This window comes from Hakea prostrata, chromosome 8 (genome assembly GCF_041222555.1).
Source record: "Hakea prostrata isolate BN-2017 chromosome 8, UWA_Hpros_2, whole genome shotgun sequence".
NCBI lineage: Eukaryota > Viridiplantae > Streptophyta > Magnoliopsida > Proteales > Proteaceae > Hakea > Hakea prostrata.
In genome coordinates, this window is record NC_142607.1 from 12623294 (window position 1) to 12684241 (window position 60948).

Sequence of the window (60948 nt, forward strand, 5' to 3'; positions counted from 1 at the left end):
TGTAAATTTAAAAAGTCTAAGGGGTGACCAATTACAATTATTTAAAATTTTTTAAATACAAAATCCAATTCAATAAATCTCAATCGTTCCTCAGATTTAAAAACACGTGGAGCACTCTAGCGCCTGACAAAGGATATCTACTGTGCGCCAACAAAATCCCTGAATACCTAGCTTTCTAAAAGTCTTGAGAACCTAATCATGCATCGGGAAAAATTAGACACTTAACCTTATCTTGGCTTTAAACTTAATCATAAAAGTAACTTCAATCTTAAGCACAAAATGATAGGACAATGTATAATTCTAAAAAACTAACCTACAAACAAATTGGAGTTGGATCAACATGCAAAATTTCGGCAAATTTTTTCAGTTCGTACCCTAGCGAAATTGACAAAACGCGCAAAATTTAAATTTTGACTAGATTTCGACTCCTATTTCAAGGGGTATTTTAGGTCATTTTGAACCAAATTTTGGTATCTAGCCTAATTTGATGCCAATAAACACATTGGAACTTGACATTTGAAAATTTTGATCAACCATCAAACTCCACTGATTTCTCTAAGAAAATCCTAGATGTTGAAGGATTCCAAGCACTAAGATGATTCACTACAAGTGAAAATAATACATTTGAATCAAAATTTGCCAAGATAAATATGAATTTTCGAAATTACTTAAATTCATGGAAAGTGTATCTATGCTCATTTGCATGCGATATTAGGGTAAAATGATATCTAACAATTGTGAACACATGAAAATGTATCTATTTAACCACTCAAGATAGTATGTACAAAATGAACTTATTAATTTGTGACAACACGGATATTGTCCACGCAGGCACATTATTGCAACATGTATTATGAAGAAATTTCTAGGATTAGATGGATGGGAATTTGGTAATTTGACTAATTGGATTTAAATGTTTCTCCACATTACAAAAACAAGCCCATGATTGAATTAAAATTTACAAAATAAAAGAATTTTTCACTTCGCACAAAAGAATGATCGAGCTGAGAAACCCTAGCTTTATTCCAAATCTTCTATCACTGCTAAACAAATCACCGAATCTTCTCTTTTGATCTCCTCAAGGTCATTCCACCCAAAAAAAAAAAGAGAGTCTCCTCAAGGTCTCCATGCTTGAGCTTTCTTTTTGTTCTCTTTCGACAGTACACTGACTTAGGATTCCAAAACACACCCAAAAACTAAACCAAGATTAGAGAGCGTAGGAAAAATGATAGCACAAGAAAAGGGAGAAAGAAGGTATGGGTGAACACAAGAACCTCTCTTCGTGGTGGACTTTTGTGAAGTCATTGGGAATTTTGTACAATTTAATTCAGTCGAGGGCTAGTATTTGTAATTTTGAAAAACTTTTGAACTGTCTAATTACAAATTAGTAACCCTTGGCCCTTGGATTTTCTTCGAAAAAACCAATGATCTGCCTGCAACAAAAATCTAACCGGCCAGACAGAAACGAGTGTGAGTGATTGAGATAAGAGTGACAAAGCGATTTTGTTCTCTTGTGGTAAGAACTGTTGCTTGAAAATGGAGATGAGAAGCGAGACAGATCGAACACTATTGCTCTGAATGATGATGAGATACGATAGCTCTTCTATTCGTCTCTTCCTTCTCTCGTCATTGTTTTTTATATTAATGAATTTGAGAACTTGATGGAGATCGATGGAGAGATTGAAAACTGCTCTTCTTTGTTGCACTCTCGTCTCTCAGCTCAGCATCTTTTCCTGTAATTAGTTTTTATTATCTTTATTTTTTAACCTGAAAGTTGTTTTTAATCTCCGGCAAAGTGGCAGCAGCAATGAGAGAATTGACTGTAGAAAAGGGAAACACATCTCCTGTTTCCGTGGAGAAGCTTTTAGTGAGGCATGTGATGTGGTGTAAGGATAGTTAGCTCGAAAGGCTAAGTATTTGTGAGAGTAGAGGACTATATGATAAGGGTAGTAGTGTCTTTTCATAGTTGTATATAATGAAAAGACAATACTACCCTTATCACTATAATCTTCTCACAGCCTTCTATCATTCATTGGGGGGGGCCCGAAAAAAGAAAAAAAAAAAAAAAAAAAAACCCCCCCCCCGCCCCCCCCCCCCCAAAAAACCCCGCCCCCCCCCCAAAAAAAAAAAAAAAAAAAAAAAAAAAAAAAAAAAAAAAAATTTATAAACCAAAACCCCAAGGTGAAAATCCTCAAATCTCAAAATAACTTTTTAGGAGAGTATAAGGTATAGATTTATAGAATTCCAATCAGATACACAGATCGATATATCGGGTTGGGTCATACTAGCCCAAGCCATTTGCTTCCCCTCAAATCTCGAATAATGGGTCATTTGCCTTGCTGCCGATCTATTCAGATTCAGTCCTTTGTTGTATGGGTTTGTCCCACTAAATAAAAAAAATCTTTTGAATGACCCACTAAGATATGTCGAAGCAGATCAATCTTCAAAACAAGTATAAGAATTTGGATCACACATAGAAATATCATATCAATTGTAGTAATAGTCAATCTACGTCACTATTCGCAAAAAATCAAGGTGGATCTTAAATTTTTTTGGCAGACTTAGACCGAATATAAAAAGCTAACCCAATGCGATAAAAGCACATCCACCACAGGAATTCAATGATGAGCTTAAAACTAATTGACAGCATCTTTTGTACATTGAGTTACTTCCATATTTGTTAGGTTTTTTATTAAAATCTATATTATCTTTATATTAAGTTTCAAAAATAGTTTTTGCATTTCTTTTATTTAATTTTTTTGTTTGTGTGTGGGACTATGAGGTAAGGGTGGTAATGAGGCACCATGAGTAAAGGAGGCCCTTCATGACCTTGGTTATGAGGCTCTTCATGACATTGGTCATGGGTCTTAAAGGTCTTGATCATGGTGATGACGTGGGCTTACTTGAATGGTGGAATTACTCAAATTCTAACTCTTGACCTTCATTTCTCATTTCAACTTCATGACCATTCATGGCCATTACCATGAGTGGGGGTTAAGGTCTTTGAATGGGTTAAAGCCTATTCATTCCAAAGAAGTGAATATGAGAGTTGCTTCCCCAAGTAGTGGGGAGGTTAGGTCAATGGGTTTTATTCACATTAGTGGAGGAGGGACAAACCATTGATTCTCCATTAGTGGAGAATTGATTCTCCCCTTGTGAGGAGGTGTGGTTTGAGCCTATATAAACCCAACCCTTCCTTGCATATTGTGTATATGTAGAGACACTCCTCGCTCACATTATTTGTTTTACAAAGTTCATTTTTTTCTTGAGTTGTCTAAGTGTTGTGCTCTAGCTTTTGGCTCCTTGAAGGGACTAGAAGAATTACCTCATCTTCTAGTTGGAGGTTGCTTTATCTTGGAGGTGGTGGTGCGAAGAACCCTTGGTAGTAGGGTGCATCAATTACCTTAAAGACAGCACTCAAGGTATGACTCAACTTCATCGATCGGTGGTTCGTCGAATTGCAACTACAAGCTCTTCGGTTTTGCTAAAGATCTTCATCTCTCAATTGTATTGCAATTTCATTTTTGTATGTTTGAAGAATTTGTAATACAATTACCCCTACAATATTACTAATTTGAAGCTGAAATTCTACCAATGAAATCATTCTAATGTTGTCATGTGAAACTCTAAGCTTCATCTCTTCACCAACAAATCCGAATTTCTATAAAGAATCGTAGAGACACTTCATCTCTTCACCAATGAAACTGAATTTCTGTAAAGAATCGTAGAGATAGATGAAATTACAACGTCTGTTGTAGGACTTGATAAGTTTGAATAATCATGAACCCTTCCCCCCCCCCCCCCCTCCTTTTATTTAAGGATACAAATTAAACAAGCTTTGTCCCACTTGCTCATTGGTAATAGTGCCAATTAATCACTCGGAAGTCCAACCTATTTGAGCAACCCATTGCTCTGAACGAGACATTGGATTTTTGTTTTAAAATAAAATAATAATATAATATAATATAATATATTATTTAGATAAGTTTCAAAACATTAAAACTCTATCTCCCTAGTTTTGTTTTAGGACTCTTGTTTATTCTTACTTTATAGGACTCTTCTAGATGTATATTAGGTAGTATAGTCCCACATCAGATGGAGCTAAGATTATACGATTATATATACATATATAGCTCCTAAGTGGGGTGTATGCCGGTAGAGAGCTAAGTGTGGGTCACGCGCATGCACCGAGCTAGACTGAGTCGGGCGTGATTGCGGTAGTGGTCCATAGACCCTAGTCTAACCAGGCCATGGGGCACTATAATATTATATAAATAATATTAAGTGTCTATGATGAGACTTGGGTTTTGCAGTAGGGAGGTGACTGATCATACAGTCACAACTCTCGGAAGGTGACCTTACGTACATATGTAGCTCTCTGAAGGTGTCCATACGAACCTATAAATAGAGGTGAAGCTCTGAACAAAGAACTTACTCTGATTTTAGAAAAAACAGAATTTCGTATTCATTACTTAGAAAATTTCGTTTTGTTTTCTTCATTCTGTGTTTTTTTACTACCTTCGTATCTCCTTTGCAAGTAGACTCTGTTGGAGTGCTGCCTTCAGATCTAGGAGTTGTTGTATCTTAGAGGTGAGAACGTCAAAGGTCAAATCCAGCAGCATAAAAGGGGGCGTTCAAATACCTTAAAGAAAAGTACTATTCGTACACCTCAACTCACCCTGTTCAAGTTCGTGCTAGTTTTTCTTTCGCTTATTCTACTACATTCGGGTAAGTGATTCTGACATAAGGTATACTTTATAAATTCGTTTCTCCTTAATTCTGTTATTGGTTTGTCTATACTGTGCCTCTGGTCTTCTGGTTCTAACAGAAGAACGGTGAATCCTCTACGTGATTGTTTTCTCTTGGACATGCATTCACTTGGTATGTCATCTTAGGAGAATATGCTGATATTACAAACCCTTTAGTGGCACAACAATATAAATTGGCATTAAAGAATCTTGAGGTCCCCATCTCTTATCAGAAGTCTCTTATATCGTATTTGGATATATCATATACATGTATTTATCTGGTAAAATTGTTAAAGTTTCTAAGGTTTTGTAAATCTCGTCTTGTGCTTGTGTTTTTCACTATATTTTGTGCTTATGTTGCTTTATTAACATTACTTACCCACTTATTCAAAGGTTACCCAGATACATTTGAAAATTTTAATGTTCCTTTTGTGGAATGGCATGGAAACCACCCATTCACAATATATGGCTGGAAACCTAGTCAGAAAATTAGGGCTTTTTTTCTCAATCCACTTACTTTTAGGAAGAAAAAAAAAAAAAACTTGGTGATGCATTGTCAAAGAAAATCAAGGTGAATTATTTTTTTAAATACAATGAAAATACCCTTTTAGGGCAATAGAAGTATAATAAAAAGTGTTAAAAAATTAATAAAAAAGGGAGAGAAATCTTAGAAAATAAGAAAAAGAGATTATAAGTAAGCTCAGATAGTTGATACTTACTAGAATTCGATTCCTTAAATATGGTAGAAACAACAAAATCAATTACATGTCCAGCCAAAAATTCAATATCAAGAGATATATAGTTGTTAACATTGTAAAGTTTACTGCATGCATTTCTTCCAATACTAAACTGATTATAATCACATAATAAAGAGCAAGGTCAAGTGGCTTACCACCTAAAAATTAATCCATTCCTCACCCAATAAAAACCTACCGAAAAGAGTATTACAATCATGAAGAGGCAGAGAGACTATAAAACCATCAACAACTACTTAAGGATTACACCTTACTCAGGTTAATCAACCCAAGAACTAGAGAATATAAACTCCTTCAGTCTCTGGGACAAGCTTGTTGTGTCCACTCCTATTCTGGAGCTAGTGGCCTGCAAAGATCAAGACAACCCCATCAATCTTATGATAAAGATAACTAAGAAGAAGCAAATTATAAAGTAAAATTACCTGAGAGTGGATTATGTGGAAAACCTTTTCTCCAACCGTAGAGTAGTTGGCACTGACTATTTCTGCTCCATGTTCTGGGAGAATTCTAATAACTTCACTGAAAATGAACCTGTTGTTCAACCCAGTGATCAAAGTTATCTCCAAGCCATAATCCGTATCTCTCAGTTGAAGTACTGGCATAGTCATTGTATCTCTGATATCATTATTGATCTCAGTGCTTTCCATAACTTTCTTCTTCCTTTCTTTGAGGCTTTCTACTCTTTCTTTCAGTTCCTTTATATAACTAGCTGCGTAGACAAATTGATCTTTCTGTGTTGATATTTCCTTCAAATAAAAAGCCTTAAATTAGTTCATAAAATTGTAGTTGGTGAGGAATATAAGACAGACAGACAGACACAGACACAGAAAGAGAGAGAGAGAGAGAGAGAGAGAGAGAGAAGAGAGAGAGAGAGAGAGAGAGAGAGAGAGAGAGAGAGAGAGAGAGAGAGAGAGAGAGAGAGAGAGAGAGAGAGAGAGAGAGAGAGAGACACCTTAGTAGGGTTGAAATTGTGAGGGATGAGAGAAGCAAGCTTGAAGGAATGGCTTTTCATTTGCATTCTTCTGTTTCTTTCGATAGTCTTTCGATCAAGTTTGGATGATGAAGTACCGCAATTCTTCATCTTATCCTTGCTTTCTTCAACAATGTGTGAAAGGAAAAAAGAAAGCTTCAAGCCTGCAACTTTTCTAATATCTTGTCTACAGCAGTCAACAACACAAAGTGTAAGGCAAGGTGGAAGGTGAAGCAGCCTTAGAGAAGTTAAACAGCAAGTCTGTCTTCTATTCTGATGTCAATCGACAAGCTACCAGAGACAAACAATATCATAGGATGGAATTCTCTTTCTTGAACAAAAGAGAAAAGAATGACTCAAAACCCAGAAACAGAAAAATGAAAATATAAGGTTGGTGATTCCGTGCATGAGAAAGAAAACCCAACAATGGTTAGAGATATATAGGAGACGAAGGAGATTACATATTTTAGCTTGAAAAGGAAATGTTAGTTCACCCTCAACACATGCTGAACTTATGGTTTCAATTTATGCATGTCTATCCTAATGGTTGGTGACTACATTGACCATGCATACGGGTGCAATTATATAAGGCTCCATGGGTTTTGGATTTGTTGAAGATAAAAGTGTTGTGTCAAAGATTTTTAGTATATTCAAAGGTCCTGAGATAAAAGGGTCTAGTTACATATAATGGAAAAATTAAAATTGAAAGAGATTCTATCTTGTATCCTATATTTAAAGATAATGAATATCGTCCATTAATAATTTAATAAGATGACGGCTTTGATACCATCAATGTAAGTTTTCCAATCATATATTCTCATTATTTAATTATCTAATTCTTATTTTTATGTCTCTCTGTCTTGCTTCTAGAACAGATTTTCTGGCATGCTTCAATGCTTGCGCACTTAATACGCAACACAATACAGCGTACGGAGGATCGAAACTTATGGTCGAAATTCGATTTTACCATTCGTTTCGTATATATTTTTTTCTTTTTATTTTTTGAACTATACTGAACTATAAACAAAAAAACTATGTGAAACAAGTGGTTGAGATCGAAATATTGACCACAAATTTCGATCCTCACTATTTGTTATACAGTGCTGTGCAAATATGAACCAATTCGCAATTATGTGGTGGTACCTACATACATGAATAGGGTTATCAAAAGAGAAACTTATCTTCAAACTTGCAAGTCTTCTTTCTTCTTTTTCTTTCTCTCTTTTTCTTTTACTTTTTCTTTCTTATTTTTTTTTTTCTTCTTCTTCTTTTTTTTTTTTTTTTTTTTTTTTCTTTTTTTTGTAGCTGGCGAGTTTATATTAGGAGGGGGAATATTACTAATATAGGTGCTGCCGGATGGGTGCGAACCCAATACCTCCCCATGAGAGTTTGGGCTTTTAACCACTCAACCAGCCCACCATTGGCGAACAATCAAGATTCTTACTACATAGTTCCCGAATCCACGGAGAAGAAAGGGGGCAATTTGGCCATTTAAAGGTCACTCATGTAAGCCACAAGTTGATGAGAGAGAGGCTATATTTTCTATAGATTCTAGTTAGTAGAACCCTGAAAAAACAAAAAGGTTTTTTTAAAGCAAGCAACTACGCAAGAATATGGATGGATTTGATAGGAAAAATGATCCATAAGTATTAAACGCGGAAATAATTGAAGTTTCTAGTTAATTTTAGTCCAATAAAATTTGAGTGTCAAGCAAGAAGAATGATAATAAAAAAAAAAACTTCTAGAATTTAATGATAAACTTATCATTCTCATTGTTAATCGAATCTGGCTGTGTGGGTATGTTGCATGAACATCAAAACTTGGGAGTAGATCACCTTTCTGTTATGGGAGAACAATAAACTCCCTTAATATTTTTTCTCCATATAATAATAGTGGAGCCCACCTGTAGATATAGAAAAAAAATCAAAGGTCACCTCCCTGACATGGTGGCGGGAGTAAATTACCTCCCTGTCATGGGAGAACAACATTTTGCCTTGATGTTTTTCCACCATACAATAATGATGGGTCCACCTCCCTCGGCGGGGAGTTGATTTGGACTTCAAATTTGGTGTCTTTTAGTCAGATCTTGTTAGCCTAGTGCCACTGACGTGGTGGTGTCTATGGTGCCCAATGTTGGATGGATTTCACGTAAATTCCAATTAAATCCTAACCGCTCAAAATATAGTCCACTACATCTCAAAGATCCGCCCTTGTGGCGTGTTTTGTGTCCGCCTTTATGGTGTGTTTTGTGTCCGCCCTTGTGGCTTGTAAATCTCCACATTTGTGGTGTGTTTCCCCCTATGTGGGTGTTGGTGCTTAATTATTGCTGTATTTGATACAACTTTTGTTCTAAGGGTTTCTTGGGCTTGACCCATCCCTTAGCCTGGATGACCATGTCTATTGCATGTACGACAGTTTGGTCAATTTCCACTCCTTGATTCGGACCGAACCTTATGTTTCATGCATCTATTTGTTATATTTTTCCTTTCTTTAGTATGTGTCTATACTTTTCTTTGTTCTTAAATGAAGTGTTATTTACCCAAAAAAAAAAACATCTCAAAGAAAAACCACTTCTTTTTACTTAAGTTGGTTATATATGTCTAAAATAGTTGGTTTTATGTGCATCAATCTGATGATTCAAATAGCCAGCAAAAAGTTGTCTAGATCCACAGAGCTTGTTATGAAGCGCTGGGAATGGATGGAAATGCCCATAGACGTAGTAGCAAGAGTGGCCAGGCAGGGAGGCGTGAGTCAAAAGCTTCAGTAGGGTGACCAAATGCCCCAAGTAGAAGACATAAAGCAAAGAGAGTGACGGCTGAAGAAGTATGAGTAGTCCTTAGGTGGTGCAAGAAGTAAGAGGAGCACAGATACTTAGGGAAGTGGAGTCATTGTGAAGATGACTAGTGTAGAGGTCCATAACTCTTCTAGTGCAGGATGTCTTCTCTTCCTTCCTGGCTATTCACCAAGGGAACCAAAGGCAAAGACTCCGAAATTTTAATGGAAGACGGCAGAAACACTTCAATTTTCACACCTTATTGCAGTGTACCTAGAAAAGAACGATTGAAGGAAGTCTAGCTAGACCAAAACTTCAGTCTATTTTTATATGGTCTCACGAAATTGGACACTTAACCTTAATTTTGATTCTAATCCTTCCTCTAATCCTCAAAAAGTAATAAAATAACGCATGAGTTCTAGATAACCTAAAAGAAGGTAGGTGACTTCTAGAAAGGACTGGCACGAATCATACACTTAACCCGAAACCAACCCTAACCCTAATCAGATCAACCACCATAATTAAGATGGTCCAAATCTGGTTTTAAAATTAGAATTTTGAGCTTAAACCTTAAATAAGCCAGATGGGTTCAGACCATCAGATTCATACTTGCCTTTTCACTAGTTTTGATACAAAAGAAAGCAGAGTGATCAGCGAATGAGATAAGACAGACAGTGATTTTGTTCTCTTGTGCTAAATTATGAGACTTTCTCTTGTTGAACTATTGCTTGAAAGGGATGATGGAAGGTTACAGAGATCAACCACTATTGTTCTAAGTAATGATGGGAAATGAGAGAGATTTTTCTTATTCGTCTCTTCCATCTCTTGCCATTGTTTTTGTTACTGTTGCATTTAAGAACTTGATGGAGACAAAAAGAGATTGACAACTACTTTCTTTGACGTTGCACTCTCATCTCTCGTCGTCGTTTTTCTTTTCTTCTATCGACTTTGATTTCCTCCATTAATATAGACGAGAGAGGCAGAGAACCATTGTTCTATAATTTCCACCATTTCCTGCAATTAGGGTTTATCATTTTTATTTTTCAACAGAAAGTTGTTTCTTAGACCTATTTCTTATTTTTATAACTTTTTACATGTGATATGTGACTATTTTTCAAGCTTTTCTACTAAAATAACTACCAAAGTTGCCGAATCTTAAATTTTCAAACTTAACTTCACAAAAAAAATGATAAAGATGTTAATAAGTAGTCGAAAATTTGTATTCAATTTGTATTTATGCCCATTTAGAAGAATCTAATTAAGAAGGAATGGAATGTATCCTGATGGATGGGAAATCATCAGGGTAGAGGATCCGACTCAAATGGCCACTTACAATCAACACTCGATGCAGGATATTAATCGACATTTGTCGTGAGTCAAATCAATGGGCCATCGCGGGTTTGGACCACATGATCACTATTCCGATCCCGTTTATTTCAATATGGAAATGAAGACCACTAACCCCAAATGAGCTATAACCACGAGTTGGTGATCCCGTTTATATCGCGTTTGGAATAGAGATCCAAAATTAGAATATCCCTTTGCCAATCATAAAAAGGTTTTTCCCCCTAAGGGAATCCTAGACTCACAGAAGGAAACGTGAGACAAATTATAAAGCCAGGGCAAAAACACAACGAAGCCTGGGGCCCTACTTAGGCTGCGCGTTTGTTTGCAAAGGTGGGGTGGGAAAAATAAACATGTGGGTCCCATGTGTAGTGGGGTGAGGGAGAAGGAAAGGAAATGAAAGGGTTTTGTGGAAAAGTGATAGGGTGGGTCCCACTTTTTACTTTTTCCAACTTTCCCACAAAGTCCCACCAAATATGTGGGGTTTTAAAATTGCATGGGGTGGGAAAGTTGGGCTGCCACATCAGGAGACAAGTTTCCTTGATTCTCACTTTCCCACCCCAAGCAACCAAACAATCTACCATTTTGGGATTTAAAGAAAAAGTAAAAAATCTACATTGTTTTCAAGAATTTTTCCACTCCCTTTTTTCGCACCCCACCTTTATTCCAGCAAACAAACGCAGACATTAAGGATTACTCCTTAACTGAGAATCTGAGAATCAACCCAAGAACTAGAGAACATATACTCCTTCGGTCTCTGGGACAAGCTTGTTGTGTCCACTCCTATTCTGGAGCTAGTGGCCTTCAAAGATCAAAACAACCCCATTAATGATAAAGATAACTAAGAAGAAGCAAATTATACAGTAAAATTACCTGAGAGTGGATTGTGTGGAAAACCTTTTCCCCAACCATAGAGTAGCTGGCACTGACTATTTCTGCTCCTTGTTCTGTGAGAATGCCAATAACTTCGCTGAAAATGAACCTGTTGTTCAACCCAGTGATCAAAGTTATCTCCAAGCCATAATCCATATCTCTCAGTTGAAGTACCAGCATAGTCATTGTATCTCTGATATCATTATTGATCTCAGTGATTTCCATAACTTTCTTCTTCCTTTCTTTGAGGATTTCTACTCTTTTTTTCAGTTCGTTTATATAACTAGCTGCGTAGACAAATTGATCTTGCTGTGTTGATATTTCCTTCAAATAAAAAGCTTTAAATTAGTTCATAAAATTATAGTTGGTGAGGAATATAAGACAGACAGACACAGAGAGAGAGAGAGAGAGAGCTTAGTAGGGTTGAAATTGCCAGGGATTAGAGAAGCAAGCTTGAAGGAAAGGCTTTTCAATTGCATTCTTTTGTTTCTTTCGATAATCTTTCGATCAAGTTTGGATGATGAAGTACAGCAATTCTTCATCGTATCTTATTTGCTTTCTTCAACAAGGTGTGAAAGGAAAAAAGAAAGCTGCAAGCCTGCAACTTTTCTAATATCTTGTCTACAGCAAGTCAACAACACAAAGTGAACGCAAGGTGGAAGGTGAAGCAGCCTTGGAGAAGTTATAACAGCAAATCTCTCTTCGATTCTGATGTCAGTCGATAAACTACATAGGTACAAACAATATCATAGGAAGAAATTCTCTTTCTTAAACAAGAGAAAGAAGAATAATAACTCAAAATCCAGAAACAGAAAAAGTAAATTTAAGGCTAGTGATTCCGTGCGTGAGAAAATCAAGAATGGTTGGAGATTTATAGGAGATGAAGAGAGAGCTGAGGAAAGAGAAACCCATGGAGCTCCCAGGAAGAGAGAGGTGAGAGAAAGAGAAGTTTTCATGTGGCCGATGACTATTGGTTTTGCAAGCATCGAAAGGTTAGATTTAAATCTGGATTTTTCAATTAAATCCTCACCGTAGAATTACCCATGTGCAACAAAAATGTTTTTAAGTTCTATTCACTCGATTTACTTGCTTTAACCTGGACCAGCTCGATTCAAACCAAACCAAGCATTAAAAATCATTTTCTTCCCTGTGCCAAATCCAGAAAGAACGTTAGCGTGTTCTGGGCAGGAAGTCGAAGAAACTTTGTTTTCCTCTTTCCACAACGTTGAATAGAGAACTCTGATTTTGTATAAGGAAGACTTAAAGAATAGAGAACTCCTCACCGTAGACTTTCACCATTGCTGAGCATAATCCAATCGTTCTTTACCCCAGCTGCTGCAACTCTCCAACATTGCAGGTTCAAGCTCTGTCTGATTGCAATACTAAGCTATTAAATTTGATTTGGTCAAAAATGTTAAGTTAATAATTACCCAAAAAAATTTATTGCAATGTTATTATGACATGGGGGGGGGCCCCCCCCCCCCCCCCCCCCCCCCCCCCCCCCCCCCCCCCCCCCCCCCCCCCCCCCCCCCCCCCCCCAACTATGAAAAGAGTGTTGGAGAAGGGTCTTGAACAATCCGTTGGTCGCGGTCACACTTTCCATCTCCATAAATCAAATTCAATAGTAAGCCATTTGTCTTTCTATTGCAAGGAAAGTAGCTTCAGAACTTCCAATATAAGAGAATGGAACTCCATTTCATAGAAACCCAAATTCGATGCATAAACAAGTCTGCATTTGTTTTTCTCGGGAGGGTTTGATAATTCAATTTCCGATTTGAATTACCCTTCACAGGCTTGTTGTAAGATCTGCTTCAAGTTCTGATTCAGATGGAGATACTTTTGAGGAGAACAAAATGTCTCTAAACCAGAAACCAAAGATATCTCCTTATGAGACAAGTGATGATGAGATTAGGAGTGAAATTGAGGATGAAATCAAAATTGAAGAGGGTGGAATTCCATGGCAGACAATTTTTTACAAGAGTTATGATGAGGGAATTACTGAGAAGGAGATATCTAAGGATAGCCAACTGGGTTCAGTGGGAAGTCTAGCTTTGCCAGAAATGGATTAGCCTTAAGGATAGCCCTTAGAGATCTAATGAATATCTGCACAAGAACGTCTACGAATCAGAGAATGAAGGTGATCTCATTCCCATGGTTAGGGAAAGCAACAAAGCTTTTATTTTGAAGAGCAAGCATCTACAACTCGTGTGAAAAAAGGAAGAGCTATATTCGTGGGAAAACAAAGACAGTCTCTATTTTGAAGCTCTTTTACACAATGCGAACTCAGTCTCTCTCGCCTTGATTCTCTATTCATCACAGCTCTTAGTCGCTTTGGAGAAGGAAAATGCAGAGGTTTGTTTAGTCATACTGCTCATAAAGAGATGAAAACGAAAAGAAGAGGTTTACTATATGGTTCATTTGGTTCGAAACGAACCGATTTCACGGTTCGAGTTAAAGTTAACTTAAAATTACTTTTGTTGCACATGCTGATAATCTAGGGTAGAGATTCAATGTAAGTTTGAAAATGAAATCTGACCATTCACGCGGAGGAAAGACCGCTTGGAGCAAGATGCTGCAGCGCAAAACCCCGACAAGGGCACATGTTAGTCAGACCGAAAACCACATGTCTGGCTCCTCACGGCACCGACCATGGACGAACCACCCTAAACCTTAGATGCACCGGCCTCTAACTCAAAGGGCTGATATATTGTAAATGTCATTTCGTTCCCTATTTTGGTTTGCTATTCACCGAAACGGCAAAACATATAGAGGACTACTCAGTGATCATACACTCAACCCATATCCAATCATAACCCTAACCAAATTGACCACCTTAAGGTGGCCTAGATCCAGTCTCAATGTTAGAATTTTGGGCCTAAACTCTATTCGAACATAGAACGAGGGATTTTTGTTTGTGTTGCGTTTGAACTCTCAAGTGCAAGAGGTCACCCAAGTAATATAGAGGTAAGAGGAAAAAAATCGTCTGCTATGCACATCTCTCTGTTGTGCACAGCAGTGCACCACCACAATGTAACATGTGGATTTTGTCAAATCAAAGGTTGAAATTAAGTTACCTATTTTAAGCAAAAGGAACCCAGTTTTGAAACCTGTTTAACAAATACCCACCCGTTTCTAGTTCACCCGATTGCACGCACATCATTTCTTCTTCTTTCTTCTTCTCTTCTTGAACTTGAAGCACACGTTTATACAACCTTCTGTGAGGGGCTCCTCTTCAAATCCATAATCCTAGTTCTAATTTTTAAAACTTTCTCCTCTGAATTGAGTTTTTCTTTAAAAGGAAGAACTCAGTGACAGAAATTACCTTTCTATATCTGATTTGTTTTTCAAGTTAGAACAACCTAAAGAAGAAGTATCTGTGGTGTTGATTTCAATTTATTAATATCGTCTAATGAGTGGAAGCTCTGCCATGAGTCATCATCTTCTTGAACTCTTCAAAGTTAACGTTTCCATCAGCATCAACAGAGCAAATTATCTTAGCACAATCACGGCGAGAACACTTCTCCCCCAAGTTCTTCATCACCATATGAAGCTCTATAACCGATTTTAGAATCATCCAAGAATATTGACGTTTAGAGAACAAGATAACAGAGACAACAACGACAAGGCAAGTTGCAGGATTCTTTGCTGCAAAGAGGCAAGGGCGGACCCAGGATTCAAAAGTGGGGGGGGGCGAAGAATAAAAACCAGATAACCTCCATCGGGAAGCACTAATGCTTATTTCGTAGGGCCCATTATTGATAATAATTTTTTTTTGACAAATATAGATAAATTAAAGCCAAAAAAAAAGAAATGAATTCAACCCTAGAAAGTCATACACAAACCAAAATTTTCTTTGTTAGTAGATGCAAACCAATGGTAGTTTTACCTTACTAACTATAGACATTTTATTCATAGTATAAAATCAAATAACAAAAATTGTAAAAAAATAAAGAAACAAATAGTATAAAATCAAATAAAAATAATAAAAAAATAGAAACGATAATTAAATTGAGAAAGAGAAAGAATACCTAATTGTGGAGAAGATTTTTTCCAATTCCTAACCCATACATAGAAAGGGAAGAGAATAAATAGAAAGAGAATAGAGAGAGGAGAGAATAAAACGGATTGATGAGTTAATTTTAATTAGGAATGAAATTTGAATACCTAATAAGATTTTTTCAAAATTTCCTTAACCCACGTTATAAAAAGATAAGAGAATAAATAGGAAGAAAACATGAGAGAGAAGAAAGGGGAGAATAAATAGGGATTGAGGAACTAGTTTTTAATTTGGAACGACATTTATATCCATTATATTACCTTTAAAAATGGTTCTCAATATTGGGGGGGGGCAAATAGTGACATTTCACATGTAGAAAGAGAAAAAGCTGAAGAAAAATAAAGGAATTAACATATAAACCAGAAAATTAAGGGATTTATAACAAATTTTAAAAAATCTGGGGGCCATGGCCCCCTGGCCCCAATGCAGGTCCGCCCTGCAAAGAGGAGCTCTCAGAAAAGCTTGTATAAACATGTGCTTCAGTTCAAGAAAGAAGAAAGAAGAAGAAATGATGTGCGTGCAATTGGGTAGCTAGAAACGAGCAGGTATTTGTTAAACCGGTTTCAAAACTGGGTTCATTTTGCTTAAAATGGATAACTTAATTTCAACCTTTGATTTGACATAATCCATGTGTTACATTGTGGTGGTGCACTGCTATGCACAGCAGACAATTTTTCCGAGATAAGAGGAATATCGTTCCCATGAGGATTGAAAAGGCTAAAAATCACGTATTAACTTCGAAAACACCCTTAATTATTTAGCTAAAACAAATTATCAAAAATTAACTAATCTATTGGTTAAATTAACAAAACATGAAGAAAATAATTAAATTGCCAACGAAAACACAAATCAAAATAATGGACAAAATTACTGGAGATTTAATTTCACCAAACATGATATAGTTTATTGGTCTATTCTCTCCCTATTCATACAACCAATTTAATCTCCTACTTGTCGGCAAGATTCCCTTTGTTAGATATTTTATCTATTATGCATGAGGATCCTAACATATTGAACCCCCTACTTATTAATCACAAGAAACTCACAAACAAAGTCAAACAAACCACCTAACCTATTACGCATTAGATGCAATTTTTTATTCTTCAATCCTCGGTTGAGCATGCATTCCTCATTATTACTTGAATAAAAATATACCAAGAAATTCATGAAAATTGATCAGGCATTCAAACATTAGGAATAAAATTGAAGAAAACAAAAGGATGATTGAATTATATTAAAGGGGAATAAAAGCAATAACCATCTCATGTAAGGATCCATCTACCCTACCAAAAGCAACTTAGAACATTAAAAAAAAAAAAAAAAAGAAAAAAAGAAATAGTTAAGGAAAACATCACTCTAATTGAAGAAGTAGAGACTCTAGCAACTCTCCAAAATTTGCCCCAAAGTAGCACTCTTCTCTGAATTCGTCCTCTATAGTTCTCCTTAGCCAAAAAAAATCTTTCTATGGCTGGAGTATGCTCCACTTTTATAAAGTGATTTCCTATATTACATGGGATATGACTCCTTGACCCAATCTGACATAGTTAGAAACAAACTTTGAGTTTCTAATCTGAGTCAACCAATAAATTTGTTTCTCTAGCTAGCATATAAATCACATTGATTTCAAGAGTTCAAATGAACAATCCCACCATTTAATTTGAAGATCGAGAAGTCACGAAATTCCTACCAAAAAATAAGCTCGATCGGATAACGGATGACCATCCAATGAAGGGGGGATGCCGGATGACCATCCGATGAAGGGCTTGATCGAAATTGGACTAAGCACACTCAAAAACAGGATTCTTCCTTTTTTTCTTTTCTAAATAAAATAATTATTCCTCTTTTCAACCATCAAACTCCATTGATTTCTCCAAGAAAATCCTTGATGTTGAAGGATTCCAATCACTAAGATGATTCACTGCAGCACAAATAATACATTTGAATCGGAATTTGCCAAGATTAATATGAATTACCGAAATTACTTAAATTCAAAGAAAGTGAATCTATGCTCATTTGCATGCGATATTAGGGTAAAATGATACCTAACGATTGTAAATACATGAAAATGCATCCACTTAATAACTCAAAATAGTATGCACAACAAGGATATCGTCTAAGCAGGCACATTATTGCGACATGTATTATGAAGAAATTCCTAGAATTAAATGAATGACTAATTTGATAATTAGACTAATTAGGCTTAAATCTTTCTCAACATTACAAAAACAAGCCCATGATTGAACTAAAATTTACAAAATAAAATAATCTTTCACTTGGCGGAAAAGAATGATCTAGCTGAGAAACCCTAGCTTTATTACAAATCTTCTATAGCTGCTAAATAAATCACCAAATCTTCTCTTCTGATCTCCTCAAGGTCATTCAAAAAAAAAAACACAAAAATCTCCTCCAGGTCTCCATGCGTGATCTTTCTTCTGTTCTCTTTCGACAGTACACTGACTTAGGATTCCAAAACACACACCCAAAAACTAAACAAGATTGAGAGGTAAGAGCCTTAGGAAAAATGATAGTACAAGAAAAGGGAGAAAGAAGGTACGGGTGAACACAAGAACCTCTTTTAGTGGTGGACTTTTTGTGAAGTTATTGGTTCTTTTTGTAACTTCGGTCCTTCCGTCCTTTTTTTTTTTTTTTTTTCTTCATATGTTAGAGTCCTAAGATCTCTTATGTATCATTTTCTTATAATCCTTGGGTTTGGAGAGCTGCCTAGATCTTCATCTTCTCTGACTTCTTGCTCTCCCAATGAGATTGATTCATCCAAAGGTTGTCTAATGGAGAAGGCAACCGCGAGGAAGAGGATAAGGCCCGTTAATCGGAGATGAGGAAACCAAGGCACAGGGACTAAGGTTCCTAATTAGCAGCCATTTTTGTGAAATTTAATTAAATCGAGGCTAGTTTTTGTGATTTTGAAAAACTTTTGAACTGTCTAATTACAATTACAATTAGCAATGCATTTAACCCTTGCTCCTTGGATTTTCTTCATAAACACCAATGATCTGTCTGCAACAAAAATCTAACCCGCCAGACAGAAACGAGAGTGAGTGATTGAGATAAGAGAGACAAAGTGATTTTCTTCTCTCTCTGTCTCTCATCATCGTTCAGATACTACCGTAAGAACTGTTGCTTGAAAAGGGTGATGAGAAGTGAGATAGATCGAGCACTATTGTTCTGAATGATGATGAGATACGGGAGCTTTTCTATTCGTCTCTCCCTTCTCTCGTCATTGCTTTTTATATTAATGAATTTGAGAACTTGATGAAGATGGAGATGGAGATGGAGAGAGATTGAAAACTGCTCTTCTTTGTTGCACTCTCGTCTAGCTCTCAGCATCATTTCCTGTAATTAGTTTTTATCATCTTTAATTTTTAACCAGAAAGTTGTTTATAATCTCCGGCAAAGTGGCAGCAATGAGAGAATTGATTGCAGAAAAAGGAAACACGTCTCCTGTTTCCGTGGAGAAGCTTTTAATGAGGCATGTAATGTGGTGTAAGGATAGTTAAGCTGTCTTTTCGATAGGGTGGTAGTGTTTTTCATAATTGTATATCATTGAAAAGATGATACTACCCTTATCACTATAGTCTTCTCATGGCCCTCTATCATTCATTTGAGATGGAGACCCATCAATGAATATTGACAAGATTGATCCTAGATAGGCCCTCTCCTAAATTAGTAATGAAAACAATGTTAAGGGAGCAAAATCCTCTATCCTTATGATTAACTAGGATCCCAACTCCACTAGAGACCACTAAAGAATAAAAATTCATGTGAAACAAGCATAAATATAACATATCCAATTGGTCTTCTTCGGGTATCGAGCACATGACATAACCCTTCCTAATGCCTCCCTTATTTTAAAATTAAAACAATCAAAAAAAAAAAATTACAAGCATAAATGAAAACAAATTGAAGTAACACAGAGATTTAGAATGTTTCATACACTAATATAATGTGTTAGGTCTGAAAAAGAAAAAACTTTTGTTATGTAAGAAGAAGATTACAATGGAGATCCCTCAACCAAGTGTTAAATGACTTAATTTATAAATTCTAAACCAAAACCCCAAGGTGAAAATCCTCAAATCTCAAAATAACTTTTTAGGAGAGCATAAGGTATGGATTTACAAAATTCCAATCAGATACACAGATCGACATATCGGGTTGGGTCATACTAGCCCAAGCCATCTGCTTCCCCTCAAATCTTGCAAAATGGGTCATTTGCCTTGCTGACGATCCATTCAGATTCAATCCTTTGTTGTATGGATTTGTCCCACTAAATTAAAAAAAAAAATTTCTTTTGAATGACCCACTAAGATATGTCGAAGCAGATCAATCTTCAAAACGAGTACAAGAATTTGGATCACATATAAAAATAATTAAATATTATATCAATTGTAATATGTACTAGTCAATCTATGTCACTATTAGCAAAAAATCAAGGTGAATCTTAAAATTTTTTGGTAGACTTAGAACTTGTCCGACAATAAAAACCTACCACACTGCGATAAAAGCACATCCACCACAGGAATTCAATGATGAGCTTAAAACTAATTGACAGCAGCTTTTGTACATTTGAGTTACTTCCATATTACTAATTTGAAGCTGAAATGCTACCAATGAAATCATTCTAATGTTGTCATGTGAAACTCTAAGCTAATGAATCGTAGAGACACTTCATCTCTTCACCAGTAAAACTGAATTTCTGTAAAGAATCGTAGAGATAGATGAAATTACAACGTCTGTTGTAGGACTTGATCAAGTTTGAATAATCATGAACCCTTCCCCCCCTCCCCCATTGCTCTGAACAAGAACGGTGAATCCTCTACGTGATTTTTTTTTCTTGGACATGCATTCACTTGGTATGTCATCTTAGGAGAATATGCTGGTATTACAAACCCTTTAGTGCATGGCACAACAATATAAATTGACGGTAAAGAATCTTGAGGTCCCCATCTCTTATCAGAAGTCTCTTATATCGTATTTGGATATATCATATACATGTATTTATCTAGTAAAATTGTTAAAGTTTCTAAGGTTTTGTAAATCTCGTCTTGTGCTTGTGTTTTCCACTATATTTTGTGCTTGTGTTGCTTTATTAACATTACGTACCCACTTATTCAAAGGTTATATCCCAAATACATTTGAAAATTTTAATGTTCTTTTGTGGAATGGCATGGAAACCACCCATTCATAATATATGGCTGGAAAACTAGTCAGAAAATTAGGGCATTGTTTTCTCAATCCACTCACTTTTAGGAAGAAAAAAAAACTTGGTGATGCATTGTCAAAGAAAATCAAGGTGGATTATTTTTTTAAATACAATAAAAATACCCTTTTAGGGCAAAAGAAGTATAATAAAAAGTGTTAAAAAATTAATAAAAAAGGGAGAGAAATCTTAGAAAATAAGAAAAAGAGATTATAAGTAAGCTCAGATAGTTGATACTTACTAGAATTCGATTCCTTAAATATGGTAGAAACAACAAAATCAATTACATGTCCAGCCAAAAATTCAATATCAATAGTTGTTAACTTTGTAAAGTTTACTGCATGCATTTCTTCCAATACTAAACTGATTATAATCACATAATAAAGAGCAAGGTCAAGTGGCTTACCACCTAAAAATTAATCCATTCCTCACCCAATAAAAACATACCGAAAAGAGTATTACAATCATGAAGAGGCAGAGAGACTATAAAACCATCAACACTAACTACTTAAGGATTACACCTTACGTACTCAGAATCAACCCAAGAACTAGAGAATATATACTCCTTCAGTCTCTGGGACAAGCTTGTTGTGTCCACTCCTATTCTGGAGCTAGTGGCCTGCAAAGATCAAGACAACCCCATCAATCTTATGATAAAGATAACTAAGAAGAAGCAAATTATAAAGTAAAATTACCTGAGAGTGGATTGTGTGGAAAACCTTTTCTCCAACCGTAGAGTAGTTGGCACTGACTATTTCTGCTCCATGTTCTGGGATAATTCTAATAACTTCACTGAAAATGAACCTGTTGTTCAACCCAGTGATCAAAGTTATCTCCAAGCCATAATCCGTATCTCTCAGTTGAAGTACTGGCATAGTCATTGTATCTCTGATATCATTATTGATCTCAGTGCTTTCCATAACTTTCTTCTTCCTTTCTTTGAGGCTTTCTACTCTTTCTTTCAGTTCCTTTATATAACTAGCTGCGTAGACAAATTGATCTTTCTGTGTTGATATTTCCTTCAAATAAAAAGCCTTAAATTAGTTCATAAAATTATAGTTGGTGAGGAATATAAGACAGACAGACACACAGAGAGTGCGAGAGAGAAAGATACCTTAGTAGGGTTGAAATTGTGAGGGATGAGAGAACCAAGCTTGAAGGAAAGGCTTTTCATTTGCATTCTTCTGTTTCTTTCGATAGTCTTTCGATCAAGCTTGGATGATGAAGTACCGCAATTCTTCATCTTATCTTGTTTGCTTTCTTCAACAATGTGTGAAAGGAAAAAAGAAAGCTTCAAGCCTGCAACTTTTCTAATATCTTGTCTACAGCAAGTCAACAATACAAAGTGTAAGGCAAGGTGGAAGGTGAAGCCGCCTTAGAGAAGTTAAACAGCAAGTCTCTCTTCTATTCTGATATCAATCGACAAGCTACAAGACACAAACAATATCGTAGGATGGAATTCTCTTTCTTGAACAAAAGAGAAAAGAATGACTCAAAACCCAGAAACAGAAAAATGAAAATATAAGGTTGGTGATTCCGTGCATGAGAAAGAAAACCCAACAATGGTTAGAGATATATAGGAGACGAAGAGAGAAAGCTGAGCAAAATTAAAGGAGTCAGAGACACTGAGGAAACTGAAACCCATGACCTGCTCATAGGAAGGGAAGGAAGAGAGAGGTGAGAGAAAGACAAGTTTGCATGGCGCTCTTACTTTGCCATGTGGCGCCCAATGTGTTTTGGTTTTTACGGAAGCAGCTTGTCTGAATGTTACGAATGCCATGTTAGTTTGCTGACCATCAAATGTTGACCCCAACAACACCGACCATGGACGAACACCACTAAATCTTAGATGCACCAATAACTACAAAAGCAAATCTTATGCCAAAGATTTTGGTACAAGTAAGAATTTAAGAAGGTAATCTTATTCTGTTTTATCTTAGTAATTAATTTATACCGAAAATTTGTTTGGACATTTTGACTCCAAGAGACAATTGTGGTCACCATCACTAAATCTCAATTGTGGATAGTAGAATTTTTTACATGAAAGTGACCTGCATACACTTTCAAATATAATTATCATTGTAACTATTTGCATTGATTCCTTTTGAGGAAAAAAATTCAAGTAGCAGCCACTAGATAATTTCCCACTTGTGGCAAAGGAGATTACATATGTTAGCTTGAAAAGGATATGTTAGTTCACCCTCAACACATGCTGAACTTGTGGTTTCAATTTATGCATGTCTATCATAATGGTTGGTGACTACATTGACCATGCATACGGGTGCAATTATATAAGGCTCCATGGGTTTTGGATTTGTTGAAGATAGAAACGTTGTGTCAAAGATTTTTAGTATATTCAAAAGTCCTGAGATAAAAGGGTCTAGTTACACATATAATGGAAAAATTAAAATTGAAAGAGATTCTATCTTATATCCTATATTTAAAGATAATGAATATCCTCCATTAATAATTTGATAAGATGACGGCTTTGATAACATCAATGTAAGTTTTTCAATCATACATTCTCTTATTTTATTATCCAATCCTTATTTTTATGTCTCTCGGTCTTGCTTCTAGAATAGATTTTGTGACGTGCTTCAATGCTTGTGCATTTAATACGCAACACAATACAGCGTATGGAGGATCGAAACTTATGGTTGAAATTCGATTTTTACCATTCGTTTCGTATATTTTTTTCTTTTTATTTTTTGAACTATACTGAATTGTAAACAAAAAAAATTATGTGAAACAAGTGGTTGAGATCAAAATATTGACCACAAATTCCGTATATTTTTTTCTTTTTATTTTTTGTTGCATGAACATCAAAACTTGGGAGCAGATCACCTTCCTGTTATGGGAGAACCATGAACTTTCTTAATATTTCTTCATCATACAATAATAGCGGAGCCCACCTATAGATTTAAAAAAAAATCAAAGGTCACCTCCCTGACGTAGTGGCGGGAGTAATTACCTCCCTGTCATGGGAGAACAATGTTTTGCCTTAATGTTTTTCCACCATACAATAATAGTGGGTCCACCTCCCTCGGCGGGGAGTTGATTTGGACTTCAAATTTGGTGTCTTTTAGTCAGATATTGTTAGGCTAGTGCCACTGATGTGGTGGTGTCTATGGTGCCCAATGTTGGATGGATTTCAAGTAGATTCCATTAAATCCGAACAGCTCAAAATATAGTCCACTACATCTCAAAGAAAAACCACTTCTTTCACTTAAGTTGGTTATGTATGTCTAAAATAGTTGGTTTTATGTGCATCCATCTGATGATTCAAATAGCCAGCAAAAAGTTGTCTAGATCCACAGAGCTTGTTGTGAAGCGCTGGGAATGGAAATGCCCGTAGATGTAGTAGCAAGAGTTGGCCAGGCAAGGAGGCGTGAGTCAAAAGCTTCAGTAGGGCGACCAAATGCCCCAAGTAGAAGACATAAGGCAAAAGAGAGTGAGGGCTGAAGTAGTAGGAGTAGTCCTTAGGTGGTGCAAGAAGAAGAGGAGCACATATACTTAGGGAAGTGGAGTCATTGTGAAGATGACTAGTGTAGAGGTCCATAGCTATTCTAGTGCTGGATGTCTTCTCTTCCTTCCTAGCTATTGGTGAGTGGAGTCATTGTGAAGATGACTAGTGTAGAGGTCCATACCTATTCTAGTGCTGGATGTCTTCTCTTCCTTCCTAGCAATTCACCAAGGGAACCAAAGGCAAAGACTCCGAAATTTTAATGGAAGACGGCAGAAACACTTCAATTTTCTTTTTTTTTCTTTTTTCGGTAAACAAAAACACTTCAATTTTCACACCTTATTGCATTGCACCTAGAAAAGAACGATTGAAGGAAGTCTAGCTAGACCAAAACTTCAGTCTATTCTTATATGGTCTCACGAAATTGGACACTTAACCTTAATTTTGATTATAATCCTTCCTCTAATCCTCAAAAAATAATAAAAATAACGCATGAGTTCTAGATAACCTAAAAGAAGGTAGGTGACTTCTAGAAAGGACTGGCACGAATCATACATTAACCCAAAACCAACCCTAACCCTAATCAGGATCAACCACCATAATTAAGATGGTCCAAATCTGGTTTTAAAATTACAATTTTGAGCTTAAACTCTATTCGGACATTAAATAAGCCAGATGGGTTCAGACCATCAGATTCATACTTGCCCTTCAGTAGTTTTGATACAAAAGAAAGCGAGTGATCAGCGAATGAGATAAGACAGACAGTGATTTTGTTCTCTTGTGCTAAATGATGAGACGTTCTCTTGTTGAACTATTGCTTGAAAGGGATGATGGAAGGTTACAGAGATCAACCACTATTGTTCTAAATAATGATGGGAAATGAGAGAGATTTTTCTTATTCCCTCTCTTCCATCTCTTGCCATTGTTTTTGTTACTGTTGCATTTAAGAACTTGATGGAGACAAAAAGAGATTGGACAACTACTTTCTTTGACGTTGCACTCTCATCACTCATCGTCGTTTTTATTTTCTTCTATCGACTTTGATTTCCTCCATTAATATAGACGAGAGAGGCAGAGAACCATTGTTCTATAATTTCCACCATTTCCTGCAATTAGGGTTTATCATTTTTATTTTTCAACAGAAAGTTGTTTCTTAGACCTCTGGCAAAGTGGCGATCGACAACAACAGAAATGATTGTGGAGGGAAACACATCTCCTGTTTCGGTGGAGAAGCTTTTAGTGAGGCATCTGGTATGGTGTGGGGATAGTTGCATCGAGAGATCAAGAACACGAGAGCAAGGTTTAAAAGTATCCCATACAATACAATATTAAGTCATTACATATCTATAATGGATACAACCAATATGATACATCTCGATATGTTTTTGTTTTTCCATTGAATTGCACTAAAATACATTGGTCAATATGATAAAATACTCAATACAGGACAATACGTCTCTTAAAAATCAGCTGACCGTTATGATACTTGATAAAGATACTTTAAACCTTGCTCGCAAGAGTAGAATATTGTACTCTGCTCACCTCCTTTTGCCAATTATTTAGAAGGAATGCCCTATCTTTGAGCACTAACAAGGTGAATCAAGGAGTGCACTCTTTTTAAATGAATGGTAGAGAAATGTATGGGCAGAAAATCTTCTATCCTAGTGGTTAGAGGATCCCGACTCACTTGGCCACTTAACAATCTAACACTACAATGAAAATTCATGTGAAACGAACATAAATAGACATAAGGACCCCCAAATTTGTGAGTCAAATCTAATTGGCCCCCCTCTATCGTTAGGGTTTGGACCACATGATAACCCTTCCCTGATGCCCCCTTTATTTTAATATTGAAATGAAAACCAATAAACCACAAACAAAATGAGAAACACATCAAAACAACACATAGATTTAAGGTGGTTCACACACTAATGTAATGTGTTTGCAATATAGGAAGAAAATTACATGGAAGATCTTTTGACCAAGCATAAAAAGGTGTTCCATTTTGTAAACCAAAACCTTAAGGTGAAAATCCCCGAAACTCACAATGATTCTATAGGAAAACGTGAGACACATATTTATAAAGTTCCAATGGGATAAACGCGTCAACCCATAGGGTCAAATCGTACTGACCAATCCCTTTGCTTCCTCAAAAATCACCCCAAAAAAAAATCATTTGAGTAATCCACCAAAATATATCAATGTGGATCAATCTTCAATATCAGTATCTACAACAAATAAAAAGGTGGATTTTAAAATTTTTTGACACAGTCACTCCAATTTTATATAATAAAATTATCTATTTGAGGTATACCATATGTATGAGGTAAGCTAATGCAGGGTTGATAGAGTGGTAAAGACTCATACTTCTTAGTGAAAAGTCTCCTACTTCAAAAATATACATCTAAGGTAAATGATATTTTTTAACCTTTTTTTTTTCCTTTTTCCTCTCTCTCTCTTGCAGCCCACCTAATAGAAATGTAAACAATTCACTGTGATCCTATATATTCTCTATTGATGATGAACAAATCCCATATTACATTATATATATATACAATCTTGTTGAACAACAAAAGTCTTCATGTTTACATTGTATGATTGATGATTTCCGTTTGTTCCTTGGTTGTCATGGTTAATACTTTCTTCTCCACCGACAATTCGATGGTGAGCTTGAAACGTCTGTGTTTAGATTTCAGAATTAAGTAGGACCATCAAGAGTATCCCATGAAGAAAAATGTCACAAGTTGTTTTCCTTTGGTATGGCCAACCTGACTACATTGAGTCTTCTGTTGATTCCTGGTGCTTACTGAGGGAAAAAGATAATAAATCCAATAGACTTGGCCAGGAAAGAAAAGAAAAAGAACAGATGAAAGACCTTCTTGATTCAACATTATAGACAAGTCAAGTTTTCACATTCTTCGTTTCCTTGGGATCTTCCAGGAAACTAGATGGTTCGGTGGATCTTCCAGGAAACTAGATGGTTCGGTCCATATCTATCAACCTCAGTGAAGACCATCTCTGCATACTGTTGGACTCCACCAGTCCAAGCTTCCACCCTCACAAATGAAAGTATTCAACAATTTCATCTTCCAGTGTTGGGACTACTCGAATGATCATAAATTACTTTCAGAAGACAACTTCAGTTTCTTCGTCTTCTTCAATTCCTTCATTCATTTGGAGATGTCTCTGTGGCTTGCTTACAGTTGTTTTTCCTGTTCTTATGCACTTATGAGGCCCTTTGCTTATTGGTTATATCTTCTTTATAACAAGATTGGGATTGATCATATAATTTGAGTTTAAAGTGCAACCGTTTCTGAAACATATCTCCTTTTCATGAACCCCCCTGTTTACCCCCCCCCTGATCTGTCCATGGAACCTCTCTCCTCTAAGAATTTTTCACCTCGATTATAAATCTATTGGTTTGCAATCTCCTGCTGAAAGAATTGGAAAAATGGGAGAAGGGGGAAAACCAGGTTCCCTAATATTGGTCTTAATCCATTTCATGGGTGATTTTGGCAATGTAAAAATTCTGAGAAGTGGGAAATGGAAATTTGCTAAATTCAGGACACTGGTAAAAAGAATTTCAGGTCTCTCAGCAACATAAGTAGTAGATTAGATACAATACAACATCCGAGGAAAAAGGTTTGAAGTACTGAAAAGAACAGAGACTTTGAAGATCCAAATACCGAAGGAACATCTGACTTCATCACGGGGAATTTTTTGTTTTTGGAACAATGAAGGCACCTTCAGGGGGTAGGGTTTGAAACTTCGTCCCAAACAGTTCCATGTCCAAAGCCATTTAGCCTGTGCCCAGTTCCATGCTATTGGTTAAACATTATCCATACGCGCATACCAAAGCTTCAAACAAAATGCTCAATATATACCTGAAAACTTAATGGTCCCTTGATCAAGGTAAAGATCGGCATCGACGGACATCGGTCGGTGATTTAAGGACGATCGCATCGAGATGACACCGCTAATGATTTTAGTGTAATTCAATAGAGAGACGTATCGAGATGTATCGTATCGGTTGGGTCAAATATGGATACGTATCGGCTAGTATCGCATGGTATCGTGGGATACTTTAAACCTGGTCCCTTGATGGTACTGAAATGAAATTTACAAGTCAATCTCAACCAATCACATTGAGATAAATATTATTCAATAAACCATCTTAACTCATAGAACAACAAAAGCACCAACTGAAAGCATGTCAAAACTCAATATGAGAAGATAGAACATCAACACTGTTCACTGCATGGCTCTCTTATGTTTAAAGGTCCACAAAATTATTGGCCATGACAAAAAGGAAAAGAGTTGATAACCTCTTTTGATAGCTTATATCTGCACCCATGTTGACCACCTTATTGATTTGCTACAAAGGAGTTGCTAAACCTGTAATCACGTAATAAAGAGCAACGTTAAGGAGCTTACCACCTGAAATTCATTCTTGATATGACAAAAACAAAGCAACAAGCACTCTATTAAAAAAGATTACTATTCTAATGTCATCTGATGATGTTAGCAAAATGTCATTTTTTGGGTGAATAAATAAGCATCATCAAAACCCCAAGGAGGAAACCAAGAAGATACAAAGAGGAGGGGAAAAAAGAGAAGAGGGGGCCGTCCAGGAGGGGGGGGGGTGTGGAAGAGAGAGGCCAGCCTTCAACTACTAGGCTGATAAGAAGAACCTAAGCCCAAGTGGCAACAAGTCTGTTCTTTGAGCTGTCCTCAACAAGGGATGGGGAACCAGCTGGAGCATAGAGGAGACATCAAAGCATATGGCTTTCCAAATTGAGTCTAAGAACTTCCCAAACAAAAATGCCATTTATATAATTAAAGGAATCAACAAGGATCAGATAATGGGTTAGGAGTAAGCCGACCCAATAAATGGATAGGTCTCAACACACTTGGAAGTATCTGATTCAATTATGGGGTAAATAAATAGTGTTTGGAGGAGGGAGGGGTAGAAGGCCAGCAAATAGTTAGATGGGGTCATTTCATTAGTTAAGAAATTGAGTAGGTAAAGTCCTCACTTTGTTATTCCCTATGTATCCTTGTTAAGCTCAAGGCATCCAGATCAGAAACCAAGAATTATCTGAAGCAGTTACAAATATTCACCATCTGCACTAGTGGAATGACAAGCCAACTTTTAGGTTTACAGAAACGAATGGGTGAGAAACATGATAAATAACCAATTGTACTTTCCACTACTATGATAAATAACATGCAGTTTCTGAAGAACAATGGAAGAACAAAATAGTATATTTGGAGGTACAACATGAGCAACGAAAATCAAGCACCACTTCTTTCAAAGTTATACCAGTCCCTACAATGAGATCTTCTTACTGTCAAAGGATTATATATGCTTTGCACAAGCTCAAGTGCTCCAGCCCAAGACACTCATGGTCAAACAAAAGGAAGGGGAGAGCCTTAATAAAAGAGGACACTGATAAAGTTTTTTGCAAGTCAGAGCTGATGCAATTGTTCAATGGGGTCCACGCACATGTATTAGCAATGGTGGGATCGGACCACACCCCCTTGGAGGTGACCCTACAATAAATTAAAAAGAAGCCAATGACGTTCTATTATGAGATCAAATGGGAGAAGCATCCAGACTTGAAGAACAAGATCCAACAGGAGTGGACAACTGACAAACAGAGCTCACATTCCTTCCAACTCCAGCACAAACACCTTGAGGACATGGAGTAAAGGAACAAAATCAGCGGCAGCTAAGGAGATCTCTAGGCTTCAACTGGTTTTGGAAACACTTCAGCAGCAAGAACCCTCAGCATAAAGAGCACAACAAGAAGTAGACCTGACACATCAATTGGCTACCAAAAAAATTGAGAGAGGAGGAGAAGTTTTGCAACAAAGGTCAAGGGTGCAAGTGGCTTCAAGCAGGGGACATGAAATACGGCATTTTTCCACTCCACACAACCCAGAGGAGACAAAACAATGGACTTCACAGGTTGAAGTCAAGTGTCGGACAATGGCTCACCGAGGAAGAAGCCATCTCCCATGAAATATGATCTTAATTCTCTACTCTTTACTCATCTGAACCAAATTCTTCCAATTATTTTTTGGAAAGTTCAGTTGCTTATGTTAATTGCAGGGGGAATGATATGTTGTGCAAACCCTTCTTGGGTGAGGAAATTAAGAAGGTTTTATTTCAAATGAAGGGCAACAAATAACCAGGGGTAGTGGTCTAACTGCAAGGTTCTATCATAAGAACTGGGAAATTTTGGGAATGACCTAGTGTTAGGGATCCAACAATTTTTTCTCAGGGGTTTTCTTCTCAAGAGCCCTAACAGAACCATCATTTCTTTATCCCTGAGAGGAAAAACCTTCAAAGATGAGCCATTTGAGACCAATTAGCTTATGCACTATTCCATATAAAGTAATAACTAAATGTTTAGCAAATAGGTTCAAGCCTTTTCTCCACACACTTATTAGTGACACCAAAAGTGCTTTTGTCCCCAAAAGGTCAATCTCCAATAACATTCACCTAGCACATGAGTGTCTCCACTTGTGAAAAAAAATCTAGGTCTAAAACCAGTTACATGGCCCTGAAACTTGATCTATGCAAGGCATATGACATTGGAGTGGAGATTCACAGAGGAAAACATGAGGTACGTTGGTTTTGCGGAGAAATGGATTTAGTGGATTATGCAACATGTCACTACTGTGGAGGTACCAGATCAAAGTTAATGGACAATTTTGACAAAGAAAATAGTGTCCACCAAGGGGATCAGAGAGACATGCCCTCTTAGCCCATCTCTTTTTATTTTGTGTCAAGAGGCCTTGTCTAGGAGACTTGGTTCAAATCTGGGGATTCCAAAGCTTCCATGGATCAAATTTTCAAGAACCAAACCTGACATAAACCATCTTTTCTTTGCAAATGATTGCATGATATTCTCTCTTGCAGTTCCAGATAATGCACTCCAGATCATCCACATCTTCCAAGAGTATATGCATGTAGCAGGTCTGCATATCAACCATTCCAAATCATCTTTACTTTACAGCAAGGGCACCCCCACAACAAACCCACAGGTATATCTCCGCATCTTAGATATCCATGAAGTAACTTCTCATGATGTGTATCTAGGGTTGCCATCCACTTTTGGTAAATCTAAATCCCAAGTGTTCTCATATCTATATGAGAAGATGCAGGGTAAACTAGCAGGGTGGAAAGGAAGCTGTTGTCAAAAGCTAGGAAGCAGGTCCTTATCAAGGCAATGGCTACTGTACTTCCTAGTTATGCAATGTCAGATTTGCTCCTTCCTAAAGAGGTCACTTCAAAATTGACAAGGCAAATTAGGGAGTTCTGTGGGGAAATAACCAGAAGAGAGGGATAAATTGGGTCAGTTGAGATAAGGTTTGTAAGCATGAGGAGAGAGGGCTATGCTTTAGAGATCTATGTTAGAAAACAAGCATTAGATAATCTAAACAGCAGCTGAACTTGAACAAAGAAAAGAGAGATGAAGAACCAGCAGAAGAGGCCTGTCATTCTAGCTTAGCACACCTAGAATCACAGCCTCTTATTTATAGATATCAATAGTCTAGATTACAACTTGAGAAGCAAGCCATCTTGCCCTCTAAAAAAGAAAATAAATAGTACAATTTATGGGACATAATTTTCTAATAAAACTAACTCCTAAAATCTGTCAAAAATAGAAAGTACTAAAAAAGGAAAGTTCTGAAAATAGAAACTACCACCAAAATAGAAACTATACTTTCTAAAAACTCCCAAAACTTATGTAGCAAGACTCCTACATTAGAAATAGAAAATAGAGTAGCATCACTAGCATAATACTGTTCACGTGAACAGTAACGCAGCTTTTACTGTCCACGTGAACAGTAACGCAGCTTTTACTGTTCACGTGCACAGTAACACAGCTTTTACTGTTCACATGAACAATAAAATAGTCCAAATTTGCATATACTTCAACAATCTACATTCTTTTAATCTAGCTCTTTTAGCCAAACAAGCTTGGAGACTTTTGCATAACCTAGGCTCCCTATGGGCGCAAACAATGAGACAAATATTTTCCCCATACCTCTTTTCTTCAAGTGACTAGCCCAAGGGAGCTTTTTGGGGTGGCAAAGTCTATTGCAAGGGAGGGACATTTTAAAGAGTGATTTACTCAAAAGGGTAGGTAATGGGTTAGAGGCCAACATCTACCTAGATCCTTGGGCGCCAAATCTGGTTACTTCTCTCGTTACTAGTTCCCCTCACACTGGTGGCCCCTGAAAAGTTCATGACTTGATAAAATGGAATGTGAAGCAGTGGGATGTCCCTTTACTTAGGTATTGGATCTAAAATCAAGAAATTTTCAGCAATACTTCAAATTCCCATTCTTTCTTTGGAAATTTCTGATAAGTAGATATGGAAATATGCCAAGTCAGGGATTTTTTTTTGGGTCAAATCAGCATATTATATGGTTATCAATGCTAATCACTTGTAGGGGCACCTTGGAGCATCTTCTTCCTAAATTCAGTCCTTTTGGGCCAAGTCATGGAAGATTAAAACATTCCCCAAATTTCTGAATTTCTTGTGGCAAGCTGGCCACAATGCTCTTCCAAGAAATAAGAGTTTGTTTCAAAGAGGTGGTTCTCAATCCCCTCTCTGTTTGTTGTGCAATAAATCACCTTAATCAGTTGTTTGCTATCATGCACAGCAATGCTGGAGGGTCTCCCGTTTTCAAATAGACACGCAGTTGTTTACAGGTGATTGTTATGGATTGGCATTCTTTCATGGAACAGGTCTCTCAGAACTCTGATCAAACAGAGTCGGTCCACTCTATGAGGAGCATTATGGCTTGGGTGATCTGGAAACACTGTAATGAGTTTCTATTTTCAGGTAAAGACCTCACATTGCACAGATTCATTAACATTTTTCTCCTCTCTTTTAGGTGACTGACAATCTAGCTCAAGAACAGAACTGGTAGTTCCTGCTGCTCATGTTTCTTTCCAGGAGATTTCAAAACAAGGCTGCATCGAAGGTCATTATAAGTTCTATGTGGATGCAGCATAGGATGCATCAAGTGGCAATGGAGGTAGAGGCTGTCTTCTTTGTGACCCAGGAGGAAGATTTATTGCTGCAAAATCAGTAGCTTGCTCAGGAATTTCAGCAGTTCAGTTAAAGTTAGTGGCCATAAGGGACATGATTTTATTAGCTCTAGTCTTAAACTTAAATAAGGGTGTAATATCATCAGATTGTCAGGCTGTGGTGCATGCTCTAAATGGACTCGATCATTCGTTAGATTGGTCCAGTTACAGCTTATGTGAGGATATTTTATCTTATAGTACTCTTTGAATCTCTAAGGTTTTGGTTTGATATAGGTCTATGAATGGCCTAGTTGATTAGTTGGCTAAGGATTCAAAACGGTTTAGATTGTCAAGAGTTTGAAGGTTGTCCCCACCCCCTTTCATTATAAACCCATTTTCTCTTATGCTCTAGGAATGTTTCCCTAGAGAGCTTAATATAAGTTTGCTTTTGATTTATCAAAAAAAAAAAAAAAAAAAAACCAAAAACCAAAAACCAAAAAAAAAAAAAGAAGAAAGAAACCATGCCAAAACTCAATGTGAGAAGACAGAACCGTGTGGCTCTGTTTTGTGTTGAGGTTCACAAAATTATAGGCCATGACAAAAAGGAAAGAGTTGATAACCTCTTTTGATTGCATAGATCTGCACCTTTGTTGAGCAGCTCATTGGCCTTACTACAGAGGAGTTGCTAATCCTGTAACAACATAATAAAGGGCAAGGTTAAGGAGCTTACCACCTGAAATTCATTACTGATCCGACAAAAACTAAGCAACAAGCACCCTATTAAACAGATTACTCTTCTAATGTCATCTGATGAAGGCAGCAGAAATGTCATGTTTTTGGAGCAAGAATATACAAACAGGGGTGAGATAGAGGGGGGGGGGGGATGAGGGGGAGACCAGCCTTAAATTACTAGGCTGGTAAGAAGAACCTAAGCCCTAGGTAACAACAAGAAGATTGTTCCTTGGCTGTCCTCAAAGGGGATGGGAAACAGCTAGAGCATAGAGGAGACACCAAAGGAGATGGCTTTCTAAATCGAGTCCAAGAATTTTTCCAAACAAAAATGTCACTTACATAATCAAAAAAATCAACAAGGATCAGATAAGGGGTAAAGAGTAATCAACCCAATAAACTAACGGTCTCATCCATAGTTGTCAAGGTGACAAGGCGAGGCGAAGCAACAAAGGGCAATGAAAACCAACGTGACACCAAGAAAGACAACTAGGTGACACCAGGACACCTTGACCCAAAGAAGGGCAAGGATGCCCTTGACAAAAAAGTCTCAATACACTTGGAAGTATCCGCATTCAATTATGGGGTACACAAATAGTGTTTCTTTCAAGTGGGGGGTGTTACAAAGCTAACAAATAGTTAGTTGGAGTTATTTTATTAGTTAAGAGATTGAGTAGGTAAGTCCTCACTTTGTTGTCCCCAATGTCTCCTTGTTAAGCTCAATATAGGCATCCAGATCAGAAACCAAGAATTATCTGAAGCAACTACAAATATTCACCATCTGCGCTAGCAGAATTTTAGGCCAATATTTCAGGCATATAGAAACGAATGGGTGAGAAACATGATAAATTACCAAATCTACTTTCCACTACTAGAATAAATAACATGCAGTTTCTGAAGAACAATGCAAGAACAAAATAGTATATTTGATGGTAAAGAGTGAGCAATGGAAACCAAGAATCCACGTCTTTCAAAATGATACCAGTCCCTGCAATGAGATCTTCTTACTGTGTGAGGATCATATCTATTTTTTCAATTGGGATTTTCCCTACCCAAATTTTGGGATTCAGGAAGGTATTATTTAACTTGTATTTACATTTTGTAGCCTTGAAAACTAGACCAATTAGCAGAGCAGGGAATGGATTTTTATGGCAGGATTTGGAGAGTAGGGAATGCCGTTAACATGCCATCTCTTCATAATTAAGAATTAGCAGGTATTGTGGATCTATAAAAAAAAAATTTCAGGGAAAGCAGTTGGCATGAGTTATTATTTATTGGTCACCTTAACTTCCCATTTAAATGCAACAGAGTAGGTTGGTTTGTAATTCTTATTTAAGATGGAAAACTAAGGAATATTTAACTTTGGCAATCCATATTACTCTACTGGGTAAAGATTTAGGCTTCTCATTAGCCAGATGTCAAGCTTCACAGGTAAAGGCAATGCCTTCCCTTTTTTATCTCTTGTATCTACAGTCTTCTCTCTTCCCTTCCATGCGCGCTTTACCCTATTATTTTCCTTCATTTTCTTTCTATATTTGGAAAAATATACTGCACATAACAAAGCACATAATGTACCCATGTCCAGTGTATCTGTCCAGGTTTGATGTTCTTTGTGTTCTAAGCTGGAGCCGAGTAGCCTCCACCTAGGATATCTTATTTGTTTCCCTAATCCAAACAACATGAATGAGTACTAAGACATAAAAAGAGAATAAGCATACATACAGAGAAAAGAGAGAAGGGGAGGGGGGGGAGAGAGAGAGAGAGAGAGAGAGAAACACCTTCAGAGAGCCATCCCCAGTTTCCACCCTTCAAAAAAAGCATTGACGTGAGCAACACTGAAGCAGTAACACTATGCAATGGCAACAAAGATTGAGCACAGCCTAACTCCAGGGGAAACCTGCAATGAATCATTGAAGCACACTTCTATAACCACATAACCACAAACAATAAATAATTTATGATAATAATGCAGAAGGGGCAGGAAAAAAGAAAAACCATCAAAAGTTTTTTAAAAGTATTTCAGGAATTATTTTACAGATAGGTAAAACGAATGGTTGACTCTCATAGAAAATCAAAGGGCAAGAGAACCTGAAGTAAGTAATCATAAAACACACAGAAAGCTTCTAGTTAACAAACAGAATAACAAACGCAGAGAGAAAAACTTAGAACAAAGTAAAGAACAACATTAAAATGACAAACCTGGAGAATAATGAAAACTTAGGGCGAGAAACTCGTTCAAAGGTTAGCCTTGTAGAAGTGAATCCTCCAACCTTACTTGCTCCTGAAACAACGGACGATGATGATTTGCAGCTGCTAATACTTCTTGATGCAGATGCCAGGGAGCTTAGAAGACTTCTTCTTGCATAATTAGCTGCCATGGTTTCTTCCACAGTGTTTTCTCTTTTATTTATTCATATAAATGTTGAAGAGGAAGGGAAATTCAGTTAAGACAATAAGGAAAAGTAAACAAAACAAAGAGATGGAGGTGTAGCACCTATGCAGACAAAGTTTCCTTATGGTGGCAGGAGGAAAATAGTGGGTCTGTAAACATGGGAAGAAGAGCAAAGTGGTGTTTTTTATGCAATTGGTGGTTATGAGGAAAACAAAGTGTGTGTTTTTTTCCAGCATCGATTTGTGATACATCACATCAAGTTCTTCACTAAGCCAAATGCCTAATTAAGATCTTTGAGAAATTAACCCCAAACCAGCTTAGAGGAAGAAAAGCAGCTCCAAAAAAACCCAGAGCATAGCCACAAATTTTTATACTGAAATAAAACTGAATAAGTGCAAATCCAATTTCAGATGTCAGAGAACAATTAGGCCCCATTTGCTCCAACCACGGAGAAAATTATCCCAGATGGAAGCAGAAAGGGATTTCAGATGTGACTGTAGTTAAAATAATCACCTCTCGGTAGCAAAAGTTATTCAAATGATTGGTTCTGCTCTATCAAAAATGAAATTTCAGAAGCGGACCAAATGCAGGTCCTTCCGTGTGGTTTTACCATTCAAATTTAAAAATCGAACAAAAGCCGTAACCCTAAATCTTCAATTGCATACAAAATAAAAACCACATTACACTCCAGAGTAACTCCGAAGTAAAACGAAAAGGGGAAGAAGATCTACCTCAGAGGAACTCGAGTGTCCACAAACAGCAATAGCAGAACTTTGACGAATGCGTGAAAGAAGAACAAAACGGTCAGCCAAGAGAGACGAAAGCGTCGGCCATTAGTCTCCACTGATGGATTTAGGCCATTGAAGCATCGAAATGGCAGAATTAGGCTAAACACTGCGGAAGATTCCGATTACATTACAGGAAGCCAAAAATCACTTAACAGAAAATCTTAACATAATTTTGAAAGTAATTTAGAGCTTAACAATAATAATTAGTGAGTGTCGTGCCAAAAAAAAAAAAAATTAAATTTCGAAATCCACAATTTCACTGGTTTGGATCTTTAGCTTCGGAAGTGTACTAAGCCCATGGGCTCAAGCAGCTGGAAAAAGCCCACCCCATACTAAGCCCATGAACTTACACTTTGGGCTTGTTCCAAAGACTCTGGATAAGTTTTACGTGGAAAGCGGGCCATGACTTACCAAAGGTGTCTCTGTCAACGCTTTAAAGTGAAAAAGCATGTGTGTTACTTTTTCAGATATTATCTGTTAAGCTGCCTTAGCGTGAATGAATCAGTATGAACTAATCTTCTTTCATTAGTGGCAATCAGTATCTTAGCTATCTCTTTATATTAAGTGGAATTGTGGATTAGCTGGAAAGCATAAGTTAATCCTCTTTCATTAGTGGCTTAAGTATAATAGATAACATCCACCTTTCTTATGAGCTTGTTAGAAGATTTGATGATATGTTGACTCACCCCCGAAGCTATAACAATGTGGAAAGTAGATGCATCCCATTGACCTTAGGATCAAGGGTTGGGTGATTCCTTGTAGCTTGTCTTCTCATTTATCTTAATTAATTGAAGCTTGCAGGGTTCTAAGGTTGGAATTAGGCAAGGATGTCCTCTTTTGATTTTCTTTTCTATTACTTATTGAAGGTTTCTCTAGGATAGTTCATCTCATTTGTTTAATTTCTAAATACAGTGTTTGCAAACATCTTCAATTTTTTTCATTAGGGTAAACGTTAGGTATCGATGTTTCTCCTCAAATGAGAGGGAGGTTCTTGCGTTGAGAAGAATCAAAGGCAAGAATAATAAATGAGTAGCGAAAAATATGCTCGACGTATTCCACCCGTTAAGTAGGGAATGAGATTTCAAACAATGGACCCTACATCCATCATGTGTTATGGTATGCGATTTATTCTGTTGCACTAACGTGAAAAACATGTTCAACGTATTTCACCCGCTTAGTAGCGGATGGGATTTCAAATAGTGGGACCTACATTCATCATTTGTCAAGGGATTATTAGTTTTATTCCGTAGAACTAATGAAAAAAAAACATGCCCGGTCTATCATCCGTTTAGCCATTTTTTGAAAGTATTGGAAGTCTCTTTTTCCCCCTTTCATATCGATAAAAATGTAGAAGTCTTTTAGGAACTAGAAAGCATTGAGTTTACATATATGCATTCTAAGAAGATTGACAGTTTCCAAGAACCTTCCCGTAAGGAGGTGAGAAGTTTCTAGTTGAGTGTGTCAATTTGGTTTTTGTTGATCAAGTTTATGGACCAGCCATTCAAGTACAAGGATATCGTAGGGTTGTAGGGCGTCTACTTTCACCATAGATATGGACCAGCTATATATATCATCACTATGCATAAGTGAGGGATAAAAATTTGAATCTCCAACCATTACTCTTCTGTAATTACTCCAAAAGACATTCTCCTCTTCGTTTTCTTGGGCATTTATTCCTTAGGAGGAGGACCCTGGATTCCTCATTTTTACTTACTTAATCATTGGAGGTGGTTTTTCGTCCTCAGAGGCAGCCCACTTTCACTCTTGTTTTGCCTTCAGGAACGGACCAAGAACAAATTGGGGAGCTTTCAATATTCTTTTGAAACAATAGTTTCAAAATTATTATAATAATACCGTCATATTTTATTTTCTGTATCATATTGTTACAAATCAAAGCAATACATGCAAGATGCAACATCAATATTGAAAAGAGATATCATACAATATAATCTCGGAATACAAGTTGATACCAACTATACATACTAAATGGGGTAGGGGACAAGACTTGTATCCATTGTAAGCATTCTTGTGATTTTGGTGCATACAGAGATGGGGGTGGTTTCATTTTTCTCAAGGGACCAAACAAGTTATAAGTAACCATGTAGTAACAAGCTTTCCTACTAGTGCAATACATTACTTCATTCAAAGACTCTTATGTTCTCTCAAAAGTCCCTCAGGACTGAAAGATACTGACTTAGGGCTATGAAGAGAGCAGTGACTGCATTATTGGGTTATCAATATTTTGATATTGGTTTGTATTCTGACTTACTGTATATGGTCTTGCAAACCATGGGACCCGTCACCCGTCGATCGGTGCAACTGTGAGTAGCCACCTCATTATTCAGATACAGCAAGAAGAGCACAAAGGATTTTCGTGGATGGTGCGAAATAATATTTTGAATGACTTTGTATTACCATATGATTTTCGTGGATGGTGCGAAAAAATATTTTGAATGAATGTATAAAACCATTTTGTACAACAATGACGACAGTGTTTTTTTACATTAAAACAATGACTTCGGTGTTTTGTGAATTTCAAAATAATCCAATACGAGAGTGACGATGCTGTGGTGACGATAGTGTGGTGACGAGTTTCAGTGCTGTGCAGTGAACGATCGAAATTGAAACTTCGGTCGAAATTTTGATCTCAACCCATTTGCTGCAACTGCAGCACCCAAGCAATTTCCGGTGACTGACTCCACTAAGTCCATTGGGAGTCTTCTTATTTTACGTTAAAATTACGTAACAAGTCTTGAGTCATGGTTATAAAGTCTAAAAAGCGTATGCTTTTGGGTTTCTCAAAAGTGTTTCTGTTGGCATAACCTGGCCGGGCAACACCCAACATTCATCACTTTGTTCTCTATAAAACCCTAATAATACTTGGCCTCCCTTCCTCACAGTCACACCAACAACTTTTTGTCTCTTCAAATCCTCTTCATTGGAAAAGGGAACCCAGAATATTAAGTAAAGATGAAGAGTAACTCCATTTCAACACCCAAACTTGATCGAAGGACCATAGAAAGAAACAGAAGAACGCAAATGAAAGCCCTTTCCTCCAAGCTTGCCTCTCTCATTCCTCCCAACTACAACTCCACTAAGGTGTATCTCTCTCTCTCTCTCTTTCTTTTCTTATCAAGCATATTTTATCTGAACTAATTTTTAAGCTCATTTATTGCAGGAAAGAATGACAGAGGAAGAACAATTAGGCCATGCAATTAGTTATGTAAAGGACCTGAGACAAAGAGTGGAAAGCCTCAAAGAAAGCAAGAAGCGAGCCATGAAGATCTGTGGGATCAGCAATGACATCAAAGACACAATGACAATTGGGTCAGATTTGCCAGTACTTGAGCTCAGGGATATGGATCACTGCATGGAGATCACTTTGATCACTGGATTGAGCAGGAACTTTATGTGTAGTGAAGCTATTAGTATTCTCATCGAAGAAGGAGCAGAAGTTGTCAATGCTAGTTTCTCTGTGGTGGGAGAACGGATTTTCCACACTATTCATTCTCAGGTAATTTTAATCTATAAGTTGTTTCTTCTTGGTTTGCTTCTTTATCACAAGACTGAAGGGGTTGGTTTAATCTTTGAAGGCCACCAGCTCCAGAGTAGGAGTGGACACTACAAGGTTATGTCAGAGACTGAAGGAGTCTGTTGTTTAATTCTTAGAATGATTATGTATTATGTGCAATATTGGTAGTATTGCAGTGTAATGAGTTCTCCTCCCTCTTTATGAGTATAATACTCTTATGGTTGATAAGAATGGAGTGGTTTCCAAAGTATAATCATCTTTCGTATGTTGTTTTACATGTTCTTTTTGCTGATTACACTCAAACTTAAAGAAGGATCAGGGACGGGATGTCAATTGATCTTATCCTATTTACGCCGGCCATGGCTTACCAAAGAAGTCTCAAACAACGCTTTAAAAAAAAAAAAAAAAAAAAAGAAGTCAATTTTTCTAGCCCCAAAAAAATGAGCTTCAAGTCTTCAACAATGACTTCTAGCAAAAAAAAAAAAAACCTTTAAAGTCAAAAAGCATGTGGGTTAATTTCTCTAACCGTATCTGATGGGCTACCTTAGCGTCACCTTTCACATCTCGTCGTTCTCTCTACGCAACCCTAATCGTTCGTATTGGCTTCTGAACAGTAGAGGGGGCCCAGAATAATAAGCAAAGATGAAGACAATGCTTGTTAGTATTCTTACAGAATAAGGGCAGAAGTCGTCAATGGTAGCAATCTCTTGATGGGTTTGGTTTAATCTTTGAAGGCTACAAGCTCCAGAGTAGGAGTGGACACTGCAACGTTATGCCAGAGACTGAAGGAGTTTATTCTCTAATCCTTATGATGATTCTGTGATATGTGTAATCTTTAGTAGTTTGTATGCTTCCCTGACTATCCTTTTTTGTAAGGAAGTCTTAGGTACTTTTTTATTGCACTGTAATGAGTTTTCCTTTCTTCATGATGACTGTAATGTATGTGTGCATGCCTTGCGGATGAAAAGAATCGAATGGTTTACAAATATGACCATGTATATGTGCTGTGTTATTTTACATTCTTTGATTGGCTTAATAATCATATTACTGCCAAGAAGAAAAAAGGAGAAACTCTAATAACTATCCAATGCCATTTGGAATTTCATTTTATGACAGCATCAAATGAATCATTCATTCATTTTCTTGATCCATACAGTGGATTGTGATTTCCTTGAATATATTAGCAATCTGTTTAAGTGGTGAGTGGAGTTCTGGATTAGCTGGAAAGCACAAAGTAATCTTCTTCTATTAGTGGCTTAAGTATAATTGTTCTGTTTGAGTGGTGAGTGGAGTTCTGGATTAGCTGGAAAGCAAAACTAATCTTCTTCTATTATTAGTGGCTTAAGTATAATTGTTAAGTTCAGAATTCGCTCAATATTGTTGTAAGAAATCAATGCATATAAATACAAGGGGAAAAACTCTCTTCATAAAAAAAGAGGCCAACCTAAAATAAAAGATTACAGTAAATAAAAGAACTATCAAGAAATAGAAAATTACAATAAAAATTTTACTTAGATTAAAAGATTACAATAAGTAAATTTCCAAAAGTGCAAGACAAACAATAACATCAGATAACAATAATGAACAACAAATAAATACCTTTGCTATATGAGCTTGTTAGAAGTTTCGAGAGGTTAACTCACCCCATAGCTACAACGATGCAGAAAATAGATGTATCCCATTGACCTTCAGACCAAGCTTGGGTGTTTCTTGTATCTTGTCTTCCCATATTTTTATCTTGGTTAAGTGGAGCCGTGCGGATTTCTTTGAAATGAAGTTAGGATCAGGTAGGAATATCTTCTTTGATCTTCTTTCCTACCTATTTACTTACTGAAGGTTTCTCTGGGATAGTTTTTCCAAGTGAAACAGAAAAAGATTCATTTGTTTCCTAAGTACTGGTTGCGTAAACTTCTTCAATTTTCCCATATATCTTGATTTAGTTGATGATTTTATGATTTTCATCGATCAAGGCAAATGTTGGGTATTGATGTTTCTTCCCAAATGAGAGAGAGCAGTCTTGGGTCGTAACACATTTTTTTTGGTGAATGTCCAAGAGTAACACTCATGTACGTGGTTATATATGATGTGGCTATATATATACCAGATATACCTTGAGGAGGATCAATTTGGACTGTATCTTGAACACTAGAATCAACGTGTTCCTGGCAGAAATGAAGCTTGAAATATACACATTTTGTTGCCCAGCCAGCTGAGGGTTATTCTTCTCAATATCTATGGAGAGTATATCCATTTTCTATATAGGAAAGATAAACTTGCTCAGGTGTTGACCATCCTTATTCATGGTAGATGGAACCTTGGTGGGTCTTTTCCTCCTAGTATATATGCTTGAGGTGAACTATGCCAATCTAGGGATTTATTAATTAGAGGCTAAATAAGGTTCTCAGGACCTAGTGTATGGAATGCTTCCTATTCAAAGATTTAATCCTTGAATCCCGGCTAGAATCTAGTGAGACCCTCAGTAGATCAGGGACAAAATTAAAGTATTGCACTTGTCTAGAAGGGAATGGGATTTCAAATAGTGGGACTTACATCTATCATGTATTCATGTGTCATGGGCTGAGGTTTATTCCGTTGCACTAAGGAGGAAAAAAAAAGCTGCTTACCCTATTCCATCCATTTAGTAGGAAATGTAATTTCAAACAATCGGACTAGCATCCATCATGTGTCAGGGCAGCATCGATGAGGATTATTCCATTAAACTAACATGAAAAACATGTCGGTCTATCATCATTTTAGACATTTTTATGAACATATTGGAAGTCTCATTTTTCCCTTTGGCCGGTGTTGAGATATCAGTGTAGAAGTCTTTTAAGAATGAGAAAGCAATAGAGAGTACATAGATGCATTCTGAGAAGAGTTTTCGGGAACCTCCCAGTAAGGAGGTGAGACTTCTTGTTGTGTGTGTCAATTTAGTTTCAATACTATCAAACTACTATTACAATATTACAAGCAATACATGCAATATCGATATGGAAAAATGGTATCATACAATATAATCTCTGTATAAATTAAAAGTTGATACCAGCTATACATACTGCAAATGGGGTGGGGAAAACTTGTACCCATTGTAAGCATTCTTGTGATTTTGGTGCTTATACATACAGGGGATGGCTTCATTTTGCTCAACGGACCAAACAAGTTATAAGTAATCAAGTACTAGCGAGCTTTCCTGCTAGTGCAATACATTACTTCATGCAAATTCTCTTATGTTTTCTCATAAGTCCCTCAAGACTGAAAGGTATTGACTTAGGGCTATGAAGAGAACAGTAGCTGCATTGTTGGGTTATCAATATTTTGATACTGGTTTGTATTCTGATTACTGTATATGGTCTTGCAAACCATGGGAGCCGTTACCCGTCGATGATTATTCAGATACAGCAAGAAGAGCACAAAGGATTTTCGTGGATGGTGCGAAAAAATATTTTGAATGAATTTATACTACCAAAGGATTTTCGTGGATGGTGCAGAAAAATGTTTTGATTGAATTTATATTACCATTTTGTACAACAATGACGTTGGATTTCAAAATAACCCAATACGAGGATGACGACACAGTGTGGCCGCGATGACTGACTCAAGTGAGTCCATAACGAGTCTTCTTATTTTAGGTTAAAATTATATAACAAGTCCGAGTCATGGCTATAAAGTCAAAAAACGTATGATGTTGGGTTTCTTATCTGTTTTATACCAAAAAAAAAAATAGGTTTCTTATCCGTTGGCTTAACCTGGCCGCCAGGCAACTCCCAACGTACGTTCATCTCTTTGTCCTCTATAAAACCCTAACCATGCTTGGCTTATCTTCCCTAGAGCCACACCTGCACCTTTTAATCTCTTTCAATCCTCTTCATTGGAAAAGTGAACCCAGAGTATTAAGTAAATATGAAGAGTAACTCTATTTCAACACCCAAACTTGATCGAAGGACCATAGAAAGAAACAGAAGAACGCAAATGAAAGCCCTTTCCTCCAAGCTTGCCTCTCTCATTCCTCCCAACTACAACTCCACTAAGGTTTCTCTCCCTCCCTCTCTCTCTCTCTCTCTCTCTCTCTCTCTCTCTCTCTCTCTCTCTCTCTCTCTCTCTCTCTCTCTCTCTCTCTCTCATTTCCTACCAAGTATAGTTTTATTTGAACTAATTTTTAAGCTCTTTTATTCCAGGAAAGAATGACAGAGGAAGAACGATTGGGCCAGGCAATTAGTTATGTAAAGGAGCTGAGACAAAGAGTGGAAAGCCTCAAAGAAAGCAAGAAGCAAGCCATGAAGATCTGTGGGATGGGCAATGACATCAAAGACACAATGACGATTGGGTCAGATTTGCCAGTACTTGAGCTCAGGGATATGGACCACTGCATGGAAATCACTTTGATCACTGGATTGAGCAGGAACTTTATGTGTAGTGAGGTTTTTAGAATTCTTATGGAAGAAGGAGCAGAAGTTGTCAATGCTACCTTCTCTGTGGCGGGTGAAAGGGTTTTCCACACTATCCATTCTCAGGTAATCTTAATCTATAGTTTGTTTCTTCTTGGTTTGCTTCTTTATCACAAGACTGATGGGGTGGTTTGATTTTTGAAGGCCACCAGCTCCAGAGTAGGAGTGGACACTACAAAGTTATGTCAGAGACTGAAGGAGTTGGTTGTTTAATTATTAGGATGATAATGTATTATGTGCAATTGGTTGTATTGCACTGTAATATTGACTTCTCCTCCCTCTTCATGAGTATAATACTCTTATGGTTGATAAGAATGGAGTGGTTTACAAAATATAATCATCTTTCGTGTCTTGTTTTACATGTTCTTTTAGCTGATGACACTCTAACCTAAAGAAGGATTAGGCAAGGAATATCCATTAATTTGATCTTCTTTCCTATTTACTTTGGTTACTGAAATTTTCTGCACGCCGGCTCAGCTCTAAGTAGAACAAAAAGAAAATTCATTCATTTTCTAACTGTAACGGTTTTCAAATTTTGCCTTTGGTTTTTGTTGATTTTTTTACTTTCACCAAAACGAATGCCGTTAATTATCATCTTGTATCGATGTTAATTCTTTCCTCTACCACAATTGCTCCCAAAATTTCTTTCATCCTTGTTATGTGTGCCTTGAATTCTTATACTCGAAGATTTACCTACTTTGACATATTTGATGGTGACACAAATGACCCATTTTCTAAGATTTGCATGGACTAGATAGATTGACCATACAATCGTTTTGAGTTTTATATAAACGTGTTACTGTTCACTTGCAATATCATGTTTGGGTATTCTGAGAGATCAGGATTGTAATCTCTTTTCATTACATAATGAAACATTCTTTAGTTTCACTCATGGACATAGCACATCATATTTGTACATGAACCATAATGAATTGTGGCATTTTCTCTAATGGATTTTTGTTTCTATTATTTATTTTTGTCAAAGTTCTCTAAAATCCTTAATAGATGTATTGAAGAAAGAACAAGTGAATCACAAGGCTATTTTAGGGATCTTGAAGTTTCATTCCTAGTTAAGTATCTTGTGTCTCCTGTTATTATGGTTATTAGATTATGCCAAATACTAAATGCCTGTGATGAATAGGAAGAAAGTTTTGCAAAATTATATTCATCTCTTATGTAAGACATGGATAAGTTAGTGTTGACTCCGCTCTGCTATATTGAAGCCCGCTCTTCAAAACTCTAAGGAACAAGCCGAGTTTTGAAGCGGAGAGCCTCTATCTCTCCGCCTCTTCTTCTTGTTCTTCCTCTCCTCCTCTCTCCGCCTTTTCTTCTTCTTCATCATCTTCCTCATTTCTCCTATCGCCTCTTCACTTCTCTGAACTCTTTCTCCTTTCTCCTTCTTCTTCTTTCTACTTTCTCCACTATTTTCCTTTTCTTTTTCCCAATTTCTTGTAGATACCTGGTTTGGAAGCAACTCCCTTGGATCTGAAAGTTTTGGTGCAGCATGCCCCTATTGTAGCCTCTATACTGCTACTTATTGCCACCATCGCAGCTCCTGCAACTTCCTCAGCCAAAGCATCTACCGCAATATCATCCAACCACAAATCTAGCAAAGGAAAAGTCATCGCTGCCAAAGCATGAAGTCAAGTGGCGGAACTTCCATGCATATCTAACTTCCCATTCAATCCAATAGTTGCTCTGCCCTTGTGGCATGTTATCTCTCGGCCCCTGTGGCATGTTTTCTCTCTGCCCATGTGGCATGTTAGTCTCCACCATTGTGGTGTTTTTTGCCTATTTGGGCTTTTGTGATGGAGGATGCATTTTTCGCATCTTTTGAACTTATTAGTTGCTGTTGTATTTACAGCTTTATTTCTAAGGTTTTATTGGGCTTGACCCATACCTTAGCCTGGATGACCCTGTCTATAGCATATATGACACTTTTGTCGAATTTCGATCCTTGGTTTCGAATGTTTCTGTTCAAGCCTTGTGTTTCCAAGCTTCCATCTTTCTGTTGATTTCTTTTTTTGGTGTATTTCTGTATTTCTTTCCAATTTAATGAATGAAGTTTGTCTTCTTACAAAAAAAAAAGGGTATGTTAGTGTTGGGAAAGACACTCATATACTAATATATAAGGCCTACATGTCCATCTGTCAAATTAGTAGCCAATTTTTGGCTGCATCCTGATTTAGATTACAAACTTCTATCTTAGATGTGATTTTGGTAGCATCATTGCCAAAAATAGGAATAAGGGTGGGAGATAAGTGGTTTATCTCTTTGCCAGTGTTGAGGTATTTTCCTGTTGTGCGATCACACCAAATGTATTGTAGTTGTACATTTTTTGGTATTGCCCAAGTGGTTTCTAGTAATTGCTTCAAAAGTTGTTCTATTGGGGCCCATCCTTTTTGTAATTCCTTGATGATTCCATTCCAAAGCAATCCCACCCTCCATCTGTCTCCATCGAGTTCATCAGATACATCTGCACACATGAGTATTGGTGAGTTTCCAAAGTCATTAGCTGAGTGAAGACACTTGAAACAAGTAGATTTTAGTGTTATTTCTGCATTAGTTAATTCAAGATTAGTTTTGGCAAAAAATTTCAAGTCCCTAATCCATCTATTTACATTATTGAGTATTTGAAGTGGGTTGGGTTCTTTGTTATTATATATTTTTGCATTCTTTTCTAGCCAAATAAAGTAACAAATTATGAGAAAATTAGAGAAGAACCAGACTTTAATATTTTTATCAGCATGGGGTTCATTTAGAAAGGAATTGCATAAGTTGATGAGAGAGTTGTTGCTATTCAATTCTAATCTAAGCCCCAAGGATCTTGCTGCCCAATTCTCTTGTCCACTCACATGAGATGAAAGTGTGCCAAGTCGATTCTTCCTTATTGTTATAATTCACAGGTCAAAGTCGTTCCTGCCCATTTGGATAGAATCATCTTGGTTAGTAATCCTACATTTAACAGACGCCTGAAAAAGATTTTAAATTTTGGATGTATTGGTAGCTTCCAAAGGAAGTTCCACCATTAAGAAAATGTCAGCAGTGAGTCATGGTTATTCATTTTTTACAAGGCAATTCCTACTAGTTTTGCAAGAGAATTCACTGTTGTCAATAATAGAGATATCCATGAGTCTTGTGTTGGGGATCGGTGAATTGAAAGAATTGATTGAGATAGGGAAGATGGTATTGAAATGGTATTGATTTGATTATTTAATTATTGGTAGGTTTGGTAGATTTCTTGCACTTTAGCTTGCCTTTGCCACAAGAGAAAATTGTGTTCACCTACCATATATATGATCTGTTAATGTATGTACCCAATGGTCAAACTAGAAGTACGTGTCCTTCCCATCGCCAATTTTCCTTAGTACCATTGTCTGGAGCATGGGTAGGATGCTAGAAATATTTTTCCATATCCACGATCCCTTTTTGTTTTTTACCTTTAGATCAAAGAGAGATGAGTTGGAAAAATATCTTGCATGCTTTGAGAATCTCTCCCCATAAAGAGTTTGGGTTATTGAAAAGTCTCCAACCTTGTTTGAGTAACAAGGCACAGTTAATCTACTCCATTCTTTTAAATCATAATCCTCCTTGTTGTATAAGTTTACAGCATCGCTCCCAAGAGATGAGTGTCAATTGTTTAATTTTGTTTAGTTTTCCCAACCAAAATTGCTGACATACTGCATCCAATGTCTTGCATATAGTTTTGAGAAAGCAAAAACATTGCATTAGATAAAGAGATTGATATTGGAGTACAGATTTCATGAGTACTTCCCTTCTTGCAAAGGATAAAGACGAGGCTTTCCAAATGGTGTTTCCCAATCTTGCCAGGAGATAATCAAAATTTTTTGTTTTAGCTCTTCCATGGAACAGTTGAGTTCCTAGATAGGTTGCATTGTTTTTCATTTTCTGAATTCTTAGCATAGACAATATTGCTCTGGCCTTTGTTGGCGTGGTCCACAGTTCTAGAGAAAAATGCACCACTTTTTTCAAAGTTGATTTGTTATCTTGTAATATCAGAGAAAATATCAATGGTAGTTTGTAGGGCTAGTACATCTTCCTTTGTCGCTCTACAGAAAAAAAAAGTGTCATCTGCAAAGAAAAGATTATGTGAGACTTTCGAAGCATTTCTGGCAATTTTGATACCTTTGAAGAGGTTGAGATCCATGTATTCAGTGAAAATTTTAAAGAAAACTTCCATGATGATAAAGAAGAAATATATTTTTCTTTTGATAAAAAAAGACAGCCCATAGACCACGCATATAAAATTATCCCCTTATTTCAAAACAAACTTTTGAATACTATTTTCAGAATAAAGTCATTAATTCAAGGTTGAGTGTTTGATTAGGTGTTACTTTACTTCCTAACGGAAAGTCATCACCTTTTCCCCGTTTTTTACCCTGGGCAACACCATCACCCTGTGGGTTAGTTTTAATAAAAGTATGGGAATAACAAAAAAATTATGTGAGTCTAAGTGATGTCAAGATTAGGTGTTTAGCTTACGTCAGCCTATTTCGATTCTATAAGATCATGGTTGGACTAAGGTTTTTAAGATTAAGAATCAAATCATATTGCGAATCTGACGGTTAGGATCAAGAGTGATGTCAAGGATAAGTATGTAACTTAGGTTAGCTTGACCGGATGCTATAGGATCAAGATCATGATCAAGGCATGATTAGAGCCAAAATGCAAGGGTTGTGGAAATCCAATTGGAGGCTGTTGGGGTCTAAGAGTAACACATTGATTGGATAAACCATAAAACGTATTATTAGTAATTTTAAGTATGGAAAAGTGTTGATGTCGGATCAGTATCGGCTAGAATACCGATACGATATTGACGGGTACAGACCGACACTAAAGCATTGAACATTGTGTCGGTGATATATTGTTGTGTCACTAGGGGACGACACAACACCCCCCCCCGATACGAAAAAATCAAAAAGTCTCTAAAGGTCGATTTTTGGAGGATGAAGTTCTCAGGGGGAGTGATTTCGATGGCGGTGGTTTCTGATTCTGACTTCTGAGAGAGTACTTTCAACGACAATTGTTTATATTGGTGTGGATTCGACGGGTGTGTTTTCCGCAGGTGTAGATTCGACGGCGGTGGGTTGCGGGGTCGAAATTTCGTTGGCGGTGACTACTAGAATAGTGATTTCTGCAAATATGCAATGGCCATGGCAGAGCGGGTGTTGGCAATAGGAGTTCTGGGGGAGGGTGGTGGGGGTTTTCCTAGCACGGCCATTTCTGCTTGCTTTTCTCTTCTCACTTTCTCTCTCAAAGACCCAACAGGAACGGAAAATCAAAGAAGCTCTCTGCCGAAAACAATGAACTACTAAAGAAGATCAAAGAAACAACCTAACATTTATTAGAATTACCTAAATAACCCTCACAAAATTGCCCTATATATTGGCTAGTGTCGCCGTCTCGGTGGAATGTCAAACCTTGCACTAAAGTCATGCTTGAATTTTAATCAATGGCACGTGTCACTACCCTTCTTGCACGCTGCCATATGTGCCATGCCACCATGACCCCATGCAATGCAGCCCATCATCCATCCTTTTCAGATCAAACCACGTTGTCTTTTACAGTCGCGTGTCGGTTTGTCGGTCAGTCGAAACAGGGGAAAGGCGTGCGTGGCGCAGCGTGGCGTGGCGCAGTGGGGAAGGGAGAATCCAATCACCAATCATTACCAGCCGCATAATTCACAACTACCACGTGTTTTTTGTCCTTTACTCGTTAACCCAGCTAAATCAAAACAAGATAGGCATGGCCCTGTGAAATTCTCAAAAGTTTAAGTTGGGCCCAGATTCTTGGGCCTCATCGGCCCACATGGTTTAGGGAACTGTTTTTTCATTATTTCATTAAAATAAATTTGGTATCTGGAAGACTAGAGAGTATTTGTAGAAGTAACTGAGGAATCAAATTTGCATGTTCCTCTCGAATTCATCAAACGTGTTCTGCAAGATCTTCACGGTGCTTGAGTTCTCTTCTGCCTGGAAGATTTGTTTTGGGAGAGAATGGAAATTTGGATGCAACAGACTAGCTTGTCTCTTACTGTCAGGCATCGAAGAGGTGGTTGGAACCTAGAGAATTCTTCAAAGAGCCAATGCTGAATCAAGGCAAGTAATTTCTCAAGTAATTTCTCTGAGGAAAAGGTGGAGACAAAGAGAGACTGTATGCAGTGTATGCACCTTCACTGTGAAATATGAAGGGCATCAAGCCATCAAGGTCATCCCCGTCCTTGGTCCATAGCATTTATTGATAAAATTGCTTATTGAGGGTTTAGGGGCATAGGGAGCCATCTCTGTCCATTTAGAATTAAATTTTTCTTATTGAGCCATGGAAAAGGAATCCTTTTATCCTGTATTTTCTTAAACTGCTTTGGTAGGAGAATCAAACGAATGTGATCTTGGGTAATGCTTTCAATGTGACTATCTGACACTTGAACACTTGTTTAAAAGCTTTAAATAGATGATGTTAGTGATGAGAAGACTACTGACAACAACTCAGATGTTGCTCAAGTAGTCAAGTAGATAAAAAACAATTCAAACTGACTGTCATGGAAAATTTTATGATTTTTCTAAAGGAAAAGACACAATTTTGTCTTCACCAGCTCCAGTTTTAGCTATCTGGGTTCCCTAACCTTCTTCTATTAGCTTCTATATCCCCATGTGTATCCAAATTATGGAACCCTATTCTGCATAAATGTAGAGACTTTAGTATTTCATATATGATCAAAACACTCAGATATATAAGAACCAAACTGGGTGGGGCATTGATCAGCTCACTTTCAGCTCATATTATTCATTCCAGTATTCCTTCTCTTTATATATGCCCTTTCCATTCAACTATAATGACCTTTCAAAATGTGGAAACTGGGAACCCGAAAGTGCTGTACACCTTTCAAGGCATCTGTCACCGAAGCTCTAAAGATTCTACCTAAAAAGAAAATACAAGCCTTAAAGATCTTTTTATGTGTATTTGCTACGGAAGTGTTCTGACCTGGTGGGACACTGGAAGTAGAAAGGATAAGTTATTACCTTCTTTCTTACTAAAATAATGTGGTTGCTAATGCTAACATTGCATGGGATCAAAAGGCTACAGGAGAACACCCTTAAAGCCTGTGTCACTGACTCACTGCCCACTTCAACAATACACGAAAGCCTCTAGAGGGTTCTTTTGAAACTTTTGACTAAGATGGTTAGGGCTGCTGCTCTAGTGAAACCAAACCCAGTTACCCAGATAAGCTACAAAGTTATTTTAGGGCAGGCAGCTCTGGTAAAACCAAACCCAGTTACCAGATGAGCTACAAAGTTGTTTTTGGACAGGCTAGCTACTTTAGTGCTAATTCTACTGTGGGTTGGTTTGGAAATACCCCATCAGAAGTGATGATTTTCCTTTTAATATATATCTAACCAACATGTATTTGTAGACTACAACTTCTTTCTTTTTCCATATAAAACTTATAAAAAGGTTGGTTCATACTTCCCATGTTCTAACAATGTCAGGCACATGGCAAAATTAATGTCCATCTCTACTATACAGTAAAGACAATCATGCTTTCATTTCCACTTTTCTCAGTCGCACTTGAGCAGACTCAGTCATCTTTCTCTAGAATCATCACAGATTCACAATGCAGAAGCAGCTTTGATTTTTTCTGCTTTCAAGTTTTTTTTATTTTTTTTTTTTTTTTTTTTGTCTGTCTGTCTATACTAACACATGGCTTGTTGGAGGGAAATCTTAAGGTGCATATGAAGGTCACACCAATAACCTAAATAAGCCACTGTAAGTCTCTAGGAAATGAGAACCTAAAACGATCCAGCAAATAACTAAACACACGCAGACAATTACAGAAGTAGTTTATATGGGTCAACAAAATAATTTATTTCCATGTTGTAAACAGTCAAGAAACTTCAATGGACAAAGTAATTAAAAAATAATTACAGGAAAGATATCTAAATAATTCAGATTATTCTCTGTGAGATCTAGGAAACCCTGGTGGCCCAGAGAAGCCTTGCCCGAAAACGATTTTACAATAGCCATGAAAAACAAGTGGTTGAATTCTTAAGTTCTGAATGCCATCATCTTTGTCTCCGTCCCCATACATTGATAGATATCTTCTATTAGTATGGTGGCTTCACATAATTCTTCATGCACATTGATTGATATATATATATATATATAAATGATACATATATTTTGTGGTCCTTGGTTCTGATTCTCTGCATCCACTAAGTAAATGAAAGCAATGGTCCAAGATTGGTTTGTTCTATCATTAAGGGAAGGAATGTATAAATGGGTTAGGTTGAAAGTTGATGTACTTTATTACATACAGTAGGGCATGGGAACCCAAGTGCCTTACTTGTCTGTATGGAGGCCCAAGTCATCTTCAAAACAACGAGAAGGAATTGGTTACACATTTCATCATTTATAATTAAAGGGTTTGGTTCATATTCCTTGAAATCTCCATTTAGCGTGACTGTCAATCCCTGGTAAATTGATCTTCCAAAAATAAACAATAAACTTCATAAGAAGTTGGTCCTTATGGTTTTAATCCTACATATCATTACCCCCATCAACTAAAGGGACAGATAAGAAAGAGTAGAAAGTCATGAACTGTTTAATACAAATCCAGTTTTTTCATTCGTTCAGTCTTCCATCAGGCCTACTTCATATGATATTTGTGTATTACAACCCTCAGTCTTGGCTACCGCATAGTATGATATTATCTTCTTATACTATAAACAACTAAAAGTTAGAGAATTTGAATCAAAAAGTTTTTCTATATGAAATATGAAGAATCAAAAAAGGGGGAAAGGTTGAGCATTTGGAAGTAAAATAAAAATTGGGTCCACAAGTGCCATGATTCATAACCAATCATATGAAGGAAAAACTTTCTCTTTCATTTTGTTGGGATTCTTTATTTGCTGCAGCAGCTGCAGCCAGCTGTGAACCCTCAAAATTTTGCGACCTGCACAGAAATAATCGGACAATGTCAAATAAACTGGCGACATTGTGTTGTAAATACGACTCTCGTTTTATATTCAAGGATTTAATATTTTATAAATTTACAAATTTACAAAAGGAGCCCCTTGACTCTACCCGACGCTAATCCATATATACACAAGCCCTAGTTGGAGATTAGCATTTGTTGAGTTCGATTCCTAAGATTCTCCCATACCCTAGTCGGAGGTTAGACCATGGCGACTCATTTTCTTTCAAGAATTAATGCATTCGGTGAGCTCCTCTTTCGGTTTGCAGCTCTACATCAGCTTGTATTCAATTATATGATTATCTACCTAAGCATATAAAAAACCAACTAGTTTGGATATATAAAAATTCTGCTAAGGAAAACTAATACCACTCAAGATACAGTGATATCTAAAAGGATATTTTTTAACTGATATACATTGTTCAAGTGTGTCAATGAGTTGAGAAATTATATCCTTTGGTTGAAACCACAAAATGATGATACTGATCATCCAAACAGGAACCAAACCATATGTACAGACTTTGAAGCCCAAAAAGATGCACAGATGGAGACACATGAAAAGCACGGCGATACAGTAAAGACAATCATGCTTTCATTTCTACTGTTCTCAGTCGCACTTGAGCAGCCTCACTCATCTTTCTCTAGAATCATTATAATGCAGAAGCAGCTTTGATTTCATCTGCTTTCAAGTTTCAATCCCTTCAAAATTCTCATGAGTTTATTTATGTCTATATAACACATGCCTTGTTGGAGGGAACACTTAAGGTACATTATAATGCCGAAGCAGCTTTGATTTCATCTGCTTTCAAGTTTTAATCCCTTCAAAACTCTCTTGAGTTTATTTTTGTCTATACTAACACATGGCTTGTTGGAGGGAACAATTAAGGTACGTATGAAGGTCACATCAATAGCCTAAATAAACCACTATAAGTCTCTAGGGAATGAGAACCTAAAAGGATCCAGAAAATAACTGAACACAAGCAAAAAATTACAGAAGTAATTTATATAGGTCAACAAAATAATTTATTTCCATGTTGTAAACAGTCAAGCAACTTCAATGGACAAATAAATGAAAAAAACAAATAAATAACACAACACAGAATTACAGGAAAGATATCCCAATAATTCAGATTATTCTCTGTGAGATCTAGGATACCCTGGTGGCTCAGAGAAGCCTTGCCCGAAAACTATTTTACAAAAGCCATGAAAAACAGGTGGTTGTTAATTCTTAAGTTCTGATTATGCCATCATCTTTTGTCTCCGTCCCCATGCATGATAGATATCTTCTATTAGTACAGTGGCTTTACATAATTCTTCTATGCACATTGATTGATATATATCTCTTGTGATTCACCCCAAAAACAAAATTTAATTCATCCAATAAATATATATATCTTGTGGTCCTTGGTTTTGATTCTCTGCATCCACTAAGTAAATGCATGAAAGCAATGGTCCAATGTTGGTTTGCTTTATGATTAAGGGAAGGAATGTATAAATGGGTTTGGCTGAAAGTTGCTGTACTTTATTACATACAGTAGGGCATGGGAACCCTATAGTGCCTTACCTATCTGAATAGAGGACCAAGTTATCTTCAAAATAAACGAGAAGGAATTGGTTACACATTTCATCATTCTATAATTAAAGCGTTTGGTTCATATTCCTTGAAATCTCCATATAGAGTGACTGTCAATCCCTATATAGTAGATCTTCCAAAAATAAACAATAAACCTCATAAAGTGATCTTCTATCAGGTCTCTACTTCATATGATATATATTTGTGTATTACAGCTAGCCCTCTGCCCCTCTGTCTTGATTACCGTATGGTATGATATTATCTTCATATATTATAAACAACTAAAAGTTAGAGAGTTTGAATCTAAAAGTTTTTCTATATGAAATATGAAGAATCATAAAATGGGGAAAGGTTGAGCATTTGGAAGAAAAGAAAAAATTAGGTCCACAAATGCCATGATTTATAACAAGAAAAAGTTTCTTTTTCATTTTGCTGGAATTTTTATTTGTTGCAGCAGCTGCAGCCAGCACCGAATCTGATTGGAATAGTATTGATAAAAAAAAGAAAATACTACCTTGTATTTCCATACTAATGTTAGATAGGATAAAAGTAGGAAGGGATATATACAACAACAATTCACGTATATGCACATTTATTTCTCATGTTCTTCTCATGGTTTCGCTACCAACAAGCACAACAGAACCATCGGGGGTGGTGGTCTAGTGGTCCCAAGCTCACTCCCAAGTGGTTTGGTAAACCTCATGTCCCAAGTTCGAATCCCCTCTGCTCCTCTGTTTCTTGCATTGGACAGTTGTGTGCTATTTGGCCTGGGCATGAGTGCTACCGGCTTCTGTGGACTATACTAGGCCTCCGGTGGGGCTCCGATGACGGGGTCAGTGCTTGCGCTGGTAGTGCACAGGGCTAATGCTTGCATGGGTCGCACTCGATAAAAAGTCCGAACATTGCGTAGCGGGCGGCGCTAGGTCGCCACTATTGCATCCCCTCTTTTATTTACCCAAAAAAAAAACTAAGCACAAAAGAGTTACAGGATCCAAGCATTTCAGCGTCAAAACCTCATTTCCATCTATTTTTTCACCCATTGATGTATTTTGGACCATGGGTTTGTCAGTAGGTCAAGTGAGGAGAAAGGCATGCGTGACGTGGCGACGTGGCGTGGCGCATCAATCTTCAATCATAACCACCACGTGTTTTTTTGACTTTTTACCCACATCAGGCAAGCGCGTCGGCATGGGTCATGGCCCTGTCAAATTCTCAAAAATGGGGTTGGGCCCCGATTCTAGGCCCATGTGCTCAACTTTCAGCCTTACCCACATGGTTTAGGGGATTTTTTTCAAACCCATTTTCTGACTTCTCTTCCGGTAGGTAGGAGACTAGAAACACACATGGGGTGTGGGGGTGGGATTTTATTCCATTAAATAAAATAGAAACAAAAAAAAAAAAAAAAAGACAGGTGGAGTTTAAATAGATTAACAGGTAAGAGCCAATGCTGAGTTGGACTTGGACCGAGATGGATCAATCAATCAGCAGTAGTCCACGTCATATCGTTCTCGAAGATCCAATGGCAGACTTCAATTCGTCCAGGCTTGGAGCCCAAAGCCAGAAAGGCTCCATGGGTTGCGCTCCAAGCTGACGTGTCAAGGTGACAGATGGCAACTCCGTGATTGATGTTCGCTTTTGTCTTTGGGTCCAAGATATCCGCTTCGTATACCCGAACCTTCGGTACCGAGTGACAGTAATACACCATGTAAGGAAACAAGCTCTGGTGACACGACACCGATTTCGTGATTCTTCCACCGTTGATTGGTTTGACCGTTCCGATCATCACATCATTCTTTGACCCATTCACCGACACCGTACTCCGCACCACCACGTTTCGGCCTAGCACCGATACGGCAAAATCAATCATGTCTTCCACCGATTCCACGCACCTCTTTGTCTCTCCTCTGCTCGCCTTCCTCTCGCAATCTTCTAGCGTGTCCTGCAAGATTTTAGCCATGCTCGAGTTATCTCCTGCGTGGAAGATCGTTTTCAGTTTCGAAACTCCAGAAGTAGAGAATGGAAGTTTCGATGCGATGGAACGGGGAAGGAATGATCTTCTTGGCATCTTGTCTCTTATGTCTGGCATTGGCATTATACTTCCCTGTTTCAGATTCGATTCTCTGAAGAATTTCCCAGGCTCCACCCACTTGTTTGCTGCAATTCTCATCTTACTCTCAGAAGAAGCAGCTTCTGCTCCTGGTTTTCTGTAACTGGTGAAGGTGGTACCCGTTTTGTTGTAATCTGTGAATGTGTTGTTGACGCCATAAATACTGAAACCAACTTTCTGACCAATCGCTCCCTTTCCGTAGCCCTTGAAGGTATCGGTGCCTTCGTTGAAGCTGTTTCCGTAATTAGTGAAATCCACCTTGTTCGACGTCGAGCCCTTCGCGTAGGATTGAAAGGAATCCTCTCCCACATTCGATTGGTCTCTGTAACTCGAGAAACTATCGGTACCTAAGAAACCACCTTCGCCGTAGTTTCTGAAATTGTTACTTGGGTTGTTACCGTTGTCTGCGTATGAGGTGAAGGTGTTCTCTGCAAGACCGCCGGAATCGCCGTAAGAATTGAAGTTCGAAGTCAGAACATTGGTTTCGTTGCCGTAGCTGGTGAAGGTGGTTGGAGCACCGTTAGCCTTCTTGCCATAATTGGAAAACGTCGCGCTTCCGGCGTTGCCGTCCTCTCCATAAGCAGTGAAACTCTTTTTCCGGCCGAAGGCGTCTGTACCATAAGTTGTGAACCTCAGGTCTGGAACATTAACACCTTCATTGTACTTCTTGAAATCGTCGGTGCCGGTGACGGCCTTAACGCCGTAGGTGTTGAAGCTCTGATCAACAACATTACCATTGGTACCGTAAGCGGAGAATTCGTCATCATGACCGCTGGAGCCTCGGCTGTATCGCCTGAAGGAATTGACTGGTATGTTAAGCTCGAGTGAGTAGTTCTTGAACGAATCAGATCCGTCAATTAGAGAGCCATAGTTGGTGAAGTTCCTATCTTCATAGTTGGCGAAGTTGACAGATGAATCGTGTTTCTCCAAACTCACCGGCAAGTCAGGAAAACAGAACAGATTGGCAGAGGAACAGAAGGATTGGAGGTTAGAGGAGAGAGCATTGGTGTCGGTGGCTAGTTTAGCAAGGGAAGAAGAATCAATGGCGTTCAAAGGAGATGCCTTGGAAAGAAGGAAAGAAGGCTTTGGTAGGTTATTGGTGATCTGTTTGTTCCAGTAACGGATCAAATATGCTTTTGCAGTGAATGGGTTTTTCCCTACCGACGATCTGGTGAAGGTCTGGCTAGTTCCAGCGGAAGAGACCTGAACTGAGGAAGATGAAAGAAAGATGATGATGAACAGAGGAAGACCCAGAAGTGTGGGTGATTTCAGCCTTGCCATTACTCAATCTCTCTCTCAGAAGAAGAAGAAGAAGAGGTGACCACTACTCACTGAGTAAGCTCTGGAGAACTCAATCAGGCTCTGAAATATGGTAGAGAATGAGAGTAGCTGGGGACTATATATTGGAGTTGTACACAGATAATTACCCAGCTGGAAAGTGTAATTGAAACAGTAACTCAGTAAGGTTTGAAATTCTGACTTCAAGATTAGTTTTTCCCAAAACTTTAGATTGTCAGAGGAAGAATGGAGACTTGAGAGTCACTGAAGTGTTCTGCTTAGCTCTGCTTATGATGCAAATGGGCGATAAAGGAGTGAGCTTCAAGCTTACCATTTGGTATTGGGAGCAAGGACTTGGGTTGTGAAATTTGGAACTGAATCCATCAATTCTCAATTTGAATTTAATAACATTAGGTTGGGAATTAATGAACTCCAGAGTCCAGCCACACAAGAAAAAAAAATAACAATAATAAAAAGAAATTTAAAAGAAAAAGTAAGTGAGATATCCTTATCTATTTAAGATATTGTGTCCTTAATCATTGAAAGCAAGTGTGGCCGTTCTCATTGGAGAAGTCATGTTCAATGAGATAGTGCATAGGACTTTATATATGGATCTTTATAGCTATAACAAGGAAAGTGTTTCATTTTCTTTCTATCCATCCATCATATTTTCAAATCCAAAAATATTCCGAACTGGCCTTTTGCTCCCTACAAAATGGATGACCTTCTCCTGGAATTGACTCCACATTGGTGTAGGGAACCACCTTGGCACATCGCTAGTCTAAGGCATCAAATATTTATGTAACTATGGAGACATGTACATATGAGATTTTTCATTATTTCACCAAAATAAAGTTGGTATGTAAAAGACTAGGGAGTGTGTGTGTGGAAGTAATGAGAATCAAATTTGGGTGTTCCCCTCAAGTTCTTCAAACGTGTTCTGCAAGATCTTAACCATGGTCGAGTTTTCTTGTGCCTGAAAGACTTGTTTTTAGAGAAAATGGAAAATTGAAATGCAACAACCAACGCAGGAACAATTTTCCAGATTGTCTCTAATGTCAGGCATTGAACAGGTAGTTGGTAGAAAATTCTTCAGAGAGCCAATGCTGAATCACAAGACTATAATGCCAATGCTAGACCCATCAGATGCAAGATGCCCAGAAAAGGAAGTGTGGGGGGTCTGTCAAGACATCATCGACTTCACCCTTTTGGTGCTAGCCACTACATGGGCTATTTGGTGCTAGTTCTGGTGGAGCTCTGGCAAGTACCAGAGAGAAAGAGAGAGAGAGATTGTAGAGAATTGTGGGGCACATTGTAACCTGATGCACCTTCACTATGAAATATGAAGGCCATTAAAGTAGGGAACAAGGCTATCCCTGTCCTTGGTCCACAGCTTTTATTGATAAAATTGCTCCACCCATTTAGAATTTAAGTTTGTTTTTCTTGAGCTATGATGAAAAGGAATCCTTTTATACTTTATTTTCTTAAGCTGCTTCGGTAGGAGAATCAAGTGAATGTGATCTCAGGTAATGCTTTTAATATGACTATCTGATGCTTGACCACTTGTTTAAAAGCTTATAATAGATGAAGTTAGTGATGAGAAGACTGTTGACGGCAACTCAGATTTTGTTCAAGTATTTAAAAACAATTCAAACTGACAACCATAGAAAATTATTTCCTGGCTTTTCAATAAAAAAGACAGCAAGTTTGTCTTCACCAGCTCAGTTTTAGCTATCTGATGAGTTCCCTAACCTTCCTCTGTCAGTTTCTAAATCCCATGTGTATCCAAATTATGGAACTTCAGTTAAAAACAATTCAAACTAACCATAGAAAATTATTTCCTGGTTTTTCAATAGAGAAGAC

General features: G+C 37.4%; 7 protein-coding genes across 9 annotated transcripts; 2 read left to right on the forward strand and 5 right to left on the reverse strand.

The window, feature by feature from the left end:
• Positions 1-5762: 5762 nt before the first annotated feature.
• LOC149006985 (transcription factor bHLH162-like) lies at positions 5763-6584 on the reverse strand. Its single transcript, XM_089167005.1, has 3 exons — positions 6456-6584; positions 5926-6249; positions 5763-5849 (listed from the first exon to the last, which is right to left on the reverse strand). The coding sequence occupies exons 1-3, from the start codon at positions 6582-6584 to the stop codon at positions 5763-5765; spliced, it is 540 nt and encodes a 179-aa protein (XP_089023131.1).
• Positions 6585-11290: 4706 nt separating this feature from the next.
• LOC149006986 (transcription factor bHLH162-like) lies at positions 11291-12005 on the reverse strand. The gene is made up of 3 exons (XM_089167006.1): positions 11881-12005; positions 11464-11791; positions 11291-11392 (listed from the first exon to the last, which is right to left on the reverse strand). The coding sequence occupies exons 1-3, from the start codon at positions 12003-12005 to the stop codon at positions 11291-11293; spliced, it is 555 nt and encodes a 184-aa protein (XP_089023132.1).
• Positions 12006-21243: 9238 nt separating this feature from the next.
• LOC149006987 (transcription factor bHLH162-like) lies at positions 21244-21978 on the reverse strand. The gene is made up of 3 exons (XM_089167007.1): positions 21850-21978; positions 21431-21754; positions 21244-21354 (listed from the first exon to the last, which is right to left on the reverse strand). The coding sequence occupies exons 1-3, from the start codon at positions 21976-21978 to the stop codon at positions 21244-21246; spliced, it is 564 nt and encodes a 187-aa protein (XP_089023133.1).
• Positions 21979-28278: 6300 nt separating this feature from the next.
• On the reverse strand, positions 28279-37334 carry LOC149006988 (uncharacterized). Of its 3 annotated transcripts, XM_089166111.1 has the most exons (6): positions 37102-37334; positions 36178-36378; positions 35757-35875; positions 33870-33940; positions 29235-29322; positions 28279-28593 (listed from the first exon to the last, which is right to left on the reverse strand). In XM_089166111.1, the coding sequence occupies exons 2-4, from the start codon at positions 36354-36356 to the stop codon at positions 33921-33923; spliced, it is 318 nt and encodes a 105-aa protein (XP_089022237.1). In that variant the 5' UTR covers positions 36357-36378; positions 37102-37334; the 3' UTR covers positions 28279-28593; positions 29235-29322; positions 33870-33920. The 3 variants fall into 3 exon arrangements, with proteins under 3 accessions (XP_089022237.1, XP_089022236.1, XP_089022238.1); XM_089166110.1 differs by lacking the exon at positions 29235-29322; XM_089166112.1 differs by lacking the exons at positions 29235-29322; positions 33870-33940.
• A 2742-nt stretch (positions 37335-40076) lies between these two features.
• On the forward strand, positions 40077-41493 carry LOC149006989 (transcription factor bHLH162-like). The gene is made up of 3 exons (XM_089166769.1): positions 40077-40257; positions 40337-40672; positions 41425-41493. The coding sequence occupies exons 1-3, from the start codon at positions 40129-40131 to the stop codon at positions 41491-41493; spliced, it is 534 nt and encodes a 177-aa protein (XP_089022895.1). The 5' UTR covers positions 40077-40128.
• Positions 41494-44590: 3097 nt separating this feature from the next.
• Positions 44591-45373, forward strand: LOC149006990 (transcription factor bHLH162-like). The gene is made up of 3 exons (XM_089166770.1): positions 44591-44719; positions 44866-45201; positions 45280-45373. Exons 1-3 carry the CDS (start codon positions 44591-44593, stop codon positions 45346-45348), a joined length of 534 nt encoding a protein of 177 aa, XP_089022896.1. The 3' UTR covers positions 45349-45373.
• An 11328-nt stretch (positions 45374-56701) lies between these two features.
• Positions 56702-59462, reverse strand: LOC149006991 (polygalacturonase non-catalytic subunit AroGP2-like). The gene has a single exon (XM_089166801.1). The coding sequence runs from the start codon at positions 59086-59088 to the stop codon at positions 57178-57180; it is 1911 nt and encodes a 636-aa protein (XP_089022927.1). The 5' UTR covers positions 59089-59462; the 3' UTR covers positions 56702-57177.
• Positions 59463-60948: the final 1486 nt, after the last annotated feature.

Coding starts and splice junctions, on each gene's coding strand:
- LOC149006985 (XM_089167005.1), bottom strand. CDS start 6,584: ATGAAGAATTGCGGTACTTCATCATCCAAACTTGATCGAAAGACTATC. Junction 6,250..6,455: donor ACAATTTCAACCCTACTAAG/GTGTCTCTCTCT, acceptor TTTTATTTGAAG/GAAATATCAACACAGAAAGA. Junction 5,850..5,925: donor TCCACATAATCCACTCTCAG/GTAATTTTACTT, acceptor TGATCTTTGCAG/GCCACTAGCTCCAGAATAGG.
- LOC149006986 (XM_089167006.1), bottom strand. CDS start 12,005: ATGAAGAATTGCTGTACTTCATCATCCAAACTTGATCGAAAGATTATC. Junction 11,792..11,880: donor CCTGGCAATTTCAACCCTAC/TAAGCTCTCTCT, acceptor AGCTTTTTATTT/GAAGGAAATATCAACACAGC. Junction 11,393..11,463: donor TCCACACAATCCACTCTCAG/GTAATTTTACTG, acceptor TGATCTTTGAAG/GCCACTAGCTCCAGAATAGG.
- LOC149006987 (XM_089167007.1), bottom strand. CDS start 21,978: ATGAAGAATTGCGGTACTTCATCATCCAAGCTTGATCGAAAGACTATC. Junction 21,755..21,849: donor ACAATTTCAACCCTACTAAG/GTATCTTTCTCT, acceptor TTTTATTTGAAG/GAAATATCAACACAGAAAGA. Junction 21,355..21,430: donor TCCACACAATCCACTCTCAG/GTAATTTTACTT, acceptor TGATCTTTGCAG/GCCACTAGCTCCAGAATAGG.
- LOC149006988 (XM_089166112.1), bottom strand. CDS start 36,356: ATGGCAGCTAATTATGCAAGAAGAAGTCTTCTAAGCTCCCTGGCATCT. Junction 35,876..36,177: donor AAGTTTTCATTATTCTCCAG/GTTTGTCATTTT, acceptor GATTCATTGCAG/GTTTCCCCTGGAGTTAGGCT. Junction 28,594..35,756: donor CTGGGGATGGCTCTCTGAAG/GTGTTTCTCTCT, acceptor ACGTGATTACAG/GTTTAGCAACTCCTTTGTAG.
- LOC149006989 (XM_089166769.1), top strand. CDS start 40,129: ATGAAGAGTAACTCCATTTCAACACCCAAACTTGATCGAAGGACCATA. Junction 40,258..40,336: donor CCAACTACAACTCCACTAAG/GTGTATCTCTCT, acceptor CATTTATTGCAG/GAAAGAATGACAGAGGAAGA. Junction 40,673..41,424: donor TCCACACTATTCATTCTCAG/GTAATTTTAATC, acceptor TAATCTTTGAAG/GCTACAAGCTCCAGAGTAGG.
- LOC149006990 (XM_089166770.1), top strand. CDS start 44,591: ATGAAGAGTAACTCTATTTCAACACCCAAACTTGATCGAAGGACCATA. Junction 44,720..44,865: donor CCAACTACAACTCCACTAAG/GTTTCTCTCCCT, acceptor CTTTTATTCCAG/GAAAGAATGACAGAGGAAGA. Junction 45,202..45,279: donor TCCACACTATCCATTCTCAG/GTAATCTTAATC, acceptor TGATTTTTGAAG/GCCACCAGCTCCAGAGTAGG.
- LOC149006991 (XM_089166801.1), bottom strand. CDS start 59,088: ATGGCAAGGCTGAAATCACCCACACTTCTGGGTCTTCCTCTGTTCATC.